This window comes from Alosa pseudoharengus, unplaced genomic scaffold (assembly GCF_046254945.1).
Source record: "Alosa pseudoharengus isolate Yale_2024_CS ecotype anadromous, Long Island Sound unplaced genomic scaffold, YU_APseudo_1.1 YU_APseudo_1.1_scf_5, whole genome shotgun sequence".
Classification (NCBI taxonomy): domain Eukaryota; kingdom Metazoa; phylum Chordata; class Actinopteri; order Clupeiformes; family Clupeidae; genus Alosa; species Alosa pseudoharengus.
This window is the reverse complement of record NW_027468837.1, coordinates 30,039,919-30,112,007: the sequence shown is the minus strand read 5'-3', so window position 1 is coordinate 30,112,007 and position 72,089 is coordinate 30,039,919. Positions and strand designations below refer to the sequence as shown.

Below are 72,089 nucleotides of genomic sequence, written 5' to 3'. Positions count from 1 at the left end.
TCAACTAGAATTCAAATTAGGAGGCGGTGAATTCTGGAAATTGAGGCTTTTTATTGGCTCCCTATGTCCAAATTGAACAACCAATCCCAGCGCAGAATTTCACGAAATCCCACCCACAACATTTGCATGTGGCACACAAGTTAACATGCTGGCCAAAGGAACTTTAGCTAGTAAACTAGTGGCTTCAGTGTGACACTTACATGTAAACTAGTGAAGGCAGAACTGCTCACTAGTTAACTAGTGAAGACACAAATGCCCACTAGTTAACTAGTGAGGTCTAAAAAGTGTCACTCGCTTACTAATGTGCACCAAAACACCCACTAGTGAACTAGTGATGGCTATTTCCATTTCACTAGTTAACTAGTGAGGTGCAAAAAGTGTCACTAGTTTAAATTCCCCAAAATGCCCACTAGTTAACTAGTGAAGGCCATTTCAGCCCCACTAGTTGACTAGTGAGATGCCAAAATGGTCACTTGTTAACATGTAAAGGCCAAAATACCGCCTAGTTTACTAGTGAGGGTGTTGTGGGCCTTACTAGTTAACTAGTGGCATGCATATTTCGTTCACTAGTTAACTAGTTACACCTAAATACACAAACAAGCTGACCATTTTTGTCCACTAGTTAACTAGTGGAACAATTGAAGTCTCACTAGTTTGCATGTGTGGCAGTGAAGCAGCTCACTAGTTAACTAGTGCGCACAAGACACACACTAGTGGTTGTTTTTGGAGCTATCTAGTTCACTTGTAATGCAAAAATGTACTCTTACTAGTTAACTAGTGACAAATTGGCCTTCACTAGTTAACTAGTTGACATGTTTGGCCTTACTAGTTTACTATAACCCCAAAACAGAAAAAGTTGGGATGTTGTGTAAAATGTGAATAAAAACAGAATGTAATAATCTGCAAATCTCTTAAACTCATATTTAGTTGCAAAAAGGACACAGACAACATATCAAATGTTGAAAATGACAAATTTGACTATTTCATGGAAATTATATGTTCATTTTGAATTTGATACCAGCAACATGTTTCAAAAAAAGTTGGGACGGGGGTAACAAAATGCTGGAAAAGTTGTGTAATGATAAAGAAAACAAAAGGAAAAATGTTTCACAACTAATTAGGGTAACTGGCAACACGATTGGGTATGAAAAAGAGCATCCCAGAGAGGCAGGGTCTCTTAGAAGTAAAGATGTAGGGGTATTCATCACTCTGTGTAAACCTGTGTGCACAAATGATGAAACAATGTCATTTTAATGCTTCTTAACATGAAATTGTGACATATTTAGGGAGTTCATCATGTACAGGACATAATATTATTGAAACATTCAGAGAATCCAGAAAAAATCTTTGCAAACAGGGGAAATAGCTGAAAAATTAATTGGATGGCCGTGGTCTTTTGGACCTCAGATGGCACTGCATCAACACCAGACCTGTTTCCAGACCTGTCATTGTATGGGCTCAGGAAAACCTCTGATAACCATTGTCTATGTGCCCAGTTTGATACTCAATTCAAAAACTGCAGCCAAAATTGGAACAGGTAAAATTGTATTGAGACATGATACAGAAAATACCACCCTCTTATCTGGGCCTGACCTTGTTTAAAATTGACTGAGGTAACATGGAAAAAGGTCCTGTGGTTAGACCAATCAAAGTTTGCCATTCTTTTTGGAAATCATGGACTCATCTGGGCTAAAGAGGAGAGGGCCTATCCAAGTATCTAACCTATCCAACTTGTTTTAGTGCTCAGTTCGAAATCCAACATCTATGACAATGTGGAGGAGCATTTATGCCTACAGCATGGGCATCTTGCACATTTGGCAAAGCACAATCAATTCTGAATGATGTATACAGGTTTTGAGAAACATATATAGTTATACAGTATATTATACTGCCATCCAGGCAATGTCTTTTCCAGGGACGACCTTGAATATTTCAGGAAAACAATGCCAAAATGAATTCTGCACATATTTAAATAGTATTTCTCCTTAGAGGTAGAGTCCAGGTGCTAAGATGGCCTGTCTGCAGTTCAGATTTGTCAAATTAGGTGCATAATGGAATGAAAAGCATGACTAAGAATACCCCATACTGTTGAGCAACTGAAATCCTATATCGGGGAGTAATGGGACAACATTTCATTTTCAAAACTGTAGCAAATGGTCTCCTCAGTTCCTAAACATTTACAGAATTGTGTTAAATGAAGAGGTGAAGCAGCACAGTGGTAAACATGTTCCCGTCCCAACTTTTTTTGAAACATGTTGCTGGCATCAAATTCAAAATTAACATATACTTTCTAGGGGTGTGAATCTCTCATGTAAAAGACGATACGATTCACATCTGGATACATGGGCACGATTCGATACAAGAAAAGATACATGTTCATAAAAAACGATTCAGTACGATTCGATGCGATGCGATTCGATGCAGTTCGATGCAGTTGAAGAATGGAAAGCATTCTGAAAGATTTTTTATCATTTGCTTAAGGTGCACATTAATTTTATATTATCAATTATCATGGTCATGTCAATTAGGCAAATACAAATGTGTGAATATGATTATCTAAACTGAGGTTTGTATCATATACTATATTGAAATGAAAAAAAGAATAGTCATTTCAGCCAAACAAAGCAGCCAAATACAACATAAAAATGTTATAGACTTTATAGATTTTCTAGAGTTACATCGTTTTAGCTGCAAGGGTCAAATTATTCTTTAACTTTAAGGAAATCCCTTCATCAAACGTAAGGCTACTCTACAGACTATCGTTGCCGTTTAGGAATGCTATAGTAAGTGTTTTATTTCGCGCTAGATTTTGACAAACAAAAGAGTAAAAACTGTCAAACACCGACAGAGTGCGAGTTGTCACGTGCTTAAGTTGCAGTAGATGTATGGGTAATGAAGTTCTTGGACTACTTTGGGCAATGAGTGTAGCCCAAAACGAACTTCATTACCCACAAATCCGTGCCACGTGTAGTTTCAAAACAGGAAGTGGGATGAACGCGCTGCTTGCAACGTAAATCAGAGTCTGAGCGAGCAGAAAAGGTTATGAACCGATTTGTAACAAGTAAATCGATATAACGACCGGTTCATTTCAGTTTTATTCCGATACGGGGCTTCACATATCGATGTAGCCGTATCTTACACGTTAAAAACGGATACCGATACGTATCGGTTAATCTTTACACCCCTAATACTTTCCATTAAAAATAGTCCAAATTTTCATTTTCAACATTTGATATGTTGTCTATGTCCTTTTTGCTACTAAATATGGGTTACGAGACTTGTATATTAGGACATTCTGTTTTTATTCGCATTTTACACAACGTCCCAACTTTTTCTGTTTTGGGGTTGTAGTAATGGAACAGGACATGCTCACTAGTTAACTAGTGAGCATATCTGCATTATAATGCCTTTCACTGGCTTATAGAGGGCATTTTGAGCCTTACATGTTAGCTAGTGAGGACAAAACACTGTCCATAGTGAACTAGCAGGAGAAAAATTCCCCTCTCACTAGTAAACTAGTGGAATTTGAACTAGAAAAGCATTCCCTGAAGGAAATACAGTGCATGAAAATGCAAAAAATATGATGTAAAATATCATACAGAGTAAAAACAAATAATGCACATATAGTTGCAATAGTGTTGCTAGGGTACATATGTTGGTTGTTATGCCAAATTAAGTGGTTGCTATGCTGGTTGCTTAGGTAATCCTGTTGGTTGCTATGGTGGTTGCTAGGTTGAAGTTGTGGTGGTTGCTAGGCTGTTGCTAGGGTATTTGACATGGTTGCTAGGCTGTTGCTATGGTACTTGAGGTGGTTGCTAGGCTGTTGCTAGGTTAGTTGTGGTGGTTGCTATGCTGGTTGCTAGGTTAAACTCATTGGTTGCTATATTGGTTGCTAGGTTGTAACTGTGGAAGTGGTTGCTAGGCTGTTGCCTGGGTATTTGACATGGTTGCTAGGCTGTTGCTAGGGTTCTTTAAGTGGTTGCTAGGCTGTTGCTAGGTTAGTTGTGGTGGTTGCTATGCTGGTTGCTAGGTTAAACTCATTGGTTGTTATATTGGTTACTAGGTTGTAACTGTGGAAGTGGTTGCTAGGCTGTTGCTAGGGTATTTGACATGGTTGCTATGTTGTTGCTAGGGTACATGAGGTGGTTGCTAGGCTGTTGCTAGATTAGTTGTGGTGGTTGCTATGCTGGTTGCTAGGTTAAAGTCATTTGTTGCTATGTTGGTTGCTAGGTTGTAACTGTGGAAGTGGTTGCTAGGATGTTGCTGGGGTATTTGACATGGTTGCTAGGCTGTTGCTAGGGTACATGAGGTGGTTGCTAGGCTGTTGCTAGGTTAGTTGTGGTGGTTGCTATGCTGGTTGCTAGGTTAATGTCATTCATTGCTATGTTGGTTGCTAGGTTGTAACTGTGGAAGCAGTTGCTAGGCTGTTGCTAGGGTATTTTACATGGTTGCTAGGCTGTTGCTAGGGTACTTGAGGTGGTTGCTATATTGGTTGCTAGGTAGATGAGGTTTAATAGTTGGAATGACTGAACAGTTAAATAGGTGGATAGTTCAAATGGTTAAATTATTCGAGAGGTATATGAGGTTTAATATAGTTAGAATCACTGAACAGTTAAATAGGTGGATACCTTAAATGGTTAAATTATTTGCTAGGTAGATGAGGTTTAATATAGAATGACTGAACAGTTAAATAGGTGGATAGTTTAAATCAGGGATTCCCAAACTGTGGTACGCGTACCCCCGGTGGTACGCGAGCTGCTTCTAGGGGGTACGCGAGATGAAAAGGGCTATGGCGGACAGGTATAAAATGAAAATCTTTTGTAATTAATTCATGAATAAATACATAATTTCGAATCAGGTCATAATGATATGGAAACATGAAATTAAAGGATATCATTTATAAACTCTGTATGTGTTCATCAAAAAAAGGGCAGCTTATTAAACATGACGCCTGGAATAGCTAATAGAATGCGTTACTTTTGAATGCGTTGGATGGTCCATGGGGGGAAAGTTTCGTGGATATAACAGGTTTTTGAAAACAACAAAAACAGAAAGGAGGGAAGGAGCAAAGCTAGGAGTTATTTCAGATGGGCAAGAAAGGTAACATTAAGCTAGGCTTTACATTTAACAAACTATAGCCTAAGTTTAGCCTTTCTAGGCTGTATAGCCTAATGTTGTCCAAACGAATACATCCTTGTCATGCGTTGTTGTAGGCCTATTATAAGATATTGTATGTGGATGTAGTTAGGCTACTATGCAGGCTAATTTTCATAACTTTTTAACTGACCAAATGCACGCACCTAAAACCGGGAAACGGACAAATATTGTCAACGCGTGTGTTTATGTGTTTATGTGTCGGATGGTGGGGGGGTACGCGAGCCGAGTCGGAATGTAGGCGGTTGTACGCGGGGGGAAAAGTTTGGGAACCGCTGGTTTAAATGGTTAAATGATTTGCTAGGTTGATGAGGTTTAATATAGTTGGATTGACTGAACAGTTAAATAGGTGGATAGTTTAAATGGTTAAATTATTTAATAGGGAATTATTGTAGTGAGGACTTTTATTTTGAAACAGTTGTGGACAGAGGAAACAGTTATGCTTAAAGCCTGAGAAACTGACAGTTGATGCAGGTGGCCTGGCCACCTGGCAGAAGATTCTAATTGCTGTGATGTCATAAAGGCCAATGTTAAGTCAATGGGGACATTTTAAGTAAGGGATAATGTATAGAACGCCGGTAATTATCGGAACATAAGTCCCGACAGGGCGAACAGGACCCCGACGCGCAGCGGAGGGGTCTTGTTTCGTCCTGAAGGGACTTATGTTCCGATAATTACCGGCGTTCTATGCATTATCCCGCTTATTAGCCTACACGGCTACTTGCCAAAACAAAATAATAAACTCCCCACGATATGACTTTAGCCTACATAACCTAGCCTATTTGTTACCGTTCATCGTGGCATTTGCTGAGAAACAAATAGTTCGCTACAACACACGCTGCTGAACTTGAATCAAACATTCTTTAGAACACAGCTGATCAACCGTCTGCTTTCACGTTTGAATGAAGTTCCAGTCCTTGCGTAGTGATATGAAAGACATTAATCAGAAGCACAAAACCCGTTGCCATTGACAGCGGTGATTAAATGCTTTGCCGGTGATTTATGTAGATTTAACATAGGCCCGAACGTTGGCAAGGCCCATTCATGTGAATGGAACTTTCTGCAGCACTCTGAAGAGCCGTGTAATAATAGTTTTTAATTAATAGTTTAAAAAGTATAAAAGTTACAAAGTTGAAAAATAGCCTAAATGTCCTAAGTAAGACCTACGTAACAAAGTTTGAATGAAGTTTCTACGTTTAACGGTTGAAGCGGCATTAAACGCGTTAGAAGAAGAAAACTAAGAACTAGAAAACGCAATTCCAGGGAATTACCAGTACATGCAAATGCAAAACATATAGTGTGAAATATATTGTTAAAACAGATGATGTGCTAATTGGCAAACCAACATGATGAGGTTTAAAATAGTTGGAATGACTGAACTAGGTAGATGAGGTTTAATATAGTTGGAATGACTGAACAGTTAAATAGGTGGATAGTTTAAAAGGTTAAATTATTTGCTAGGTAGATGAGGTTTAATATAGTTTGAATGACTGGACAGTTAAATAGGTGGATAATTTAAATGGTTAAATTATTTGCTAGGTAGATGAGGTTTAACTAGTGGACAAAAACGGTCAGCTTGTTTCTCTTTTTAGGTGTAACTAGTTAACTAGTGAACAAAATATACATGCCACTAGTTAACTAGTAAAGCCCACAACACCCTCACTAGTAAACTAGAGGGTATTTTTGCCTTTACATGTTAACAAGTGACCATTTTGGCATCTCACTAGTTAACTAGTGGGGCTGAAATGGCCTTCACTAGTTAACTAGTGGGCGTTTTGGAGCACACTAGTAAACTAGTGACACTTTTTGCACCTCACTAGTTAACTAGTCGAATGGAAATTGCCATCACTAGTAAACTAGTGACACTTTTTAGACCTCACTAGTTAACTAGTGGGCATTTGTGTCTTCACTAGTTAACTAGTGAGCAGTTCTGCCTTCACTAGTTTACATGTAAGTGTAACATTGAAGCCACAAAGTTCCTTTGGCCAGCATGTTAACTTGTGTGCCACATGCAAATGTTGTGGGTGGGATTTAGTAAAATTCTGCGCTGTGATTGGTTGTCATGTTCTATTTGAACATAGGGAGCCAATAGAAAGCCTCAATTTTCAGAGTTCTCCGCCTCCTATCAAGATATCTGAATAAATGCTCAATCGGCTTGCCATACGTATATCTTGAATGACTTCACCTACATTTGTTGGATACCAGTCAGTCCTTGGGATGTCAGGTATAGAGACCCTTGCAGCTGGTCAGCAAAACAGCCATGCTAGATTTGGCCATGTGCTGTATCCTTCTGAGAGACATTATCATATGATCTCCAGTAGAATTATTTAGTTTTCATTAATTGCATTGATAATGGAACATCATTTTCACAGGGCTTAAAACAAATTGAAGTTTATATTGATTCCAAATGATAGGTGTTATGCAAGACTTAACAAAATGTATATACATCCAAGCTGGTCAAGTTAAACAGTGAAGATCAGAATTTAAACAGAAATGCATCACATTGACTATGATCAAATTCTGTGAAACTCAAAATGGGATAATTTAGCATAACTTGGCTTTGTAAACTGTCTTAACTCTGTGAATACAATGTTAATGTAAGCAAGAGTGTTGATAGCTCCTTTTTAATATTGACCTTGAGTAAGATGTGTGGAATCTCTCACATGCTGTTGGTATACTGTTGCACTTGTTTTGCTATAAATAAAAAAAAGTCTGGGCAGTTTCGTGGGCATGTGGGTATTGGTCAGTGGGTGGGCAGAGGAATCATTAAGACCTAACACAGCACAGCCATGAAGGTTTTGTCAGGGTGACACAAATGACACTTGTTGGGCATACAGGGGTGGGACACAGACACACACACACACACACACACACACACATAGTGGCACAGTTTGTAGTTTGTTAAAGTTAAAGTTGACTGACCAACATTTTGGGAAATTAGCTTATTCACCATCTCCCCCAGAGTTAGATGAGATACATATTAGATTAGATTAGATTAGATTAGATTAGATTAAATTAAACTTTAATGCCATTTTGCAGAGTACAGGTACAGAGCCAATGAAATGCATTTGATATCCAACCAGAAGTGCAAAGAAGCATTAAATACCAAGTGCAGGTAGAGTACAGTATTCTGTGCAGTTGTGTAGACAATAGAGATGAATAATGTACAGTTGAATAAATACAGGTTTTCCAGATGACTACAGAGATAAGTAGAGTACATGTAGAGTATAAATTTATGTATGTATGTGTATGTATGTATGCAGTGATGGTCAAAAGTGTTGGCACCCATGCTAAAGTTGACTAAAAAGTGGAATTTAAAATCATCTTTTGGAAATTAATCTTAATGCCTTAAGTAAAAACAAGAGGAAATATCCAACCTTTAAGGACACCGGTTTTCTTTGTGAATGAATAATGTATCATAAATAAATAAATGTAAAAGTATTGGCACCCCTACAGTATGTTAAATTCCCATAGATGCAGGGAGATTTGTATTTTTAAAGGCCAGTTATTTCATGGATCCAGGATACTATGCATCCTGATTAAGATCTATATGGGAATAGAGCATTGTATAATCATTTAATGTACTATGTCCCAGTGTTGAAAAATATTTTCTTCATACTGAGTTAATTACATTGTTATACTACTGCTTCTTCATACTTGTTACTGAGGAATTTTCTATCTTGTTCTTGAGAAGCTCTTTGTAATTGTCTATGGTTCAACTTTGATGATTGACACCGCATCCTTCTCTCTATACTCGCTAACATGGGAATCTCCGGTTCTGCTCTCTCCTGGTTTGAATCCTACCTCACAGGACGCTCGTTTAACGTATCATGGCTTGGTCAGCTATCTGCACCTCACCATCTCACCACAGGGGTCCCCCAGGGCTCAGTACTGGGCCCCCTTCTCTTTGCTATCTACACCACCTCCTTGGGACAGATTATCCGTTCGCATGGCTTCTCATACCACTGCTATGCAGACGACACACAGCTCTATCTGTCCTTTCCACCTGATGACCCCTTGGTTTCAGCACGGATCTCAGATTGCCTCTCAGACATAGCTACATGGATGAAGGCACACCACCTCCAGCTGAACCTCTCAAAGACTGAACTGCTGGTCCTCCCAGCTAAACCTACCATACACCACGACATCAACATCAAATTTGACTCCCTGTCTGTTTCACCTACCAGGACTGCAAGAAATCTAGGAGTTGTTCTCGACAACCAACTAAACTTCTCAGATCATGTTGCCTCAGTCGCCCGGTCATGCCGTTTCGCACTCTACAATATACGGAAAATCAGGACTTACTTAACTCAAGATGCCACCCAACTTCTGGTTCAGGCAATAGTCATCTCACGACTCGACTACTGCAACGCCCTCCTGACAGGTCTCCCAGCCTGCGCAGTGAAACCACTTACTTGAATGCCTTCATACAGACATACGCTACCTCCAGACCGCTGCGCTCCTTAGACGAACGACGTCTAGCTCTACCTCCGGTACGCTCAGGCCAATCCAAACTTTTCTCATCTGTTGTTCCTCGTTGGTGGAACACACTGCCAGTTCCTACAAGGGCAGGGACATCCCTCTCCATTTTCAAAAAACTCCTAAAGACCCAGCTCTTTAGAGAACATCTCCTCTCATAGCAACACTCACAACAAGTCTTGCTAATCCTAGCACTCACCAGCCGTCTTAAACTGACACGTAACTGTTAAAAACAGCACTCACTGATGCACTTATTCTTACTGTACTCTAATGTTTTTTTAAATTGTCCTAATATTGTTGAGAATTGCTCTAAAACTTAAACTGTTTACCATGTTGTTAGTCGCTTTGGTTAAAAATGCGTCAGCCAAATGTAATGTAATGTAATGTAATGTAATGTAATGATACTTCCACATATATTTTTAGGTTCCTACTAGCTACATACCATTTTCATCCTTTCAAAATGAGCGAAAAATACAACTTTCCCTTGTTTAATGGGTAACATTTTCCAGCCTATTATATGTGGAGGGCTCAAATATTGGCACATTGCTGAAATATTGTATGAAATATTGTATTCAGGCTATAGAACTGAAGTAATATGAAGACAGGATTTGAACAGAAATATTTTACAGGCCTTGGTTTTGGGACCCACTCACGATATAGAGAAGAGCTGAACTCAATCTGAGATGGTGCAACAACAACTTTATCTGAATTAACATAGAATAACCCATAATATATTCTGTAGGGGTTTCAGACACTGTGAAGGGGGATTTATTATTGATTTATAATAAGCATAGTTGCTTTAAAGTCAGTTCTGTGACTTGCTGAAAGCCAGTGCAGGGACATAAAGCTCTGTTTCTCAAGGTCACAGAGTACAGTCAGTACGAAATAAAACAAAAAATGTCCAGCTCGAGTTGCTGCATCCAACAGCTAGAGCAACCAGGCAGGTACTGTACAGTACTACACTCTGGGTTCATGATTTTAAGTTTCTTTTAATTTTCATGAGAATTCTACAGTAGCTGCTGCATTTTGTATCACCTGAAGTTGTTTGATGATCTTTTTAGAAAGGCCTGTGAAAAGCCCAGTGTACTAATCAACCATGCTGGAGAATGAGCTTTTCCTAATCATATTTTGACATAAGATTTCTAAGTTTGATAATGTCTTGTTTTGAGGTGGTAAAAAGCTGGTTTAGTAATTGATTTCATGTGTAAAAATTAGATCACTGTCAATTTAGACATTTTCTGTCTGTTTTTTCTATGAGTTAAATTGGGTTTTTAGGGTTTTAGTTGGATCATTTCCATGATAATTTACATTTAAATGTATTAATTTAGCAGACACTTTTTATTCAAAGAGTCAATTATATTACAAGGGCCAATGTCCCGAGAGCAACTCTGGATTAAGTGTCTTGTACAGGGGCACATCAGTGGAAGCCAGGAATCGAACCGACAACTGTTATGGCTACTGCATGCTACGCCAGGTCCTTGACCACTACACTACCACCGTCAACAAAATTATCTTCTCCACACAAACTCACCATTACCATTTCTGGAGGGGATGGATTTCATATCAGCTGTCATCTTTTTTCATGTACTGCAAGATAAGAGGAGGGCAGGAATGATGCTGGCTTTACACTTGTGGTTGTGTGGCTGGCTTCCAAACTCAGGTCAACAATCAAGCCTGTCTCCACACTCCATAAATAATTTCAGTATCCATGTAAAATGTTTATTTTACTACATTAATACATGAAGATCCAATGATTTATTAGGAAAGATTTTAACTTGTCATCTTTATTAATTATTTATGAAATATCTGCCAAGTGTCATTTGTGATTTGTGTGTGTGTGTGTGTGTGTGTGTGGATGCCACCGAGCACATGTAATACCTTAGTTTCAAAATACCTTGGGGCAGATTCAAGCTTTTGACCTTCTAAGTATACACTGCACAGATTAACATTTTATTGTGGCTAATCCATTAAGTATAGTATATATACTTTTTTGATCCCGTGAGGGAAATTTGGTCTCTGCATTTAACCCAATCGGTGAATTAGTGAAACACAAACAGCACACAGTGTACACACAGTGAGGTGAAGCACACACTAATCCCAGCGCAGTGAGCTGCCTGCTACAATGGCGGCGCTCGGGGAGCAGTGAGGGGTTAGGTGCCTTGCTCAAGGGCACTTCAGCTGCGGCCCACTGGTCGGGGCTCGAACCGGCAACCAGTGCTAACCAGTGGGCCACACTGCCCACTAACATTAAATACTGTTACATTATTTGTTTGATGCTTAAACAAGCAGTCCGCAGATTATTCATAGGAACGTACAGTATAGTGCTGCATTTTTAATCATGTTAAAAATATAATTTAGTACAGAATAGACATCATTTACTGTGACATGTATCATCCTGCACTTTATTTTTGGCTTGAATTGAAATTCTATCTCTGTGTTTCTGGCAAAGGTGTTGGGGTGGTCACACATGGGTCAATAAATCCAGTTAATTAATGATAGCTGGTTTGCTCCCCCACAGTATGTGGTCTTACTTGGGCAAAACACAAATATTTAACAACTTCTTAAAATGATGTAATACACTTTTATATTAATGGTAAGCCTTACAATTATAATTGATTGGCAAGCAGCTGCAGTTACTTCTGTTTAATGCGGTATTGATAGATAGATAGCCTAGATAGATAGATACTTTATTGATCCCCAGGGGAAATTCAAGGTTCAAATTAAAAAAATGATTGCCATTGGTTAATGTTTTCAATAAAAAGCAACCTATCTACAATGAACAGAGAGAGATTTAGATACAGTATGGCGGGGAAGCAACGTAAAAAATGGGCACCAAGCTTCTCGTCAGAGGAACTTGAAGTTTTGCTGGACGAGGTGAGCTTGCACAAGGTGACACCGTTTTCCAGCTTTCGGAATAACTTGTGCAACAGCAACAAAAAAGAGCTATGGAGCGACATGGACTACACAGCATTTTTGATTCAATACAAGGGCACGTTGGATCGCTGCCATAGGCCTAGTTGGTCGCTTACTGGACACCACCATGCTTACCCATTTATAGATCTTAGCCATATAGAGGCAAATTCTTTGCCAGCTTTTAATTATCAAAAGTGATTGCCAATTTGAACGCTTTAATGACATTACTAAATAGCCTAGGCTAATTACCACCATATTAGTTCTGATACCAAATAAAGTAAACTTCATAAATAGGCCTGCATCCATTGCGAACATATTTTATTATTAGTCTTAAAATGTCCATAACATAAAATCATCGTTGAGCCACAACATTGTCAACATACTGTAGGCCTACCATAGTTTGACTTGTACTGCGCTGATTTCTAAAGACTGCTGCACAGTGGCGGCGACTAGTGTCTTGAGAGCTCAAACAACGCTAAGAGAGAGCTTACGAATGGTCCAGACCAACCTTACGAACGTGTGATTTACAGAAGATATACTTAGCGTACGAACGTGTCGGGGATTGTGCCATAACGTTAAGAGAGAGGTTAAGGAATAGGTTAAGAACTACTTAGCGATAAGAACGTTTTGGGGAACCGGCCCCAGATCAGTGTCCAACTATCTTCTATTGTGGCTATTTTCTAGCGTGGTCTATTATTTGTAGTCATGTACGATAGCGAATTTAGACAACGCGCCAGATCCTCTCCTTAAGTTGTTAATTGCCACACCCCCTGGCGAGTTGTTTAATATAAGAAACATGTAAAATACGAATTTAACTTTGTGCCGGGAAAATAACCAGCTTTCCGCAATGCGCCAGGTTGCAAAATAGGGCCCAATGATGTGTTCAAAACTCAAATCCGAGTTCTACAAATGGGAATTTAAATATAAGACGATGTTGGGAGGTGACTCTTCATTTCTCATCCTTTTCCTGAAATAACATATACCGGGACGCATTGCATACTAATTGCAAGTCGCTTTTATTGGTTAATGTTTTTGTTGTATATTGCCATGTGTGATGTGTAAGGAGGTTTACAGTAGTTTCAATCATTTATAATTCACTATCAAAAGTAAGATTAAAGCAGTATTAATATCTGAACTAATTTGGAGGTGCAGCAGATGTTTGCAGGTCCTATCAATCCCAATCCCATATGATATCAAATTCTCTGTTACCTTGCCAGCTTCACGGCTCTTGGCCCTCAGCTTGTTGACCCGGGACTCAGCGATGTCAGCACATTTCTGAGCCTCCTCAAGCTCATGCTGCACCTTCCTGTACCTGGACAGGTGAGTGTTGGCCTGCTCCTCCTGCGATGTCAATGATAGATATTTATCTACTTGGTAGTGGGGGAAAAAACAGACAAAAGTATTGGTGGTATAACGTAAGTCTTTACTTTACCTCTCCACTGTCCTGTCAGTAAAGGCTACACAGCTACAAAAACGAGCTGGTTTTTCTTTCAGGAATGATGGCAATGGAATGATTATGTTCCAGTAAATACAATATTATCACTGCTTGCCAATACCATTGTTTCTACAGATATGATAATACATACGATAGATTCGATAATGTATGAACTTATGTTGTATGAATATTCATAACACAAAGTCTAGAAAAAAAGAAACTTCAAATCAACACTCATCATAATGTGCTTTCCTTGCATGCATCAAGACAAGTGTCTGACATACATTGTAACTATTTGTTTCTTCTATTTGTAATGGTGTTGATTGACTGGTATAGACCAAGAGACCTCAAGAGGAAGGACTGGATAACACAGGTAATTTACATATATAGTGATTGTGTTAAATGGCTTTAATTATATGTTATCATATAGTATTAAAAAATTAGAATCCACTCAGCACCTTAGTTAAAGGAGAATTCCGGTGTGATTTTGACCTAAAGTGTGTTGAAACATACCGAATGTGAACGTATGTCTCATAGCTAATTTCGGCTTGTCCCCTGCACTCAGAAATCTGGCGCTAGTTAGCCAATGCTACCAACAGTTTTTCGATGGGGGTGCCTCGGGCATCGGCCTAGCCATGCAAATAAATCTTTGTTTCACACCATTTACGAGGCTCAAAATAGCTCCATACTTCATTGGTAGACTTCCGAGGGCCTTGACATTTAAAACGAGACATTGAGAACTTTGAAAAAGCACAGGTAATTTACTTACAAGACGATTTATACAGACAGTATCTTCACAGAGTTTAGCGTTTGCAGCAATCTTGAATTTAGTCACGATAAGTCGAGCGACGAGTAAGAATGAACAGGTATGATAAGGGATCAGATTCCAAAAACTAATTCTGTGGAAATGCATGGATTCCAGTTTCTTCCAGTAGCAGCAACTGGAATCCATGCAATAATTTTCATTGTTGATATTGTTATTGTTAGGGCCCGAGCACCGAAGGGCGCAAGGCCCTATTGTTTTTGTAAGGATTATTATTATTATTATTATTCATTATTCTACTTTTTTGCTTTCCTGTTTTTGAAGTGGTTAACATGGTCGAAAACTCTTGAAATGTGGCACACACGTCAAGTGTCACGCATCGCAGTTATGTAGAAGAGTTTGACTCCGGGCGTGGCCCAGGGTCTCGCTAGCGCCCCCTTAGGTGACTGATCCCGTGGTTGGCATATATTTTGAGGTGGTTAACATAAATGAAAAGTCTTGAAATTTGACACACACATCAGGTGTCACACAAAGCAGCTAGGTACAAAAGCTTGGCCCTTGGCATGGCCCAGGGACTCGCTAGCGCCCCCTTACGCCTCCTTAGGTGACTGATCCCGTGGTTGGCATATAATTTCAGCTACACACACCAAATTTGGTAGGTGTCTGTATCTCTCCAAGATGAACAACTTTCCTATGTACAATGCATTAGCCACGCCCAACAGGAAGTGAGATATTTGGGATTTTGTGCAGACTAATGTGATGAAATATGTGCTGAATTGTGATCCCAAAAGAGGTGCTTCCCATGGGTGAAAACGTATGCAATTTGGCACACACATCAAGTGGTACAGTGAATAGACAGGGATAAAAGCTTGGCACCGGGTATGGCCCAGAGACTCGCTAGCGCCCCCTTATGTCACTGTGACTTGTGGTTGGCATATAGTTTTAGATACACACACCAAATTTGGGGGGTGTATGTAACTCCCAAAAACAAACAACTTTTGTATTAACATGCCATTAGCCACGCCCACAGGAAGTGAGGTATTTGAGAATTTGTGCATTGTGGACATGATCAATTTTAATGTACTCCTCCTAGACGGTTGATCCGATTCATGTCAAAGTTGGTATACATGACGCCGAGATGTTCCTGATTCTAAATTGTGAAGCCTTTTTTTGATATGTTGTAATTTGACAAAATGGCAAAATTGTTAATTTTAATACCGTTCCACACAAACAATAAATGTGTCATAATTCACCATGCATGGCTTGAAATGTTTTACATTTCACAGGTCTTTGAATACCATGGGAGTGATGATATTCACATGCCCTTAATGCATATTTGGCATAGCGCCACCACCTGGCAACAGAAAGAATGGCAATTACAGTGATGTAACATGATCAATTTTAACATACTCCTCCTAGACGGTTTGTCAGATTCATGTGAAATTCGGCAAACATTATGCCAAGATGTCGCTGATGTTAAATTGTGAAGGGATTTTTTATATGTTGTAATATGTCATGATTTTAATATCACACCATATAAACAGGAAATGTGTCATAAAGTCACAGTGCATTGAATGAATGGTCTGAAACTTCTCAGGTTAATAGATATTATGATTATGATGATATTCAGACACCCAATGGGCCTGCCTGGCATAGCGCCACCACCTGGCCAAGTAGGAAATGTGCCAGAAATGGACAATGCCTTAAGTGATTGATCTGAAACTTTATAAAATATTGGATATCATTATTGTGATGATATTCACACATACTGTATAATTCACATGCCTAGCATAGCGCCACCATCTGGTCTAACAGGAAATATGCCAGAAATGCTCTATGCTTTGAATGAATGATCTGAAACTTCTCAGGTTAATAGAAATTATAATTATGATGATATCCAGAGACCCTATGGGCCTGCCTGGCATAGCGCCACCACCTGGCCAAGCAGGAAAATGTGCCAGAAATTGGTAATACCTATATTGGTTTATCTGAAACTTTGCAAAATATTGGATATCATTATTGTGATGATATTCACGTGTAATTCAAATGCCTAATATAGCGCCACCATCTGGCCAAAAAGTGTATCAGAAATGTTCTTTGCTTAAAATGAATAATCTGAAATTTCTCAGGTTAATTTAAATTATGATTATGATGACACACAATGGGCCTGCCTTGCATTGCGCCCCCACCTGGCCAAGCAAGTAAATGTGCCAGAAAATAACATGCAAAAACAAATAGCACACACATCAAATATGTACATTTTACAAATGCACCACGTCGGTGCTTTGTTGGAATCTGAAATGTCACGGGTTGCGGCCCACAGGTGCTCGGGCCCGCCATTGCCGCTTGCGGCTATATTTTATTATTGTTATTCTACTTTTTTGCTTTCCTGTTTTTGAGGGAGTTAACATGGTCGAAAATTCTTGAAATTTGGAACACACGTCAGGTGTCACGCAACGCAGTTAGGTACAAGAGCGTGACCCCGGGCGTGGCCCAGGGACTCGCTAGCGCCCCCTTAGGTGACTGATCCCGTGGTTGGCAAATATTTTGAGGTGGTTAACGTAATCGAAAAGTCTTGAAATTTTGCACACACATCAGGTGTCACACAAAGCAGCTAGGTAAAAAAGCTTGGCCCCGGGCATGGCCCAGAGACTCGCTAGCGCCCCCTTACGCCCCCTTAGATGACTGATCCCGTGGTGGGCATATACTTTCAGCTACACACACCAAATTTGGTAGGTGTTTGTATCTCCCCAAGATGAACAACTTTCGAATGTACAATGCATTAGCCACGCCCAACAGGAAGTGAGGTATTTGGGATTTTGTGCAGACTAATATGTGATGAAATATGTGATGAATCATGATGCCAAAGGAGGTGCTTCCCATGGGTGAAAACGCATGAAATTTGGCACACACATCAAGTGATACAGTGAATAGACAGGGATAAAAGCTTGGCACCGGGCGTTGCCCAGGAACTCCATAGCGCCCCCTTATGTCACTGTGACTTGTGGTTGGCATATAGTTTTAGATACACACACCAAATTTGGTGGGTGTATGTAACTCCCAATAACAAACAACTTTTGTATTAACATGCCATTAGCCACGCCCACAGGAAGTGAGGTAATTGAGAATTTGTGCGTTGTGGACATGATCAATTTTAACGTACTCCTCCTAGACGGTTGATCCGATTCATGTCAAAGTTGGTATACATGACGCCGAGATGTTCCTGATTATAAATTGTGAAGCCTTTTTTTGATATGTTGTAATTTGACGAAATGGCGAAATTATTAATTTTAATACCCTTCCACATGAACAATAAATGTGTCATAATTCACCATGCATGGCTTGAAATGTTTTAAATTTCACAGGTCATTAAAGACCATGTTAATGATAATATTCACATGCCCATAATGCATGTTTGGCATAGCGCCACCACCTGGCAACAGAAAGAATGACAATTATACTGATTTCACATGATCAATTTGAACATACTCTTCCTAGACGGTTTGTCAGATTCAATTGAAATTTGGTGAATATTATGCCAAGATGTCGCTGATGTTAAATTGTGAAGGGATTTTTGATAAGTTATATATTTGATATGATTTTAATATCTCACCACATACACAGGAAATGTGTCATAAATCACAGTGCATTGAATGAATGGTCTGAAACTTCTCAGGTTAATAGATATCATGATTATGATGATATCCAGACACCCAATGGGCTTGCCTGACATAGCGCCACCACCTGGCCAAGCAGGAAATGTGCCAGAAATGGACAATGCCTTAAGTGATTGATCGATCTGAAACTTTATAAAATATCAGACATCATTATTGTGATGATATTCACATTCGTAATTCACAGGCCTAGCATAGCGCCACCATCTGGCCAAGCAGGAAATGTGCCAGAAATGCTCTATGCTTTGAATAAATGGTCTGACACTTCTCATGGTAATAGATATTATAATTATGATGATATCCAGACACCCAATGAGCCTGCCTGGCATAGCGCCACCACCTGGTCAAGCAGGAAATGTGCCAGAAAATGGACAATGCCTTAAGTGATTGATCTGTTTACGAAAAATTTGGATATCATTATTGTGATGATATTCACATGTGTAATTTCCATGCCTAACATAGCGCCACCATCTGGCCAACCAAAAAGTGTATCAGAAATGTTCTTTGCTTAAAATGAATGGTCTGAAATTTCTCAGGTTAATATATATTATGATTATGATGACACCCAATGGGCCTGCCTTGCATTTCGCCCCCACCTGGCCAAGCAAGTACATGTGGCAGAAAATAAAATACAAAAACAAATAGCACACGCATCAAATATGTACATTTCACAAACGCACCACGTCGGTGCTTTGTTGGATTCCGACATGTCACGGGTTGCGGCCCGCAGGTGCTCGGGCCCGCCATTGCCGCTTGCGGCTATATTTTATATTGCTGTTATAAGGCCTATCACGCTTAATGTAAGCTTTTCAACTTTATTTTCAACTATTTGTTTAACTAATGTTGTGTTATACTGTAAATCACTAAGGACAAAATAATCTGCCAAATACTATAAACACATTATATTATTATATTATAAATAGGGCTGTCAAAATAACTGATTAATTAATTTGAGAAAAAATAACTGATTAAACAAATTAGTGCAGATTAATCGATTCCGTATGACCTTTGACCCCGAGCCGTTCTAGTCAGTAAAAATTAGACTGTAAAATGAAGGAGAGAGAAGAAAACGTGCTGCCTGGATCATTGATTGGAACATTTACTTTAAAAACGGCCTGATGGTGTTGAAAAAAAACACAGTGTTGAAAATAAAGTCCTCTGCAATGTCTGCAGCAAGGAATTTGCGTTGCGTTGAGTTCATTAACTCTATAGTCGCTCATCAATGCAAAGAATAAGTGTTGGCATTGAGGGGAGTGTTCATTTATTTTCATTGTGTCCCCTAGGTTATATCTGTGCCCTGAAATGCCTTGTACTGTATGTGAAAAAAAAACTTCTTCCCGAAGCACTTTATTTTGAATTTATTTGAATTTGACGCATTTTGAATTTATTTCCTCAGCATATTAGGTCATATCATAGATTATTATGGCAATTATTTGAACAGTGAAAAAAATTAAAAAAAGAGTTTTTGAACTTTAATGTCACTAATGCTGATTATTCAATGATTCATTTGAATTTAAATATTTAAAATACTTTCACAGCAAAAATGATATATGCGATTAATTTAGATTAATTAATCACAGAGTATGTAATTAATTAGATTAATTTTTTTAATCGATTGACAGCCCTAATTATAAACTAATTACTCTTAGTACTTAGAAGACAATTTAAAAGAACTGAGGTGCGTTCAAATTTGCAAATGTAACAGAGGTCGTAATTCGTCCGCCGCTCACAGCCCTCGAATCTGCCACCTCATCACACACCGGCATGTGAATCGAACACTCTAACCACTGAGCTAAAAGCCCAGGCTCCCAACTCAGCGGTTAGAAGCGTTCTTAAGGTTAGGGCTGTGAGGATTTACACGGGCAACTAGCACGCTAGCTCAGTTCGCCTCCGTTACACAAACACAGGCGAATGTTTGCAAACAGGTTGCTGTTTGCCTTGAGTTTTTGGCAAACGTTTGCGAACACTCGCAAACAGTTTGAGGAGATAGTTCTCTGCGAACATACAGCGGAGCTGGATGTGAGCTGGATAGAGTGTTACTGTTACAGTGGAATGTTTATACCAACTTTGTCAAATTTAACTGTTCAGAGAAAACATGTTTGTCATGTGTTAGCTCTTCATGTATTAGTTTTTTTAGTGTACACTTCATTGTTTTGGTTCAGCTGCAGCAGTAGTAGTAGCAGGTATTCCAACTCATCTTGATGTTGTATTATTTATTTTTCAATAAATGTGGGGTTAAAAACTGCTTTATTCTGTCTGGAATTATTTTATTACTTTTATTTTTTATGCCTCACTAATATTTTAGGCATATACTGTATGACACCTTTGCCTTTCCCCTGGCCTGTCAGTGTTTAGTGGTCTGGATAATCCATATGATCCTTGATTGACTGGAATATTTTGCGCTGAATGCTTACATGTTTATAATTAGCTCATGTTTTGATTATTTTATGCATTTGTTATAATTTTATGGGGACTGCTTTGTCGCATAAGGACAGGCATATTGAATTCCTTAGTATGTTGCTGTGACCCAAAAGGGAAATCAACGGTAATATCACATTTCATCACACGACTGAGAATGGCTGGTTTGGATCTGAGCATGTCGCTTTAAATAGACATAACTAAAATGATACCCTAACCCATGAGTGTACCAGAGTGTAAAGAAGAACAGCTAAACAACTGCATTGAACTAAATTGAATTTTAACTTGACACATTCAACACAGACAATAATAAATCTGTAAATTGTTGAAATGAACATGTATTGAGGCTGTCTTAAATCCACATAACTGTAATAAGCTCCCAGGCCTAATTGAGATTACAGTAGGAAGACATGGGCATGGGATGAAAGGGTTTTGTCATTGCAGTTAATATCGACATCTGATACTGCAGAGACATGCCTCAAGGCTCTTGCTCTTATTAGGAATAGGACAAAATAGAGTTGACATACTGTAGTGTTTCTGGATAGAGATCAGACTTTTCATTCATTCATTCAACCTTTATTTATTCTCGGAGGGTCATTGAGGGAAGCCCTCATTTTCAATGAAGCCGAGATAACAGAAACAATGAAGTAACAAAATGTAAAAAGAGAGAGAAAAAAGAGTATAGGTATAGGTCTAGGCCTATAAATAAAATAAAACAAAGTAAAATAAATAAATAAATAATAAGATATACATTATAGAGGAGGGAGGGGAAAAATACATAAAATCTTAATAATAAAATAATAATAATAATAATAATAATAATAATAATAATAATAATAATAATAATAAAGACATTTACTTAAAGCAGGTACAAATTGACATAGGAAGGTTTGTGATTACAGATCGGAATTGATTATAGGAAAGTATAGAGTTCATTTTTATATTACACTGAAGATTATTCCAGGAAGTAGGGGCACTATAACAAAAGGCCGACTTTTCCCAACCTTGAGCATCAAACAGTCATTTGATCTGGTCTGATAGGGACCAGAATTCCACACAAGCATGTCTGAAATATAACCTGGTAATTTCCCAACAATACCTTTGTAAATAAACAGATGCCAATGATTTTGTCTCCTCTCTGTCAAAGATGACCAACCCACCTTACCATAAAGGACACGATGATGAGTGCTATAGCCATCACCAGTAATGAATCTCAGGGCAGAATGGTAGACTGAGTCCAGGGCTTTAAGTGAACAAGCAGTAGCATTTGTATATCACATCACCATAGTCTAAAACTGACATGAAAACTGCTTCAACAACTTGTTTCCTACTTTCCATAGGAAGGCTGGCTTTGTTTCTGTAGAAGAAACCTATTTTTTTTCTCAGTGTTTTTGCTAGGATGGCTATATGGTAGGTAAATGTGAGTTTTTCATCCAGCCAGATACCAAGATATTTGTATTCAGAGACTCTATCAATCCTTGAACCAGTTACAGTAGTTATTTGCATGCCATTAACCTCAGTGTTCCTTGCTCTACTAAATAACATACATTTGGTTTTCTTCTCATTTAGAACTAATTTAAGATTAATGAGAGCTTCTTGAAGAACATTAAATGAAAGCTGGAGATTATCAATTGCAAGTTGAACAGAGTCAGCGATGCAATACAAAATAGTGTCATCAGCATAAAGGTGGACTTGACAACCATTTAGAGAAGAGACAATGTCATTGATGTAGATGGTGAAGAGAACTGGGCCCAAATAGACCCTTGTGGAACACCCTTTGTGATTGGCAAAAACTCTGACTTAACATTTCCTGACTTAACACACTGAAACCTCTGGGACAAATAATTACAAAACCATTTACATGTCTTATCAACCAACTTGGGTGGTTCTTGAAAAGCCAGCTGTGAACAAAGGAGCCCTTGGGATAATATTCACCTTGTTAGGTAAGTCACTAAAGAACTTTAAGAAATATGTGCAGCTATAATGTTAAAGCAACACCAAAGAGTTTTTTGTACCTTAATATAATGTTTCCAAAATTGCTTCAGCGGTTCATCAACTCGTAACAGGGTGAACGGCACTTCTGTATTTGCTTTGCGGCCCTCTATCGGCTATAACCGCACAATGTAAGTTTGCTAGATCGGGTAGTGGATCTAGTTCGATGGAATGAGACATAAGAAACTACAAATTTGACTTGCTTCTGATGTTGCAATACATCATACTTTCATTAAATCATGCAACATACTCTACCGTGTCTGTGGACACAAATTATTTGCAAAGCCGGTACTAGATAAACAAATAGTGTGCATGCGACAGAGGAAAAGTGCTTTAGTGTTGCTTTAAATATGCTTTGCATATAATGTTGCAGCTATAATGTTGATATGTAGTTGTATGCATAATGACAGAGACATGATAGTATGTTGTTAGAAAATTTCTTTCAATTTAAAACCTTTTTCAAGAATTTAATAAAAAAAAAAAAACACAGTTGCATACCTTCTTTTGTCATGTTGTCACATGTGTATGATGTACGCCAATAAAGCTGATGGTAACAACACAGTGAAAAAGTTGCATGGATCTCAAGTTGTCCTATTTTTGAGTTTGTGGATTGCTGTGCAATAAGAATGTCACCCACAAAACCACAAATGCAATCCTCAAATGCAGAATCCTACGCCTCCCACACACAAAGCCAAACATATTTATTTGCAAACGTCAAACATATATTTACAAATACACATAGGCCTATACGTATTTGTACAAATTACTTTATATATTTGTATTTGTGTATTTACATGTACGTCTATTTGTGCATATCTTTTCAAGTAGGCCTATGTACATATCTTTATGAGAAAATTATACCCGCGTAATACCTCTATGATGTTCTGTAATACGTCTTTCATATAATTTCTCTCTATTGTGTTCCTATAGTACAGTCTTAAATGCCACCCTCATAGAGTAGGCTATTATGATCGTGGCCTCAATGCGTAAGATTCGGTTCAATTGATATATCAAGGTTCAGCAGAATCCCCAAGATTTGTCCGAATCTTCTTGTGTAGGCCTATATCTACTATTTCCTTGTGGGTATATCTACTTTTTCTTTTCAGCACGCCCACACTCCAATCACATGAATTTTTTTCCAACAATAATACTATTTTAGTGGGAGTAGGCTATTAGTATTATATCAATTGAAAAATTCCCAAAGTTGCATGGCTTTTCCGCTAACAGACGCTAGGGGGAAAAAAATCCCCAGAAAAAAAATCATATAACCATTCCAATGACCCCAAAGGTAAATTAAGCTAAACTAGATGTACCGCAGAGCAGTACAAAATATGACCGCCGCCCAGTCCAGCACATGTTTTCCACAAAAATAAGTCACGCTGAAAGGCATATATGATTCTAACTGTCTCACTGAATTGCATTATGCACACTCAATTCTCACTGGTATCTGCTAGACAACAAGTACCAAAACATGATTTTGTAGATTTCACATGTTCATAGATTTCACATGTAATATACATTTTATACAACCCCACCCCCATCTTGCCTGTTCATAATTCTGAGAAATTCTTGAATTGTATGCATGTACATGTTTATGTTTATGTGTGTGTGTGCATGTGCTTGTGTGTTTGCCTGTTGATGTGCCTGTGTGTGTGCATGTGCATGCATGCGTATATATGTCTACTGTGTGAGTATGTGTCATACGTAGGATTACTGTGAATGTTTGTGTGTGCGTGTGTATCTGTTTATGCACATGTGTGCATATGGAATGGGTTTACATGACCCCTGGAGGCAAACATACGCAAAAAATTGGTCATCCTAGGCCCTACGGTGTCTGCCCTACCCTCCTTTCGGGGGGTCCAGTCCAGGGGGGGGCTACAGATCAAAACGAAAAGCGATGGTTCCATGCTATCCATGTGGGGTTACATGCCCACCAAGTTTCGTGTACCCCGGTCTTTCAGTGCCCCGGGAATCCTTGTTGGTGTACGGTCACTAAATGTACACATAAATTATTTTATTGTAAGGCCCCCCCATGAACGAAAGTCCACGAAACTTGGCATGCATTCGGAGGGTGTCATAAAGATCCTACACTTTCAATGTTTTGCTTTTTAATTTTTAACTAGGTGGCGCTATACATGAAATAAGTGGTAATGGGATAGGTTGACATGCCCCCTTAAGACCAACATACGAAAAAAAGGTGGACCTCCTAGGCCCTACGGTTCTCGAGATATTCACAGAAAACTGTCTCCGGCCACCTACAGGCCAGTTGGTGTATAGTAACATAAATTAATTTATTGTGTGGCCCCCCATGAACGGAATTCCACGAAACTTGGCGTGCATTCAGAGGGTGTCATAATGATCCTACCCTTCCAATTTCGTGCAGTTTTGACTATGTTAGGTCACAGATACCTGCGATTATAACACCTCATTTTTACTTTTTTGTGTTTAACTAGGTGGCGCTATACATGAAATGAGTGGTTATGGAATGGGTTGACATGGCCCTTTGAGATCAACATACAAAAAAAAATGGTCATCCTAAACCCTACGGTTCTCGAGATATTCACAGAAAACTGTGTCTGCCCTACCCTCCTTTCGGGGGTCCAGTCCAGCTGGGGGGCTAAAGATCAAAACGAAAACAGGAGGTTCCATGCTATCCATGTGGGGTTACATGCCCACCAAGTTTCGTGTACCCCATTCCTACAGTGTCCCGGGAATCCTTGACGGAAATTTGGACATGCGAAAAAGAAAAAGAAAAAAAATCTGACTAAACCTATATAACCGCTGCTTCGCTGCGCGGCGGTCATAATAAAACCGGCACAGTTCCTTAATTTGATTGATTTATGAGCCGCCTTTATATCATTATGAATGGCTGAAGCCTGAAACATTCAACCAACATTTTTCTTTGCGAACTGTAGGATATTCCTTTTTTTTGTTGTTTCCTGAACTTCAAGACTACAAACAGAACTGCAGTTTTGACACTTGAAGTGTTGTGTGCCTTCTGTTTTTTCCCCACCTACTGGATTCCTTGCGCGTGCTCGCGTTGCTCACCACAGGTGCAGGAGTTGACATTCATTCATAAACAAGATAATTTGGCTCATTGAGTAGAGAATCAGGCTGGAGTCATCCATGGTTAGATTTTGCGGGATCGAATCCAGTTTAAGCTAGTTTTCAAAACATATGTTTTACATCCGAGTGGCTGTAATGTAGCCTAGCGTTCATATTATGAAAAGCGATTTCAAACCGCCTAAAACAACTTGTTAGTGAATGTCTGATGCTGTTGCGTGGTCTCAGCGCATGCACGCGCAAGGAGGTGGAGAAACCAGAAGGCACACAACACTGCGGCCGGTGGTTCAAGCCTAGCCGAGCTTCGTTGCTGCGGTGCCGTCTTGCAACCACGAGAGCCACAACTCAAGCACACTGCACCTGCCGCCGAACCTGCATTCGCTGATCAAGTCTGCTGAACGACACTCGACATTATCTTACACTTGATTTTCCCCTCATTTATCCGTTTTATTTTTTATATACATCACAGTATTAGCCTACTTATGGCCACCTTACACCAAACAACTTTGACAAGATTTGGAAAAGATTCTTGAAAAATTGTAGTCTTTCAACTAATGCCCCCCATTTAAGCTTTACTCAAAAGACTACAACCTTTCAAGAATCTTTCACAAATCTTGTCAAAGTTGTTTGGTGTAAGGAGGCCATTAGTTGACATATTATAATCTTTACATTGTAGGCTATTTGCAACGCCTTTCGTGACTATCGTGTGACTATGAAGCCTAACCTGAACGTTCAACCAACATTTTTCCACGAAGCTGAAAGGAACACGCCACCCAAAATCAGTAGTAATAAGCCTCTCTCATCTAAAAATGGCGTCTCTTCCGTTTTGCTACGTTAAGACGTATCGCTACTTCCGGTCATGCGGAAAACCGTTCACGGTGAATGGCAATTGCACAGATGATTTGTACAAGGCGGTATTATGTACCTCTGTGTACCAACAGCAGATATGTTCTTACCTTAACTTTCACGAGTTGAGTCATACCTCTCCCGCGCCGGTAGGTGCACTCAAACGCTCTGTCGCGGCGCGAATGTGTTAGCATGTTGCTATGCTAGCGGGCTCTGCCGTGGCCGTAGAGAGAGGAACATAGCAGTAATCAAACACCTCCACATTTTCCCTACTTAAATACAGTTGCACGAGTAGTTGATAAAAATGTCTACATCACACAACATGAAACGTGGCGATTTTCCAAGCGAATAAACAGGAGAACTACAATGTGTGGCGCAATAGAACTTGGGAGTACTTCGACCTAGCGTGGTAATATTATTAACACCTAATTGTAGATCCTATCCACCACAGAGTTTAGAATCCATGCATAGCCGTGGGAAGTAGGGGTGCTGGGGGTGCGGCAGCACCCCCTGCAGGAAAGCACGCTATGTCATACCACTCACGATCAGAAAAAAAAGCAGCTCTCCGTCCCCCTGTCTATTATTCTATTATGCACTAAAAAATTTTAGGCCTACATTAGACCTGGGAGATCTAAACAAAAACTAAACAAATTAACAAAACAAACCTGAGGGAGATATCCTATGACGCTAGCTTTATGGTACGACAATATGCCATATTAAGTAGGCTAGCTGAATATTACCGTGAGTTTCCCAAGGAGCTGAACACGGGCCGCCTCAATCTTCAGCTTAAAATGATGCATAGTGTTATCGGGGAGTCTCGGTGCACCACGGTGAAAGGTGGCATGGATATTAAGCTCCATCCACAAACAAGAGCTCTCTTCAGCGAGGTAGATTAACTTATTCATTCATCTGTGTCTTTGCGTGCCTGTTTCAGTGGCCTCCTCAGAGCGTTCTTTCTCCATAGCTGTCAACCCTCCCGTTTTTTCCGGGTTTCTCACGTATTTTAACTTTTTTCCCGCTGTCTTCCCGTTTTAATATTTTCCCGTAAATATCCCGTATTTTAACAATCTCATAACATTAGCTCTACCATCGGACTTGTCAGTCTCTGTACTGTTGTCCTGTTGCTACACCCTTGCCCTTCCAACGAAACAGGTGTTTTTAAAGCATCGTTTTGCTTGCTTGAAGGCGACAGTGAGACTATTTAAGATGCACGAGAGCACGATTCAGTGGCACCTGCATAGTGTAGGCTACGGCCGAACGCTGTGTGTATCGGCCTACCACTCAGCTACGAGTAGGGACAGAATTCCCCTGTTTGTATATTCACTCCAAGTTGGCCTACCATAACTTCCCAACTCTGCACTAAAGCCCATAAACTGCATGACAGGCTATTTATATTTTCTCTCTAAAATCTCTAAAATAACCAAATGCATTTGTTCAACTTTATGAAGAAGAATTACGCACTAGGCTACTTGGAACGCACACATTTTGTTTGCAGGAGAGAGAATGACAGCGCACAGGGCCATCGATTAGGCTACAGAACTTTAGCCTTGCTAGGGCTGTATAAAGTTGACCAAATTAATATAGGGGGACGAATGTTGACATTTTCCCGTATTCTGCGTGAGAAACCCGGGAAATCTCCCTTATTTTCAAAGCTCAATGTTGACAGCTATGTCTTTCTCGTCTTTTTGAAAGTGTAGGTTAAAGGCTACACTGTGCGTTTATGATGTCAGCATTTGTTGTAGGCTATATTTGTGATATGTGGATCAATTTAATGTAGGCTAGCCTATGAATATTGCGTTGTGTAGGCCTATGTTATGCATGTTTTGAGTCAATGTGTTCTGTCTAATATGCTGTGCGATAGGGTCTTTAGCCTGTTTTGACACCCATGTCAGAAGCGTCAATAATTATTACGTTTTATTAATGTTGGTGTTCAACAGTTTTATATTTCTCGTGTTCACCGTCGATTTCGATTCAAGGCTACAGCAACTTTGTTACCTTACTAGTGTAGCGTCAGATAGCAGACGGTTACTTTGTTTGCGAGTATCAATCTGTGGTTTGCGACATTTTGTTGCATTTTTTCTGTATGTTCTTGACAGTGATGTATGCCTGTGCTGTGTGTCATGCAATGCCAGTATGTATGCTGTTGTCCATTAACAGAGAAATGGACTACAGCACCCCCAACCAAAACTCACTTCCCACGGCCCTGAATCCATGCTGGATCGACCCTCAGCCTCTCCCTCCCCTCTGAGAGAGAGAGGCACACACACTAGAGATGCGCTGATGGGCTATTATTTCAACCATAACTGCATAGCAAAACTTATCATCCATCCATCAGCACCAAAGTTTGTTGACCAAAAGTCGTACATTGGCTAGGCCTATCCCCAGAATATCAGCAGCAAACTCAGTCTCTGTCGCGCAAAACAGTCTCCAAATAAAACGCACATCGGCCTGTTGCCTATTCTGCCAGCTTGTGACAATATATCGTCCAAAAAGCTTGATTGCATTGCATTCTCCACATTGTTAGCTAAATTTTCATGTACCACATCAGCATTTTTGTTCAGTGAATCTTTTGTAAATTGCTTTACAATTACCGTCGGGCCTATAGGCCTATTGCCTGGCTTGCCTCAGCTTCGGTCACGTCCTTTTACAATTTTATCATTGTAATAAAAAACGCAATTTGCCACATAATTTCAGCATGCTCCTGGCCTACTAATTAATGCCTATTGTACTTTATTTTTTGCAAAAAGAAAGAAATCCTTGATAAAATAACAAGTCATTCACAAGGCTACTTTACACACTGTTGTCAGGTTGACTGACAAGCCTGTTCTGAAGACTCCCATTCATTTTGACTGCACGAGCGCGTCTTTTTCAGACAGACATCGCAATTCATTTTATAGCAGGCCATCGGACAAATATGACACCTCGATATTAAAGAAACTCCGACTCCATTCATTCTGAAAGTCCACCGCACAACAGTGCAACGCGCATGTTCACAAACTTGCTTGCTTGCCTTACACAGTAGGCGTCTATTTTTCTTACCTTCTTTTTCCGCTGTGGATGTTATTGAGTTTGTAGAAGTTTTAGCTCTTACGTTCTGAACATCTCGCACTGCCATCACCCGATGTCATTTCTGAGTCATATTACTCTCTGTCTCTCTTTTAAATGCCTATTCCCTGAATGGTAGGCTACAATTATGTGTTTTATATATAGGCTAATATCTAAACAAAATAACCCAGGCAGTCTCATCTAGGATATAACACAGGTTGAAGTCAATGTGTGTAAACATCTGTAGATGACTCAGAAATGACATCGGAAGACAAGGAGTGAATAGTGGCAAGAGGCAAGCCGAAGTCTGCTGACAAGGGCCCGACGGTAATTGTAAAGCAATTTACAAAAGATTCACTGAACAAAAATGCTGATGTGGTACATGAAAATTTAGCTAATGTGGAGAATGCAATGCAATCAAGCATTTTGGACGATATATTGTCACAAGCTGGCAGAATAGGCAACAGGCCTATGTGCGTTTTATTTCCCAGATAGCAAAATCTTCCGGGCCTTTTCTGGATTCTTCTGGCATTTGTTTGGTTTGTGTACGATGTCGGCAAATGGATGGCAACCCTGAAGAGTTCCGGAATAGGTGGTGGCGGCAGCTGGAGGTGGTGGAGGGAGGGGCATTATTTTATGGCTCTCTTCTGGCAAATAGGAAACATGCCAGATTCAACGTATTTTTCAGTTGCTGTTGTGGGAGTGATTGTGAAATGTCTTAGACAAGTATTTCCTCTCCAGTTTTATCCTATGGTTTTATCAGAAAATATAGTCTCTAATGGACAAGATTGTCTTTGTCATAACTTTACGAAATTACACGAAAGTTACACAATTTCATTTAATAATACCGGTAAATACATTTTACTGAAATCGTATTTTAAATGTATGTAAAGGTAGACTCGGACAATAATTAACTTGACATAATAAATATAATAATAAATGTAATAAACACTGATACGTGATATTTAAGTATGGAAAAAAACGAACTTATTAAACAATTTGTGATTTACCCTTTGACCTTACTGCCGCCATTTTAAAACAAAGTCGGACTATTCTTCTCACCCATGTTCTCACCCTCAGTACCTGTCACCGATCGCTGAGGTAAAGTGTGTTGCTTAAGCTTAACCATGCTTTATTTTTAGTAATTCCATTAACTATCGTGCAAATAGCCAGTTACCTAATTATATTTTCTGTTGTATATTGTAGGTGGTAAGTTCCGTGTAAACTGGCATTATATGATATGAGAAGCATTAAACTCCCTTTTTTGAATAGTTGTACCTGACCGTAGCACTTACTTTAGCTAGCTGCTAGGTTTAGCATGTTCACCAAAACCAAATGTTCCTGTACATTTCCTGACAGAGATTTCACCTGTGACTACCAAGAGCCAACTAAAAGTAAGGTAAGCTGTATTCTGTATGGTTTTAACTCTCGTTCTATGTTGCATTTTTTTGTTTGTTTTTGCGTAACGTTAGGCTGTGTAAACGTCTTTGCTAAGTAACTTTAGATTTTTTTTCGTATCCTAACTTGCCCTCATGAGCACCAGGCAGACGGTCATATCAGTTTTAGATGACTAAAATTTGATGAGAAAATTGCATATGATGTATGGATAGGCAGTTTATTGGTATTAAAATAGCATATGCACATTTTTATCGTATTCAATGGTTGTTTGAAGAAATCCGTATAAAAGCCACTACTTCGTGTCTATTAACACCGCATGGCGTGGTCAAGATGGCACCTAAAGAATGCAAGAGGCAGACATTTTCCCGCTGCATTCGAGAAGCCCCTAGCTGCAGCTCCGCCTCACATTGAGCCCAGCCCCGATCTGCAAGCTGCAGCCAGCCCAGCAAACACATAACCTTTAGGGAACGTTCCCTAAAGGTTCCCTTAAGGTAATTACCTTTAGGGAACCTTTAGGGAACGTTCCCTAAAGGTAAAATAGTTTGAACCTTTAAAGAACCTTTAGGGACCGTTCCCTAAAGGTTCCCTAAAGGTAAATATTTTTAACTTTTAAAGAACCTTTAGGGAACGTTCCCTAAAGGTTCCCTAAAGGTAAATATTCTGAACTTTTAAAGAACCTTTAGGGAACGTTCCCTAAAGGTTCTCTTAAGGTTATTTTTTTGTTAACCTTCAGCTAACCTTTAGGGAACGTTCCCTAAAGGTTCCCTAATGGTTCTTTTTTTTTCTCCAGCTGACCTTCTATGAACGTTCCCTCAAGGTTCCCTAAAGGTAAATATTCTGAACTTTTAAAGAACCTTTAGGGAACGTTCCCTAAAGGTTCTCTTAAGGTTCTCTTGAGGATGCATAGGTAATGGAATGTCTTAATTATAAGACTCTGAATAAGCAAAATCGATTGTGGGGAGGGAAGAGAAAAGCTATATATGTAATACAAACTAGCTGATGATGTCTACTTATCTTTGTGCTTCTAGTGAGCTTGTTGCTCTGAGTGTGTGTGCCCCCGGATGGATAAAATGCAGAGAACAAATTTCTAGTAGGAATCTACAGTCTAACTTAACTTAACAACCATGTTGGTCCAGTTTAGATGGCAGTCCTACACCAACACATACTAACAACCCTGTTAATCCAATTTAGATGGCAGTCCAACACAAACGCATGCCAACACAATGCTTAAAAACCATGTTGGCCTAGTTTAGATGGCACTCCTACACAAACATATGCTAACAACACGATAACATTCTACTATGAAAACAACAATAAAGAGACACTGACAAGTGTTAGGTTTATAAAACGACTTTATTTGTATTTTCTATTTAGAACTGTCTTAACATGGTTAACAAAACTTCAATTAAACACACACACACATATATATATACATATACATACACACACATACATACATATGCACACACACAATTAGTATACATACACGCGCAAACACAATTAAACTATACAATACATTCAGTGCATTTTAAAACCATATTGACACCAGATCTGTGGTGTGTGCGTTCCATTACAACTGTATCTAAGCTGACTAATGTTACCTATAAATGGTTTACCTAATTGTTTTAATGCTGCGGCTGATCTTCTAGGTAAACATGGTATGGGATCCCATCCACACATCTTCCAGGAGTCCTTGACAGAACTTAGCCCACAGGACCTTCCTCCTCATGAAGACCTGTGAAGAAAACAGATCATACACACATTTAACTGGTTACCCCACCCCACACACACTCACTTCCACTCAATTTGTTTCACAGATATGGGCCAAACACCACTTTATTTTTTCTCTTCTATTTCCGAGGCTACTCATTCTTACTGTTGTTGACTTATTGACAAACATTTCATTTTAATTTCTAATGTTAACTAACACTGTATTCATTTAAGTTGAGCTGGCACATGTGCATAATAATAATAGTAAAAAATAATAGCAAGAACTCATTGCCGGTTAATTGTTATCCATGTGTACTTTACATCCCAATCCTATTTCTTGTTTGCATTTTTGTACATTATGTTGATATGTGCCTACATTATTATTTATTAATATTATTATTATTATAATTGTTGTCTCTATTGTAGCCTACAGTATGTAGCCGATCTATATTACTCTTTGTTTGTGTATACTAATGCTGTCAAAATATCATGTTCATTTCAATTTATTAATTACAGAAACTAAATGTCTTCAAAAGTTTGTTGAAGGTGGTTACATTTATTTCCATTCCAATAACATTACTTTTCTTTGTCTCGTTTTCCTACTGTTTAGTTAAATATTTTCTTGAACTGCTCTATTTCTTATCCTGGACTGCCACCTACTGGATAGAAAAGGCAACAGCCTAGTAATTACGTGAATACAAATCTACAAGAGTATATCATTAATTACATTATTTGTTTAATCGATTGATAGCCCTAGTGTATACTAGTGCATGTCTATTTGTTGACTGTACATAGAGTTAACACATACCAAAATCAAATTCCTTTTGTACCTAAGTAGGCCTAAATAACATTCTGATTACCTTAACAATCACACAGTAGGCCAACAGGCCCGCCGAGGCACCCACCAAAACAGATCGAACACTACGTTTCCCGCACTCTGATTTAGAAAATCATTCTAAATTCTAGAAGCTCGCGACAATAACGTTACTTCACTAAACTGCCACTTACTGAAGTTGACTTCTCTGCTGACGACGGTCTGCTTCCACAAAAAGTTTTTGTCGATCTGCTATTTTCAAATATTTATCCCAGTGATAATATAAAATCACCGCTAGAGACCACGGTCACCATCACCGGTAAGTTACGTTACGTTACGTTACGTTACATTAGCGCAGAGAGAGCTAGTTAACGTTACCACTAATCCTATGGGAGCTATGCTAGCTAGCTAATGTCTGAACAGTTAGCTCGGTAGCTAACATTATTTACCATCCATTTCCTTATTATATTAAGTAGTTAAACAATCTAGTAGCACCGCTTATTAAATGACCGAATCATGTAAGCCAACAATTTCCCCCATAACGTTAATGAAATAGTTTGACGCGAAGACCGCAATCGTAACGTAAACATAGGAACGTCACCTATAATCAACCGTCCTGTATTTCCAAACCTCTGCTACGTGTAGCACTATGTGTCACTTAATATTAATTTCTACACAAACCAAGAACCAAACTAGATTTTGTTCAAATCTACACACCTATGGCTAAGTTATCATCGATATTCAAGGGCAATCCTCTATTAACCAACACATGAAACTCAATTTCAACAAGATAAGTCATATAATGACGACCACGAAAGGTGTAGGCTTTATGTAGTTAAGCTGACGACAGGTCTACAACCTACAAAGACATTGGCCACATTAATGATGACATAGGCCAAGTTAGTAGCTGTTAACGTTATGCACGCTTCATTCTCCCAAAACAGTGAAGGCGAGAAATCCACAGTCCTATAACACAATACTGAATTTTGGGATAAAAGTACCAGTCAAGTCAAGATTATATGTGTGCATTTATACCTACTGTGAGAGCTCCAGTGGCAGTGATCACAATCAGTACAGTTTTAACGTGTCTCTCTAGCACGCCACACAATGTAACGACGGGCTCTGGTAACGCAAATAAACAGGAAATCATGAACATCAACATCCGGATGCACACCATTTAGACTGTTTCGTGGGGGGAATGTCAAGTTCTTAAACTAGGTTCTCATCAGTGGTGGACAAATTCTGTGTACAAAATTCTTCAAAGTACACAAATTCTGTGCTTGAGTGAAAGTAGAGATACACATGCCATGCTTAAATGTTACTCCAGTAAAAGTAGAAGACCTCCTTTTACATTTCTACTTGAGTGGAAGTACAAAAGAACTTGCATTCAAATGTACTAGTATCAAAAGTAAAAGTCCTAAAATGTATTACGAACAGAGGCGGACAGAGTACACAGCTTCATTACTTGAGTAAAAGTACAGATACCCTTTGCTAAATTTTACTCAAGTACAAGTAAAAGTACAACAGTCAGATGTCTACTTAAGTAAAAGTACATTTTCTAAATATTGCATTACTACTGCCACAGTGCTTACATTTATGTACAGAAACATCCTACTTGGAGTTATGAAAAATGTTAATGTTAATACCTTGGAGAATGTAAAAGGAATTGAAAGTAAAATCAAGTAATTTATATCTTTTTACCATGTTGCCAGGGATGGGCAGTATTTCTAATACATGTATTTAAAATACGTATTTCAAATACAAAATACTATTTTGTAATTGAAACACTTGAAGCGAAAACTATCATTAACTTGTTCAGAAAATTGAAATAGTCTGGCAAGTTGGGGCCACAGGTTGGCACATTCCCCGGATGGACCTGTTGCGTCTTCATCCATTGTTTCGTCCATGGTTTCGTCTCTTATCTAAATCTAACCATGGAGTTGACTTTGGCGGAAAGCTGAAGGTGATTGCTGATAGGCTGTCCCAATCAGTGGCGCCTGCACAATCCAATCACGTTTGAGAGGGAAACAACAAATTGAGGGTTTCTGAGATTTTGGCTTTTTCCTTTTTTTTTAGAAGAAGTAACAGGCACAGACAGACATAGGCATTCATTGAGCCTTTCTCATTCATTCAAGGAGAAATCAACTAAGAATTTTTGTAAATGTAGAAAGAACTAAAAACAAACTAATGTGATATCTTATCTTAGATTTTTCAAAGTAGCCACTTTTTGCTTTGTTGAATGCTTTACACTTTCGGACCAAAGCAAGACGTTCCCTTTTGTGTTTGATAGTGTCAGATATATATCATTATATATCTGTCATTGTCTATCATCATTTGCTCGATACCGTAATATGGCTAGTTATGGTAACATCAATGTTGTGAAAAGGGGTAAACAAGGTACAGCAAATAGTGGATATAGCAATAACATAGCTTAGGCAAGACCATTACTTTGAATGGGTTTACTTAAAAATGTCCCAACACTTTTTGTCAATATGTTTTTTTTTTTGCTCTATCTCTTTTTGTGAAGACAACAAAATAGTAATCTAAGGCTGTTTTTTTTGGGTTATATACAGGAGAATAATTTTGCATGGTAAGTATCAAGTGTCAGGTAAGTAAAGTGTCAGGTTAGTATTAGCTCTTCATTGCTTGCTTGGACCATTCAAGAATGGACAGGTTGCAAAGACAGCAGTATACTCGTCGATGGAAGCTTGCTCAAAGGACTCTGATGACTGTCAACCAACAACAAAGTGAAGAGATTGAAGAGGAGGAACAAAACAATGGAGCAGCAATGGAGCAGGAACAAGACAATGTTGATTCTGACTTGGAGATTACAGAACAAGGGGAGAGAAGCAACTCAGAAGAGACAGAAGAGGATAGTGAGGAACAGGTGGGTGCAGTTGCTTCTCTGGCCTCTGACATGACAGAAGTGGAGGCAAGTACCTCCACAGAAGAGTCTGAAGTGGAGGACGATCCTCCTTCAGTTAAGGATTTTCTTCAGGGGTGGGCCTCAAAACACCAGATCTCCCACACTGCCTTGGATGACCTTCTGAAGGGTTTAAAAATACATGGCCACCCTGAATTGCCATCAACTGCCCGTACTCTGATGCAAACTCCAAGACACATTGAAGTCAATACGAAATCGGGCATGCAATACATACATTTTGATTTCAAGGACACACTCACGGAACAGCTGCAGCTTTACCCCAGAGAAGTTATTGAAGTGGTAGGAGAAATAGAAATCTCTTTGAATGTGGATGGCTTACCACTTTTCAAGAGCAGCAAGACAACAATGTGGCCTGTCCTTTGCTGTATTCACCTACAACCACAAACGGTGTTTCCTGTGGTCCTAACACTAGGCTCCTCTAAACCAAACTCACTTGAGTTCCTGGAGGAAATGGTAGATGATCTTCAGGACCTACTGAGAGATGGTCTCAACAATGGAGCCATCAGAGTGAAAATTCGCTGTATTGTCTGTGATGCACCTGCTCGAGCTTTTGTCAAACGCATCAAACAATACACAGGTTATCATGGCTGTGACAAGTGTGATCAGAGAGGTGTATGGGAAGGAAGGATGACATTCCCAGAAGTGTATGATCTCAGCCTAAGAACAGATGACAAGTTCCGCCGCCGGATGGAGGACCGCCAACGCAACGAGGACATTCCACCAACGCCACTGATGAGGCTCCCAGTAGACATGGTTGAGCAGTTTCCCATTGATTACATGCACCAAGTCTGCTTAGGAGTCATGAAGAAACTCCTACAAGTATGGATAAAGGGGCCGCAGAGGACGCGCATGTCTGCTGGTCAAGTAAATCAGTTAAGCGAGAGGTTGTTGTCATTGAGGAAATCGATGCCCAGTTGCTTTGCCAGAAAACCTCGGAAGCTGGAGGATATCGACAGATGGAAAGCCACAGAGCTACGCCAATTTGCAGTATACACAGGCAAAGTGGTGCTGAAGGGCATACTAAAGGATGAGCTGTATGATCACTTCATGCAGTTCAGCATAGCCCTGAGTCTCCTCCTTAGCCCACACCAACAGGAGCACAACAAGTATGCTGAGGAGCTGATGGCTTATTTTGTTAATCAAGTCAAGGACCTTTATGGAAAGCATTTCATGGTGTACAATGTACACTCTCTTGTGCATGTCGCAGCAGAAGCAAGAAGATTTGGATGTCTGGATGCTTGCAGTGCATTTGTGTTTGAGAATTACATGCAAAGACTAAAACGTCTTGTGAGATCGGGAAAACAGCCACTTGTACAGGTAGCAAAGAGGCTCATGGAGATGAAGCAACACCAAAGGAACGTCATACTGCCAGAGAAAAGTAAAGTGTCACGACCAAACAACAGCTTTGTTATCGATGGCAAATGCTACGAGGTGATCGAAGAAACAGACAACAAAGATGATTCTGGAAGTCCATTGTTACGGTGTCGGGTATATGAATCACCTCTTCCCTTGTTTTTGAGTCCTTGTGACTCGCGCATTTTTGGGTGTTTCAAGGTGCACTCAAAGCGCTATTCAGTAATGATGGTTCCAGAAGCCAACTGCACCAAGAGAGCAATAATGGTGGAAAACAGAGATGAGATTGTCTTCATGCAAGTCCTCCATGCAACTTAACCACACAACAGCTGAAACTGTTGCTGAGTGGATCATAAACGGCCCCAGCAACGAAGAGGACTTTCACAAGGAGTGTTTAAAAAGCCCACCACCGACAACATAGAGCCGCACAACAAACGACAATGGCTGAAACTGTTGCTGAGTGGATCATAAACGGCCCCAGCAACGAAGAGGACTTTCACAAGGAGTGTTTAAAAAGCCCACCACCGACAACATAGAGCCGCACAACAAACGACAATGGCTGAAACTGTTGCTGAGTGGATCATAAACGGCCCCAGCAACGAAGAGGACTTTCACAAGGAGTGCCCACCACCGACAACATAGAGCCACACAGTTTTGTGTTAGTGACGGACTGTGCCTAGGTCGATGGTGGTTGGCTAGGGTTTTTATGGTTATGGTTCAGTCCGCATCAACGGGACGGACCAACCTAGCCAACATAGACCATGCCTAGGCTAGTTAATAGTATTTTGGGTATTGGCTATTTCAATGTGTTAATATGGTGGCAGCATGGAGGGGAGTGTCTCCAGGACGCTGGTTTCACTGTTAAGCCTTCATGAGGTGTCGTGGGCCTAACTTAACGAAACATCGGTGGATAAGGGTGCCCACTTGATAACCCCAGTGACGTGCCGCATACTATGTACTGCTGTTGGATGGGCCATTTGGCATACATAGAGTCTGCTAAGCTAATGTTTCTATACATCGTTGTTCAATCTAACCCAACCTAACACTGTGAATTGTGTAGTTTACGTCTGCCCATAATTTGTCTACTAACAATCAAAATAAGACTGTTCTTTCAGATTGTTCTGTTTAACCTAACACAATCTAACACTAACTTAAGCATGAAGTAGTCAATGGGTCTGTTCGAAACCGAAGACAGCTGCCTGCTCACCAGACATGACTTTTGATTAACTGCAGCTTTCAAAAATGAGTGTAGCACTCTAGAATCTTTGGTTAACACTACGGTATGACGTTAGTTGGTTACAACAATGATTTAATCAGATAGTAACTTTTTTTTTTTTTAAACCGCACTTGCTGCCTTGCTCCCCAGTTAGATATCTTAAAAGGCAGCAGTTTTTCCTGTTTCGAACCCAATGAAATGACCCAATGACTTCTACATCTATGTTTGTCCTTGTGAAATGTCAGTCTTTCCCACAGATTGAATTATTTGAATTAAGTAACTCTCCACCCCGCAGCAACCAATCACAACAAATTGAGTCCTAATCTGTGGAAAAGACAGAAGTTTTTGTCTAACAACAGTTTAACTTAACATTATAAAGGAAACGTTATATTTTCCCCATTAACACCATTGTCCGTCTTGTCCCGTCATACTAACACCCCACTCATTGGCCTGTACCTTGACGTGGTGAGTGGGCTTTCAACTGAACGGGCCATGCATGCTCAACAAAGCAATATAACATGCATGCTAAACAAAACAATACAACATGAATGCTCAACAAAGTAATACAACATGAATGCTCAACAAAGTAACATTCACTACTTTACCATGCTTACCTTAACTTCCTTTCCTTTGTAGAAATGGCAGATAAAAAATATGCTGTGGTGGAGTTTCAGGACGGTGCAATGGCTGCTGTTCCCAGCACCTGGGTGGTCCAAAAACAAACGGTACTTTTAATGTTAATGCCTAGATAAGAATTATGTGTTTTCTGTAGGGCTGTCAATCGATTAAAAAAAAATTCTAATTAATTACATACTCTGTGATTAATTAATCTAAATTAATCGCATATATAATTTTTGCTGTGAAAGTATTTTAAATATTTGAATTCAAATGAATCATTGAATAATCAGCATAGTGACAATTTTTACTAACTAGAACGGCTCGGGGTCAAAGGTCATACGGAATCGATTAATCTGCACTAATTTGTTTTAATCAGTTATTTTTTCTCAAATTAATTAATCGAAATTAATCAGTTATTTTGACAGCCCTAGTTTTCTGCAATACATGACTACTTTCACAACTTTACAGGGAACATTTTCATACTGGACCAATAACGAGGTCACCAAAAAAGTTAAAAAGGCGGTCCTGCCGGACAAGGACAAATGGAAGAAATTCCAAGTTAAAAAAATATGGCTATGGACAGGTAAAAAATATTTAAAAAATAACTAATGGCAGACATCAGACATGTGTTAAGGCTGAAGAATTGCAAACCTGGTTATATGGAGGCAAAACATTGTACTTAGCATATTACTAAACTGCATGAAAGATTTCTCCCATTCTTTCCCTTAAGATTCATACAGCAGGGCGGCCGAGATGGCAAAAACAGCTACTTTCACTTCAAATTTGGAGAGTGAGGTGGAAATCAGTAAAAAAAAAAAAAGAAAGACCAAAAGGCCAACTCGGTACAATACCGAGTCCTCTGATGGTAAGTCTCCATTGCTGCCTCTTCCCTCTAGAACCATGACCGCTCCGACCTAACCACTTCAAAATCACCCTTGAAGACCCTTATCAGATCTGCTGTTGTTGGTGTTAACAAGCTCATTTTTCTTAAATTTGCAGATGAAATGCCCCCCCCAAAAAAACATAAAATAACAGAGCCCGTCCAAACTCCTCCCAGAGCCCTCCCACCTCCTCCAGAATGTAAGTACAAGTCTCCATTGCTGCCACTTCCCTCTCAAACCGTGACCGCTCCAACCTAACCACCTCAAAATCACCCTTAAAGACCCACTTTATCAGATCTGCTGTTGTTTGTGTTAACAAGCTAATTGTTCTTAACTTTGCAGATGAAATCCCCCTCCCCCCAAAAAAAGCCCTCCCACCTCCTCCAGAATGTAAGTACAATTCTAGGTTTCTAGGTTCTAGGTCTATATTCAGCCATTAACGACTTCTATTGACTAAAAAAAAACATTCTACTTGATAGACAACAACAGAAACACAAACGAGAGTGAGGACTCGGAGACTCCCGGTAAGGCATAAACAAAACCCTTAAATGTTCTGCTGTACTCATACCTTCACTGATGGCGTCTCCTTTTTCTTTTGGATCACTAGACGAGCTATCTGAAGACATGTTTTCCGGGGGAAAACAACGTGGGCCGGGAAGCCTGGAGTCTCCAGGGTCTCCAGGGAGTCTAGCTTCACTGACCAATACACTTGTGCAGGGTAAGTGAAATACACACATTGAAATTACAAATAAAAATATTAAGTGTTTAAGTGTTAAAACTGCATTTCACAATCATTCATTTCTTGAAATTCCAGTTACTGGTCTATCTCCACTGGCGGGTCCTTCAAATGGTAAGCACAGTGTTGTGAAATAATCCTGTAAATACAAACAAACAAACAAATATTCCAAAATTCAGTAACATTGAAAATCATTAATATTTCTGTTTTACAACAGGCAATTAAATATACAAACTGTTCTATCACTGTTCCTTTTATCACCTTCCTGTCCTAACTATTGTATTGGTGTCACAATACAGTGTATTATTATTGTTGTTGTTATTATTATTACTTATTATACAGCTCTTCACAATGCAAATAGAACGCTCCATTGACTTGAATGGGATTTCCCAAAGTTCTACCGGTCATTATTTTCATCTTGCTTTGCCCTGAAGGGACTTATTTTCCCAATAATGATCGGCATAATATACATTATCCTTTACTAATACATCATATAATGTATTATTGTCTCAACATTTGTAACATCAAATGCAAATATGTCTTCTTTTCTAATTTGAAGCGGAGCACACTACAACGCAGTTGGCAAATGACAGTAAGTCTAAATACTGTCAGTCAGCTGTCCTTACTTAAAGGAACATGCCTCCTTTTTTGATAATTTGCAGTGTGCCCTAGAGTTATTAAATTGTCTGGAATACCTCCTAGCCAATTTCCCCAAAAAGAAAAAGGTGGAGTGTTCCTTTAATTGCAAAGGCTTTAATAAGATAGTATCTACATAAAATATCCAGTTCTTTATTTCTTTACAAAGTTGTGATACATTCCTTTTTTTATCTTTTAGATTTCCAGAGGAAAGTGCTTATGAAATTAGATTTAATAATTGAACAGCAACAGCAAATTCTAAATTTGACCAGGCAAAACATGACACCTGGGAACGACACAGAAAATGTCCTCGACCATCCCTGCGAGACCCTGGAGGACCTGGAGAGGCTGGAAAAGGAGATGGAAGACAGGGCAAAAAAACAAAGAATGGTGACCAATTTCATTTCATGCGCACACACACACACACACACACACACACACACACACACACACAGGGCTATAGGGGCTGGGAAATATAAAAGGTATATTGTATAAAAGGTATACATTTCTCCAAAGGTATGCATTTTGATTATATACGCATAGCGCAATATAGTCATCTTCATCATTGTGCCCACAACTGAGCTGATGATGTATAACAGGGCAGTGGCAGATAACTATGATCTCTCCGTGTCTTTCAGACTATGTACCTGCGCTCACTCGGCGGAGCAAACCTGAATGCTGCCGTTAGGCGAATGCTCCGCCGAGTGGGCAACAATGACCTCTGGTCCACTTTTAGTTACAAGGGAAGGCTGGGCAAGCGCCCTTTCAGTAAGCTAAGGCTTTGCGAAGCAATGATTGGTAAGCTGTTGCTGATTGCAATAAATACTTTATTTACTTATTACAAGTAAAGTTGGGTATTGTTTGGGTTTTCGGTGTCACACCATATGTACGACGGTGTTAAAACATGGATCTGTTTGACAACTCTAAATCTTTACTATGTGTTTTAGGAGCATGCCAGAAATTATTTAAAATAAAGGCGGACGCAGCTGAAGATGCCATTGGCCAGGCGCTTAAGTTGGCGCCACACAGGAAATTAAAGTGGTAAATGAGTCATAATGATTGCACCATAACAGCTCTTATAATTTATTTAATCAAACATTACTAACAATCTTGCAATGTTTTTCTTTGTTTAAGATGGAAGAGGAAAGAGAAAAGGAAACGCAATGTGAAATAAAATCTGTTTTATGGATCTAATGTCATGTCAATTACTTGATATAGTGGATAAGGTGTATGATAATTAGTACAAATTCCAGTGATATCTGTGTACAAATTCAAGTAATGTCTGTGTTCTACTAATAGTAGTGGCCTAGTGCTTTACATGTATATCTATAGAGCAATAACTGCAGATCAGTGGTACAGATAGGTGGACAGGTGGTAAGGTGAATTGGAGAAAACAACTCTGCAAAGATCAATGAAGCTCCAGGGAAATGCTGATAAGTATTGACAACTCATGATGGGTCAAATTAATTGAGAACGTACTTATAAATATCTGGCATTTCCTGTGTGAAAAATTAAAACTATCATTTATTTGTTTCAGTGTTCAAGACCTTTACATGGATCCCTGCGATGTGCACTTTCAACCTCTAATCTAATGTAAGTTGCGTACGCACTATTACTGCTTTTAAACAAATCTTGCAAAGGAAAATGAATCAATATCAGTCTTTAAAAATGGTGTCCTTTAAAACGTGTGTCTTTTCAGTGTGCACTTGTGATTCAATACTCACATTTGATTTTCGTTGTCCTCCCAAGGATGCTATTGGAAAGGACATGAAAATTAGCACTTTGGTCAGCTGTCACCCATGTCTAATCCCACTTGTGACCACACAACAGAGGCCTGCTTTGGTAAAGAAAACGGTACAACTATGTCTTGAGCATTATGCATTTACTAGCCAGAGCATGTAGTCAGTTTCAGATCATACAGTACGTTTCAGATCATGCAGGTTTTACAGGCTCAAAATATAATATGGGCTATTGCCATTCGCTGTTAAATTAAATTTTCTGAAAAAGTTAGTTATACTACCTGTGTCTATGCATATCACGAATTGTTTGACAACTGGCATTTTTGTGTCTTTCAGACCAACACATGGAGTGGAGGCCAGACGTGTCACTGGATTTTAGAGACCATATCAGCTCAGGTACTGCTACTGCACACGTAACGTTACATTGTAAACAGTGAATCAAATACTAGGCCAAAACCACGCCTTGGAAAATGCACTATGTTTCACACACACGTGGTTAAAACAACATGCCTGCATAACGATGTAGCCTTTTGGTGTGGGACATGTTTTCAAAAGCATTGGACAATTAAAATACCTGCCAATCTCTCGTCCAGTAATCCAGTGTGCTTTTTGATCCAAGGAAAACAGGTAACCCAAAGATGGGCATTTGAAAAAAACACGTAGATTTAGCGTCATGTCTTCTCTCGTTCGCAGGAGCTGCATTGAAAGACCCATCATCCAAAGGCAGAAGAAGGACTCCCGGATTCTCTCGGATTGAAACCAAGTGTCGCCTGAATAAATTGTGCGTCATTCTCGTCTGCAATTCCCCAGCAAATACTTAATAAAACATTTCATGTTTTACATGCTGTCTGCTCATTGACCATTATCTAGTGTTGTGAACATAGCCTGTCTTATAAGGTGGCAAGAATAAGTCGCCAATATTACATCTGGAAGTTAAGTATTATTATTATTATTATCATCGCCTATTATTATTATTATTATTATTATTACTACTACTAGTAGTAGTAGCCTAGTAGTGCCCAATATTTGGTTCGCTAAAGGTTCCGGGAAGGTTCGCTGAAGGAACTGCAAACCTGCACTGACAGTTCGCTGAACGTTCGCGGAACTTTTAGGGAAGGTTCGGCGAACGTTCAGAAAACTTTCCTGCGCTACCGTGAGCGAACCTTCGGAGAGAACCTTCCGCGAACCTGCAGCGAACGTTCCCGGAACTTTCAGCGAACCTTCCCGGAACCTTTAGCGAACCAAAAATTGTTATGTGGGAGGGGTACTTGCTGCATTCTGCCTACTAGTGTATATGAGGGATGCGCCAGTCTAATTTTAAATTTGAGTTTCACATGTTTTCTATTTAGTTTTGGGCTTTTTAAAAATTACTGCCTTCGTGAGATCAGGTGAAGTTCGCGTTGTTTGATAATTGATGTAGCCTTCTAGCACAGTCAAAGCAATGTGAGCCTGCAGCCCTTGCATGTGACGTCACGTTTTGTTCGCGCCACAGCAAAATAACCTAGTGGACGGCAAGAACACGAATCAAATCAATGGGTTGTAATGGGACATATCGCACAGCTAGGAGATTATAGTGAGATTTAACCGTAGTAATGCCCTTCCACGACTGTTGGCTTATTGTTTGGAATACAACGACATCCCATGTTCTTGCATAGATATATTTTGGTTTGTTTTCTTTGTGTTTCGGGAGTGAGGTGAGAAGGTGGTTTAGAGTAATATGAATTAAATATAAATATGTGCAGTGTATTAGCAGTTATCTCATACAATAAGTAGAATAATGTATGTAGATGTAGCAGTAACATTATAATAGTATAAATAATAATATAGATATATGCAGTGTATTAACAGAATATAATAAAACAGATATGTACATAACATACAGCTATGTACAGTGTGGAAACAGTGTCATTGTAGTGCAGAAACAACATTATAAGAGTAGTAAGAATAAGTCTATGTGCAGGATGAATAGTATAAAGATCAGTAGAATAACTATGTATGTAATTACAGCTTTAATGTCACGCAAAAAGTACAACCAAAGCTGAGCTTGATCAACTAGAACGTCTAAAGAACCAGAACTTGAGTGTAGTTTTTTGCTGGGTCCCAGGCCATGTTGGTCTGAGGGGAAATGAGAAAGCGGACAGTGCCTCTAAGCAAACCCTCAATAAAGAAGTCACAGAATGTCAAATCCCTGCCCCAGACCTTAAACCTATACTGAACTCTTACATCTCAGATAAGTGGAAATCTGAATGGGATTAATGTACCAACAACAAGCAAGGAATGTGAATTTTGGCACATTTTCATGATCCACTGGGTCGTTATGGGCCACACAAAATACGGTGTTGCTAAAATTACTCCTATTGTGGCTATTAGAGACATGCGTTCATGAGTATCCAGCTACATTCAATGAGTTAAGTAAAATACATTCACACACACAAAAAAACCATCACTAATGTTGTGGACATTCCTTTATTCTGAGATACATCAATAGGCTCTCAAAACAATCCCAAACAGACATAAGGTCTTTATAGAGCAAATCTATATAGATTATTTGTCAAATAAACCAGTAAAACAGAATTAGGGGATGGATTATATAACATTCACACTCATAGCTCATATTTTTTAAAATAAATCAGTGAAAAAGTATCCTGACAAACAAGCAGCATTTTAATGCCTTAGTCATATTTCATAATTTTCAAATTTCAAATTTTTCTCTAGGTTACCTGATAGCCCAGTTTTGAGAGGTGCAAGATGCGTGACATTATTTATTTTTGCAGCCAATCACTGCTGTTGTTTTATTTTATTGATCTTATATTGATCTTTATCTTATCATGAAAACTGGGTCTAATTCCAGACTCTTTTCTTCAGTGGTTCCATGTTGGTGGAATGAACTGCCCAGTGGTCTCCGTTCCTGTGGTAGTTTTGGGTCGTTTAAGAGGGGTCTAAAGACATTCCTATTCAACATATACTTAGTTGTTTAAGCGCTTATGTGTTATGGTTTATATAATGTTGTTTTATTTTAATTGGGCTGTTAATTAATTTGACATTATTGTTTATTCTTGATATTCTCCTTAATGTAGTCTTAGCATGTTATTGTTTTTATATTATTGATTGAATTGACATTATTGTTTTATTATTGCCTTTCCCCTTTTTTACATTGCTTTTTTATTAGGCTATTGATTGAATTGATATTATTGTGTACTACAACTATTCTCCTTACTATATTTGACCTAGATTTTAATCTGTTCCCTGTTCATTTTTAAATATTATTATGTTGTTTTGTATTTATATGTCGCTTTGGACAAAGGCGTCTGCTAAATCCATAACCATAACCATAACCATTTCAACCACAATTGCATGGTTATCTCGTCAGTGTAAGAAGCACAGCAGCGGTTACTATGGCAACCATAGACTGAACAGGACGGCAGACTACAAGCATTTAGGCAAAGTCTATGGCAAGATCTGAATGTAAACAGATAATACCGTTCAAGGTTTTTTTTAATTTCCTATTTCTTTCAATTCTTTAACTTTAGACATGTAAGAAGTAAGTTTATTCGCTGGGCAACGTACAAACTGACGAGTTACATTAGCCCTAGCACTATGAGCTACGATAAACGTTAGCTAGAATAGCTAGCTTCTAAGCAAAGATCCTTGATGCTCCGCTTTAAACCTTCTCTGTTCTAAGTGTGGCAGCTAAGTTATTATTTCATGTTCTGATATGACATCCTTAACGTTGTGACTATGTTACAACTGATAAAAGCAAGACAAATAAAGTAACCAAATCGCTTTGCAATATTTTAGTCCAGAAATACTTATGGGTGTTCATTTACTATAATGTTAATTACAGTAGCCTAAGGTTACGACCTAACGTTATCTCCCCCTGCTGTTACCACCAGTTTTAATAACTTTACATTTGCGATCATTACCCATTTCATCTAACACCACTGGCATCTTTCTTTGACTATCAGACCCCAAACAGCAATACATTGAACTACAAATATGATAGTAATGGTGTTCAGTTCATCATAATCATTATGACAATGTAATTTGCCGTCCGTCTCCTATCTTTTTGCTGTCCAGCATGGAGCCGTCACGTGACTTAAGTCACGTGTCTGCAAGGGGTGAATACTTTTAGGCTATATTAATATGACTGTATTTAGCCTCACCAACAAAAAATGTCTTTTTCCATGTTCTTCATTTCATGGTTGCTATCTTATTCCACAATTGAGCCTGACAGATTTTTACAATCTATGAAATTATCAATAAGCTGCAGGCTTCAACATGAAATATGTTTCATTACCTTCTCTAAGTATTTTTGAACGGAGCTGTTTTATTTGGTTAGTGTAACATTGTATGCCTCGAACAGCGTATGTTTATTGACATTTGAAAGATTTGATTTCAAATTTCAATACAAATAAATCAAATGAGCAGTGGAGTTGTTTTTTATGTGACTATTTAAGGTTTACCCTACAGTACAGCCTAGACTGCTTGGGACATACACTGTTCAAGACATACAAAGACCTTTCTCTTCTCTTTTTTCTCTAAATAAATCAGTAGCGTTAACAAATGTCTGATGTGTTTGGTTTCCCCTAGTTCACAATGGAGCGGTCCCAGTGGAGTAACATGCGCAAGAGAGCCATAAAAAGGACAAACGACAGAATTTTAGAGGTACAAAGAAGTCTTTGCACAGGTGTTGTAGAGCACAGTGGGATGGTAAGTAGTGACTTTGGTGAAGTTGTGGACACTGAGATGGTGAGTGATGAGATGGTGAGTGAGGATGAGGTCTCTGAAAATGATGAGGTCTCCGAAGATGATGAGGAGGATGATGAGGTTTCTCCTTCATTAGATTTGTCCACTGCTCTGTCTGACTGGGCTGTTGAGTATGGTGTGTCATTAGTGGCATTGTCTGCTCTTCTGTGCATCCTTAGAGTGCATCACCCCTTTCTTCCAAAGGATGGGAGAACCCTTTTAAAAACGGCAACCAAGTACACTCTAGAAAGGTTGGCTGGTGGGGTGTTTTTCTATTTTGGTATTTTGAACATGTTTCGCAAAACCTTTGAGCATTTGTCGTCCAAATTTCCAGATAGAAACGTCTTTATGTTGCAGCTTAATTTCGATGGATTGCCGCTGTTTAAGAGTTCGTTGACTCAGTTCTGGCCAGTGTTAGGCATGTTGCGTCACAAAGACTATGTTTCCAGCAGGCCACTGTTAATTGCTTTGTTCTGTGGTGAGACTAAACCCACTTCATTGCAGGAGTATCTTGGAGCCCTTGTTCAAGAATTGACAATGCTGAAAGAGGGATTTGTCATAGGCTCAAAAACCATGTTCCTGAAGGTAAGTTCGGTCATTTGTGATGCTCCTGCTAGAGCCTTTATCAAACAGGTGAAAGGCCATTCAGGTTATGCAGGATGTGATAAGTGTTTACAGCCAGGTGTTTATGCTCGTCACCGCATGACATTCCCAGAGGTAAGTCCTGCTGATAGGACTGATGAGTCATTTGCGAGGGGCACAGATGAGGAACATCACATAGCAGTTTCCCCTCTACTTGAAGCAGGTATCGGTATGGTCAGTCAGTTTCCTCACGATTATATGCATTTGGTTTGTTTGGGAGTAATGAGGAGGCTCTTAGATTTGTGGTTTGGCAGTTCTGGTCCTCTTCGGTGTCGTCGTTCAGGTCGTGACATGCAGGAGATCTCTGAAAAGCTGGTAAGTTTGAAAGCATTCGTCCCAGTTGAATTTGCTAGGAAGCCAAGGAGTCTGGCAGAAAGACTAAGGTGGAAGGCAACTGAACTCAGGCAGTTCCTTCTGTACACCGGTCCTCTTGTTCTTAGGGGTGTGTTACCTGAGGAAATGTATAACAACTTCATGCTGCTGTCTGTTGCCATCTCGATTTTAGCCAATCCCTGCCTTTGTTCAGCTCTGAATGGTTTTGCGAAAAGGTTACTTGTGTCATTTGTGGAGCACTTTAGTAAATTGTATGGTCCTGAGTTTGTTGTCTACAATATACATGGGTTGATTCATCTTAGTGATGATGTAAAGATTCATGGTCATTTAGATGTGATCTCTGGGTTTCCATTCGAAAATTACCTGTGTACATTAAAAAAAATGATCAGGAAACCACACAGCCCTCTTACTCAGGTGATCCGTAGAGTGTCTGAAGTTCACAACCAAAAACCTAGCGTTGAGGTTAAGTGGCCAAAAATGCAAGTAAATATAGAGCATAGAAATGGGCCTGTACCAGACTTGTTTGAAGGGGATGTTCTACAATTCAGAGAACTGGTAGTGAATGATGTGCGCGTCAGAATTACAGAAGGAGACAACTGTGTTAGAATCAATCAGATTGTTGCTTTGGTGGAAAATATAATTGTCTATAAAGACCAGGAGTACATCATCTACCGTGAATTTGCAAAGATGGAGACATTCTTTCATTACCCAGTTGATTCTCATGAAGTAGGAGTTTTTGTAGTGTCAAATTTGTCTTCAGATTTAAAATGTACAAGGCTGAATGACGTATTAAAATATTTCAGGATGCCATTTGGGGAACAGGGCAGTTTCGTTGTCTTTCCCCTTTTACATCTAAAATAACTTCAATCCCCCCCAACCACCCCCCCCCCCCCCCCCCCCCAACCCTCAGTGTATTACATAGTGAGCTTCGTTAAGACGAATGAAGTGGAGGTGGTGCCAGGTGTGTGGGTGGAAGCAGAGACTTGTAAATGGCCTAACTACAAACTCGATGCCATGTTGAAGGCCATCAAGAACTGTGAGATGCCTAAGGAGACCTGGACAAGTTATGACATCAGGGTTCTTTACAAAGCAAGTGAGTGTTCACTCTAATCCATTGTTCATGGGAACTAAATCAAGCCACCTTTTTTATGTATTTCTTAAAATTTAAATGTAACAGTAACACTTTATTTGAAGGTGTCTACATAAGAGTGAGCCCTATTAGCATGACGCACAACATTAATGACACTTTTATGTTTATGACTGGTGCCATTAAGTGTATTATTTGTTTTTTTGTAATGTAAAGTTGACACTGGGATGCAGACATTACAAGAACCGAATGATTTAATATATAACAATCATGATCTAATCTCACAACACTAAAACCGGTTTGGGTAAAGCTTTGTTTTTCACTTGGTTTCCATTCTTGACAGATAGCTTTAGTGAGGCAAGGTTGAAACTTCGCCGGGCAGAAGATGACACAGACCTCCAGTCAGAAGCAGAGGAGGGGAGGCCAGAAAAAAGAAAAACCAGGTATGTCACACATCTGCTGAATCCAGGATAATGATTGTTGCCCTCAGATTTTGCTCAGTTTGTCTACATCAGGTGTGTCAAACTCTTATTGGGCAGTGGGCTGGATTTGTTGGAATGAGACCTTGTAGGGGCCGTCATTATCATTTTTCTGCATGGGTATCAGATTGTTGTTTGATATACTCTTCTACTATACTCACTTACAAGCAAGTACAAATCATGTACTGCTATCATATACTGCTCTTTTTCTCTTGAAATACCCTACTTCCATGTCAGTTTTCTCAGCCTCTTCCTTCCTTAAGATGGTTATAGTGCTTTTTAATAATGCAATTTATCAAATCATAGAAATATTGCTTATTACACATTGTTGAAGACAATTGGATGGGATTATTCTTTTTTTCTAATTTTCCCTTCCTACGCAAGAACCTGCTGGCGGGCCCGATCTGGCCCCTGGGCCTTATGTTTGACACACCTGGTCTTCATTATGTTTGTCTCTAAACTAAGGCATGTAAAAAGATTTAAGCATTTAAGTTGCCAAATTTCTGTAAGAAGTAGCACTTGAAGTAGCAACTGAGGTTTTACTTTAACTTCAGTTTTATAGAGTTTCATTTATAGATGGGTCTCTTCATAGTAGGCAGTGTAAACTTACATGGCTGCAGGGTTCTAAATATTTTGTTATATTTCTCTGAAAGACCAAACCAGCGCTTCCTCTCGAGTCAGGAGGAGTCTGACGAGGAGCCTGTGAAGCGCAAGCCAGTCCTCCCTAAGGCGCCTTCCATTCCACCTCTGCCGTCAGTGTTGCGTGAGGCCATTTCCTCATCAGAAATATCTCCGCCTAGTCAACTTGCCTCTCTGCAGCCGTTTCACGCCCTTGGACCTCCTGAGCCATCATACAATCATGCCTCTCAATCGTCTCGCCAGCATGGAACTCCTGAGCCATCCTACCATCTTGCCTCTCAATCGTCTCGCCACCATGGAACTCCTGAGCCATCCTACCATCTTGCTCCTCAATCGTCTTGCCACCTTGGAACTCCTGAGCCATCCTACCATCTTGCCCCTCTATCGTCTCGCCACCATGGAACTCCTGAGCCATCCGACCATCTTGCCTCTCAATCGTCTCGCCACCATGGAACTCCTGAGCCATCCTACCATCTTGCCCCTCAATCGTCTCGCCAGCATGGAACTCCTGAGCCATCCTACCATCTTGCCTCTCTGCAGCCATCTCGCGCCTTTGGAACTCCTGAGCCATCCTACCATCTTGCCCCTCAATCGTCTCGCCACCATGGAACTCCTGAGCCATTCCATCTTGCCTCTCATGCTGCTTCTGAGATGGACCTGCCCTCTGGTGAGACCTTATGCTCTATTCCCATTTACATTACAATTCTATGTTATAGCTAGCAAGGACTGAACAGTTTTTAAAATGTTCTAGTTGCAGCATTACTCCGAGAGATCATTGCCAAGCAGGAGGTGATGTGTGATATGCAGAGAAATCTGCTGCGGATTGTTCAGGATCTCTCTTCTACACCTACACCACATGGACACCACATGGACAGAAGTTTCCTGCCCTTGAGGGATGCTGAGGCTCTTTTGGCGCTGGACCGCGACATTAAGACCAAGCCAGAGAAGAGAAAGGACTTGGTAATAATTACTTTTATCATTAGTATTTGGACCAGATCTTTTCTGTACTGTTTTTGTCTTAGCATTTTTTTGTGAATACATGCAGGGTTCACACTGGATTTTCATCTTAAATGTCTGTTAGATCAAGATTTTCTACATTAAGAAAATATAAATTGACCCACTATTAACTATTTGGCTTCTAGAGGGTTAAAAGAACAAACCACCCATGTTGTGAATGAACTGCCCCGGCTCCGCAATGAACATTCATATTTTCAAAACTTTTATTTTTTATTTTTCCAGGTGCTGATACTAGGCCTTGCCGGGGGCGTGACTCTCAAGGACACTGTATGGAGGGTCATGAAGATGCTTATTCAGAATGACTTGGCCTGCAAAATGAATTGGACAGGCCTCCATGGCAAAACGTCATTCCAGGGTCTAGAAGTCAGGAATGTTGTTACAGGTAGATTAGACGTACATTACATTACAGGTACATTAGACGTACCAGGAAACATTTTTAGGTTAATTTGCCAACTTTGTAGTCTTTGTTTGTATGTCAACAAAGGGCATAAACGCAGATAAATATTGTTTGTTTTTCAAAATAACCATGTACGTGTGAAAGGGGTGTTAGTCATCATTTGTTAGTTATCATTTGTGGTCAGACTACACATTATGATATAGTCTGGCTTGTCAGGCTATGTATACATCTCTTTTGTAAGGTCTGTGCCTGTTTAACGCCACAGTGGTAAAGAAACCAGTGTTTCCCATACACTGACTTATTTGTGGCGGCCCACCACAATATCAACATTGACCACCAGACAATGATTTTCCAGGTTGTACTAAATTGTGTTTAAATCTGGTTAGCATCATAACCACGCTACGCTTATTTGTTAAAAACTGTTGAATTCAAGTCAATTCTGCAAACCTACCACCACAAATAGAACTCAGTTCTGTGAGAAACACTGGAAACTGTAATAATATTAATAATAATAAATATAATAATGTATAATTATGCTGTCCCTTTCCCTTAAGTCTGTCACACAAAGTCAACAGAAGAATGGGACTTAACTTAAAGGCCTACATGAAATTTAAGTTTAAATGGCATTGATTGTCTTTAAAAAGTCTTATATTTCAACTCTGAAACCTGCCCTGATATCTTTAATTATTTATGTTTCTAGAAGCCATTCGGAGAAATCCTGGATGCAGAGAATCCACGGACCAGGAGGTGGAGCAATGGTTGAGGCGTTGGTTTTATTTGTCTGGCGATCGAGAGGGGGGTAGAAGGAGGAGAAGCCTAGTCCTCCATAGTCAGCCACCCTCCAACACAGTCAGCCACCCTCCACAACACATAGTCAGGCACCCACCAACACATAGTCAGCCACACACCACACACCAACACATAAAGTCAGCCACACACCAACACATAGTCAGGCACCCACCAACACATAGTCAGGCACCCACCAACACATAGTCAGCCACACGCCAACACATAAAGTTGTGCACACGCCAACACATCAAGTCAGGCACACACCAACACATAGTCAGGCACCCACCAACACATAAAGTCAGCCACACACCAGCACATAGTCAGGCAGACACAAACACATAAAGTCAGCCACACACCAACACAAAGTCAGCCACACACCACACAAACACATAAAGTCAGCCACACACCACACACCAACACATAAAGTCAGCCACACACCAATACATAAAGCCAGCCACACACCACACACCAACACATAGTCAGGCACACACCAACACATAAAGTCAGCCACACACCAACACATAAAGTCAGCCACCCACCAACACATACAGTCAGCCACACACCAACACAGTCAGGCACACACCAACACAGTCAGGCACACACCAACACAGTCAGGCACACACCAACACAGTCAGCCACCCACCAACACATAAAGTCAGCCACACACCAGACACCAACACATAAAGTCAGCCACACACCAACACACAAAGTCAGTGTCCTCCATAGTCAGCCACCCTCCAACACATAGTCAGGCACCCACTAACACATAGTCAGCCACACACCAACACATAAAGTTGGGCACACGCCAACACATCAAGTCAGGCACACACCACACACCAACACATAGTCAGCCACACACCAACACATAGTCAGGCACACACCAACACATAAAGTCAGCCACACACCACACCAACACATAAAGTCAGCCGCACACCAACACAGTCAGGCACCCACCAAGACATAGTCAGCCACACACCAACACATAAAGTTGGGCACACGCCAACACATCAAGTCAGGCACACACCACCCACCAACACATAAAGTCAGCCACCCACCAACACATAAAGTCAGCCACACACCAACACATAGTCAGGCACACACCAACACATAAAGTCAGCCACCCACCAACACATAAAGTCAGCCACACACCAACACAAAGTCAGCCACACACCACCCACCAACACATAAAGTCAGCCACCCACCAACACATAAAGTCAGCCACACACCAACACATAAAGTCAGCCACACACCACATACCAACACATAAAGTCAGCCACACACCACACCAACACATAGTCAGGCACACACCAACACATAAAGTCAGACACACACCACACACCAACACATAAAGTCAGCCACACACCAACACATAAAGTCAGCCACACACCACATACCAACACATAAAGTCAGCCACACACCACACCAACACATAGTCAGGCACACACCAACACATAAAGTCAGACACACACCACACACCAACACATAAAGTCAGCCACACACCAACACATAAAGTCAGCCACACACCAACACATAGTCAGGCACACACTAACACATAGTCAGCCACACCAACACATAGTCAGGCACACACCAACACAAAGTCAGCCACACACCACATACCAACACATAAAGTCAGCCACACACCACACCAACACATAGTCAGGCACACCAACACATAAAGTCAGCCACACACCACACACCAACACATAAAGTCAGCCACACACCACACACCAACACATAAAGTCAGCCACACACCAACACATAAAGTCAGCCACACACCACACACCAACACATAAAGTCAGCCACACACCAACACATAAAGTCAGCCACACACCAACACATAGTCAGGCACACACTAACACATAGTCAGCCACACACCAACACATAGTCAGGCACACACCAACACAAAGTCAGCCACACACCACACCAACACATAGTCAGGCACACCAACACATAAAGTCAGCCACACACCAACACATAAAGTCAGCCACACACCAACACATAAAGTCAGCCACACACCAACACAGTCAGGCACCCACCAACACATAAACTCAGCCACCCACCAACACATAAAGTCAGCCACCCACCAACACATAAAGTCAGCCACCCACCAACACATAAAGTCAGCCACACACCAACACATAAAGTCAGCCACACATACACATTCCACTCTGGCCTGTTTCTGGCCACAGTTTAACATACATTACCGTTTATAAGTTTGCTGTCTTTCATGGTTTACACAACTAAGTGTGATTTCTAAAACCAAGCTTTGTATCATAAATGTTTTTGTATCATAAATGTTTTTTAAATAAATAATTTTATTTTCTTATATTTAAAATAATTATTGTAAATGTTTACCTATTTAGGTCATATGTTTATGTTTATTGAAAATAAACACTAATTTTCAGCAGTTATGGTTTCCTGGTTTGATTCTCTTTGAATTGCATGGTTGCTGTTGGGCGCAGATATTGAATATGGGCCAAATTAGTTGTCTTAATATAATCTGGCAGAGTTGTGGCCTGTGCTCGGGAGACATCTGGCTTTTCAATGGCGATGTTATGGCATAGTTATGGCATGAATATGGGCCAATTTAGGGTCTTCTGGCTCTCTTCTGGTAAAGCGTTGGCATTTTTCTGGCATGCTTTTGGCAAAATTGTTTGGGCCGGTTTTGGCCCTGCATTCCTGGCGGTATGATTGCCAAAATTAAAAACAGTGTTTGGGCCATAAAAGGCCCGGAACAATTTTGCTATCTGGGTTGGAGACTGTTTGACAGAGACGGAGTTTGCTGCTGATATTCTGGGGATAGGCCTAGCCAATACGACTTTGTACGGTTTTGAAAATTGGTCAACAAACTTTGGTGCTGATGGATGGCTGATGGATGATAAGTTTTGCTATGCAGTTATGGTTGAAATAATAGCCCATTAGCGCATCTCTAGTGTGTGTGCCTCTCTCTCGCTCAGAGGGGAGGGAGAGGCTGAGGGTCGATCCAGCATGGATTCTAAACTCTGTGGTGGATAGGATCTACAATTAGGTGTTAATAATATTAGGCTACCACGCTAGGTCGAAGTACTCCCAAGTGCTATTGCGCCACACATTGTAGTTCTCCTGTTTATTCGCTTGGAAAATCGCCACGTTTCATGTTGTGTGACGTACACATTTTTATCAACTACTCGTGCAACTGTATTTAAGTAGGGTAAATGTGGAGGTGTTTGATTACTGCTATGTTCCTCTCTCTACGGCCACGGCAGAGCCCGCTAGCATAGCAACATGCTAACACATTCGCGCTGCGCGACAGAGCATTTGAGTGCACCTACCGGCGCGGGAGAGGTATGACTCAACTCGTGAAAGTTAAGGTAAGAACATATATTACTACTGATTTTGGGTGGCATAGCAAGCATAGTCGGCCCGATTCTGGCTGAGTGCTGGCAGTGTCGGCTGAGGTCCGAGTCGGCTGAAGCACAGTAAACACAGTCGGCCCGATCCTGGCTGAGTGCTGCCACTGTCGGCGGAGTTTCAGGTCGGCTGAGGCACTGTCCCCTTGAATGGGCCGACACTGACACGCAGTAGTTGGGCTGATTACTGAGTGTCTTATTTGGCCCGATTGGGGTTTGATGGGCTACTGCCAGTTTTCGAATCTATCTCGGCAGACGGATTTCATACAGTGTGTGGCCCGATACTTCAGGAACGAACAATGATCAGTATCGCGGCTGTTGGCGGCAAAAATGAAAAATGTTGCGACAGCCGGACGCTAAACGTACATGGCCCAATTCTGTAAAGTGACTGTCGGCCCATTACATGTGGAAGAGCCACGAGCGAGCAACTGTTCATTTTGAAACCAGCATGACGGCGCGAAACTGTCTCGTTTTGGACACTGCCTGTGGTAAGTAACATGCAACTTTACCTTTACCTGTTATTGCATGTAAATCATTATGAATGTACGTAGGCTGATTATTGCAGACAAAGTTTAACAAGTAGCAAGAATGGGTGTTTCAATCTAACCCCCTTGACGATGACGAAGCTAGCGGTAACATACGTTATGATTTCTTAGCCTACTTTGTTGGCCTAATTAGCTGCTACCGTTAACGTCAGTGTTGGTGGTCAAAAACGTTCAGTGCTGTAACGTTAGCTATACTTGCATAATTATGTGGTTTTCAAAGAAAAGTGTGATCTAATCATTTTAGAAATAGCTTAACAGTTAACCAGTATTGCATGACTTAGAATATAGCTATTGGTAATTGGGCATTTCATTGTTATCTATCCAACTTAGGCAGGCAGGACTGAGACTGTATGCCTTAAGAGAGTGTCTGTGTGTGTAAGTGTGTGTGAGAGAGAGAGAGAGAGAGAGAGATGGTAGCAGGGTGGGTCCTGTCCTGGTCATGTAAAGCTCTGTATTTTGTACTGAGGGGTTGTTTATGATCATATAATCATTTTGAACACATATACTTCCATTAACCTAACGTTACTGTGACTTTTTTTTAAATGTACACCTCAGAATCCAGGCCACACTGACCAGAGACCTGCCTGCACTCCTTTGGATGAAGAAGGCTACCCGTGTATACATGTGTGAACCATTTATTGTGTTGGAAAAACAGGAGACCTGAAGAGCTCTTGGTAAGTTGTACATTGATTTAATAGAATAAGTAATACGTTTTTGTTTAGATGAGCCAAATCATAGGAATCAGCTTTCATCTAGGCCTGTGTTTTGTGATGTGTCATTTTTAGATGCTTTTGGTTTGCCTCATCCATTATGTCAGCAAAGAACAGGGGTGGGCAGGAAACATGCGCTGTTGAAAACATGGCCAACCAACTGGAGCACCCACAAGGCTCTTGTGAAGGAAGTCCACAAGCCTTTGTGCTTCAGGTCTGTATGTGTTGACAAATATGTCTTGCTCTTGGTGATTGTCATTGGTAATATATCAGCATTTAACAATCACACAATGTCAATGTTGCCCAAAATAACTACCAGGGAGGTGTTACCAAGACAGCTGCAGAATGGCAAGACTGGGCTTTAGTAATATTTTGTCAGACAGTAAAGGATAAATTGTTTAATGATTTTTTTCTTTTCTTTTGAAATGACATGCTGTCCATGCATCTCAAATTGAAGGATGGATGGAAAGAACTCTTTGATCAACCCCCACAGAGAGCTGAGGTGGCTATCTGTAAGTATATTTGAGTGGACAAACAGAACTTCTCTGACAGATGACATGTTGAAATCTTGCTTTAGACCTCATAATGATCTTATAATATTCTTTTATACCTAAATGCAGTTTGGAGACACCCCCGGCTGGTAGTGCTGCTGAAACTGGTGGAGGCAACAATGAAGCGGCAACAGAAAGAGAAGGCAGGTGGCAAAGGTTGCTGTTATTGAAAAATACTTTGAGAGTGAGTATGTTTGCATGTATGTAGCTGGGTAGGTCATGGTACATGGTACAAAAATACAGAATTTAAAGCACCAGCACAACACTTAACTCACAACCCACAACTACTGACAATGGAATTACTCTTTTAGAGTGAGTGAGTGAGGGAGAGAGATAGAATATTTCTGTAAATGTTTAATGTTAATTTAGAATAATTTATTTCTTTGAATCATTATACAGTTTTAAAATGTTTAATTGTTTGTGTTTTTGTATATGAAAGATGTCGATTGTTGTAGATAAAAGTAGATTGTATATTTTACCTTGTTTAATTTCTAAAGTGTATGTAAAAGCTTGTATAATTTTTAAATGTTTGTTTTATTTGCAAGGTTGTGTTTGTCAAACTTGGTAATAAAAGTAGCTTGTGCTTTTAATTACTAGTTCTGGATTTGTGTTTATTTTCAAGTACTTTTGGTAGTTAATGGGCCACATGTGGCCCGGGGACCCAGCCGACATTCAGCCAACACTCAGTCAGATCAGTTTTATAGTGTGTGGGCCAGTACAGGCCCAGAGGCCCAGCCGACACTCAGCCAACACTCAGTCAGATCAGTTTTATAGTGCGTGGGCCAGTACAGGCCCAGAGGCCCAGCCGACACTCAGCCAACACTCAGTCAGATCAGTTTTATAGTGCGTGGGCCAGTACAGGCCCAGAGGCCCAGCCGACACTCAGCCAACACTCAGTTACATAGTGTGTGGGCCAGACCTGGGCCAACAGAATGCATGACAGTCATTTCACAGTGTGTGGGCCACACCTGGGCCAACAGTTCCAATAAGAGTCATTTTACAGTGTGTGGGCCAGACCTGGGCCAACAGAAACAATGAGAGTCATTTTGCAGTGTGTGGGCCACATCTGGGCCAGAGGAAATTCTTTGTGTCAGTTATCAGTAACTGGGCCATTGTTGGGCCGGAGGCCCAGCCAGAACTGGGCCAACACTCACAAAACCCTGAGGCAAGGTAGTGGGCCAGAGGTGGGCCGGTGAAATTTTGCTATCTGGGGTGTTCCTTGAAGTTGGCCGCACATTCAGAATGCGGTGTAGTGTTCCACCTTAAATATTGCAATTTTCTACCGACAGGGGGCAGTGCTGACTGCAAATACGCGATGACACTGGCATTTGCCTAGTAGCAGACGAACATGTAGGCCAGTGGTTCTTAAACTTTTTGTCTGGCGACCCCACAAAAAAGTATGGCGAGGTCTGACGACCCCACTTTCCCCAAACCCATTCTAAGTCCTTACTCAAATACCCCCCTCAAACGTTAACAACTAAATCAAGCAAAAACGAGAAAGCAAAGTCATTTGTTTTATTTACTCCATATGAACAAGAATCGAGAAAACCAAACAATCACGATTAAACAAGTGTAGGCTGCCACCATATCAGATCAGAGCGCTATGTGCGTAGCGCGCGCACACACACAAGCACGCACATACACATACACATGCAGCATTAGGCCAGGCCTACAACGTTACATTAATTATATTTATGGCAATAACAATAACAGTATTTTTTTATTTCCCTTTTCTGGTTTACTATCTTTAACAATTTCAATGGGAAGGGTGGGCATGCTTCCGTGAGCAAGTTTAATTCTAGGAGGAATGCTGCATACGGCGACACAGAGATTTTCCTCCACGGTGCTGAGCCGACATCTGTATTTTGAGATGTCGTTTCATTTTGACAGTTTTTAAGCTCTCATTCGCCAGAACATCGCCGCAAATCACACAGTGTGGGTGGTCGAGGTTATCTTTAACTTGGCAAGTGAATGCATAGGCCCTATTTCAGAAATTCTTTCTGATAAAGCCGATCGCGCCGTTTGTTCTTTTTTATTCTCACCGGCCTGTAGACTTGTCCCATCTGAGGATCACGGAGGAGTAGACGCACTTGTAGATGGCACTTCCGAGCTTTTGTTCATTTTTTAAGCAGCCACCTGTCCTTTTTGGCTAGTAGGCTATGTCTTTTGTTTTGTTTTACTTAAAATAGCGGGAACAAGTTGAGTCTGCATAGTGGGAGCAGATAGTTACATTGTTTCTATCCGCGGACCAGTAGCCCATAGACTGAACCAGATCTCGTTGAAAGACGAAAACATTTCCCTCTCTTCTCTTAACTGCGTGTAAATAAGAAAAAGGCAGAAAAGGCCAATATAATTTTCCTTTGTTTCCCCTAATAATATTTTCAGACTGAATACAGAAAATAATTGGCGACCCCATGGAAGTTTTTGGCGACCCCGACCCCTAGTTTAAGAATCACTGATGTAGCTACTCCTCACAGACTAATAAAAGCCTTTTTTTTCTGGTGACTCCATTGTCGACCAATCTTTAAGTAAATGATACATGCTTTCTGTCAAATAAATCGGTTCATATTGCACTTGTTTTGGGGGGGCTTTTCTGTTTCTTCTTTACATGAGCTATATTTCATATTTTACAATTTATGCACTAGATTTGATGCCTATTGCCCACACATCATTTGCCGTGAAATATTACACCACATCCCGATACTACAGTCTCTGAGCTTTCATTTGACACCATGCATGGCCAATTTCGTCGTGGAAAATGGGCATATTTCATAGATTTAATTGACATGAGCTATATTTCATATTCCACAATTTATGCATTAGATTTGATGCCTATTGCCCAAACATCATTTGCCGTAAAATATTACACCACATCCCGATACTACCGTCTCACAGCGTTCCTATGACACCCTGCATGCCAAATTTCGTCGTGGAAAATGGCCATTTTTCTTACATTTAAGTTACATGAGCTATATTTCATATTTGACAAATTATGCACTAGATTTGATGCCTATTGCCCACACGTCATTTGCCGTGAAATATTACACCACATCCCGATACTGCAGTCTCTGAGCTTTCATTTGACACCATGTATGGCCAATTTCGTCGTGAAAATTCACCCTTTTATTACAATTGAAATTCCATGAGCTGTTTTTCATATTCCACAATGTATGCACTAGACTTGATAAAGGCTTTTATTCGTCTGTGAGGAGTAGCCTACATGTTCGTCTGCTACTAGGCAAATGCTAGTGTCATCGCGTATTTTCAGTCAGCACTGCCCCCTGTCGGTAGAAAATTGCAATATTTAAGGTGGAATGGAAACTTGACCACACCGCATTCTGAATGTGCGGCCAACTTCAGCTTCGTAATTTTCCCCCCCTCCGAACTGTACTTATTCCTTTTTATTGTTTCCTGAACTTCAAGAGGCTACAAACATAATGGTAAGATTTAACCATTTTCTGTCAAGAAGAGACAACCCTATAGGCTCACTTTTAAAGTATGTGGCTGACTGGCTTCCAAAACTCAGGTCATCAATGTCTCCACACTCAAAAAGCCTGCTAAATAAAAAGTAGCCTAGGTCACAATATACATTATTTACGTGAGAATTGCCATACTGTACCTTATTTTTGGCTTGGGTCGAATCTGTTTTGGCAAAGGTGGTGAGTGGGCTATACTTCTCCCCCTCAGTAGGACGTGGTCTTATTTAGGCTAAACACAATTATGCCTAGCTAGCTCCTCTGCAACCTTCTGATTTAAGCTAGTGTTCCTCTGGAGCAGTGTTTTCCAAACTTTTTTCTGGGGACCCACTTTTTAAAAATGACAGACTATCGCGACCCAATTCACCTATCTCACATGCAACATCATGTTGCCCAAAACGTCGATGTCTTAGGCCACAGGTTCTCAAACTTTTCTATTTCTACAGTGCCATAAGTGGTTGGATAGATCAACTTTACATCCGAGAGTTTGGGGATATTCTGGCATGCTACGCAGTAGGGGTGTGAATCTCTCATGTAAAAGATGATACGATTCACATCCGGTTGACAGCCCCATTGTGGACCCGGAAATGTTGAGTACACCAAAGTTTTATGATGGAAATATATTGTATGGGTTCCCAGCATGCAGAAACTGCCGGATGCTAATTTGCATATGTTGGGCAATTTGTGTAATTTAGCTAATTAGCCTACATTAGCATAATCGCCTATATTGATCGTATTGTAAGAGCTGCTTGGCCAAATTGGACAATGTTAGTATGTTTTTAGGGGTTACTAGAGATGCTGAGTCCATATTTGACATTTTCAAGATTGAAAAATCACTATTTAAACATGGTTTGGTCATGTTCTTACTCTCATTAAGCTGGGGGGGGGGGGGGGGTTTGGGGGCGATTTAGACAGATTTTGGAGGATAAAAATGTTTGGTGTTTAGGAATAATTTGGATCCTCAAGTTATTTCTAAATTCCACAATAATTTTGGAAATAGCTATTCACTGGCCCTCTGCTGTGACTCACAATTGAGTAACAAAGGGAAGAACACCTGGCCTGTCGCCGCTCATCCCCAGCTCCCTTCAGAGAACGCCCTCAGGTCGCACATTTGCAGTGTGCACCACCGCAACATTCCTCCAACACCTGGTGGCACCACTGCCACAGACTCCCCGGCACTGAGCACCGTAACTGGCACTGCACCTCCAATGCTCCATTCCGTCGTCTCGCCAGTCGGGGCAGCAGACTCCAGCTCCATCGCAGCCGGACCACCCTGCGCAATCAGGCTACAGCTACCAACGTTGGCGTCCCTCCTCTGCTGCCATGTCGCAGAGCTGTCCTCCGCTGTTCCGGCCGCTCCACTCCGCCACAGTTGCGCCAAGGCCTAGACCTTCTCTCTGGCTCGTGCCATCGGATTTCACACAACAAACTTTTTTTTCTTCTAAAGAGCGCCGGCGAACAGGCCGACTCGAACACGCTCCGCCAACCACCTCCACACCGCTCCACCTCTGCTCTGCTCCGCAGCCAGGGCCACCGCCAACTGCAGCCTAAAGCCGCCCAGGGGGGGTAGGGGCTCCAGGTCCTCATCTTCCAAGGCTGCTTCCTCAGGCCGCTCTCCCAGTCGCGTGAAGTCCTTCTCCGCCGTGGCCACTGCATCGAGACCCTCTTCAGGCAAGCATTTCTCCCGTAGCCAGGCCCAGGCGATGGCTGGTCTCCTACCGCGGCTTCTACTGAAGGCCTCTGTAAGTTTTTTAGTACCCCTTACAAGGGCTCTCTTCGGATCCTTTTGCTTGGGCCTCCACCTAGCGGTGAGCATGGACGGATTATGAACTTTCAGGCCCCTGGGCCCAGATGTATTAAGGGCCCCCCACTAATTGTCGCATATGTGGAAGGGGGGTTTGGGGGTCCAAAACTCATAGCCAAGATTCATAGACTACATCCTGATGTGTTGATATTGAGGCAATGATTTCATGCAAAGGCTTGGGCTTCAGGGCCCCCTGACCCCGTGCAGTAATCCATCCCTGGCGGTGAGGTCTCCCACTCCCGGCTCCTCCAGCACTGAAGACACTGTCTCCTACAGAACGCAACTTGCTCCTCCATTTAAAACGTGCCCATCTACAGGTGTTGCTTTGGAAAGCAGCAGACCGTCCTGATCCACCGGCTGTGGATATCACCGCGTTTGGATGGAGTAAGAAGACAGGTATGAAGAAAGGAGAGGAACTCGCCCAACCTTGATTCAAGTCCTGTTGCTCCTCCTGATTTGTTAGATGTTATCAGCTGCAAAGCTGGGTTAAAACTGTCTATACATGTATCTGGATGAGGACAGTGAGGAGTAGTAGAGGCTAGTTCTTCCCTTTGTTACTCAATTGTGAGTCACAGCAGAGGGCCAGTGAATTAACCTGACTCTTGCCAGATGAATTTTGTTCCGCCTAGCTCCACTCACATCCATCTGGGATCGCTTCCATTGAGAGTGATTTCGGCACCAGATTTTATGGTAGAGCCAATCAGGACGCAGGGCGGGAGTTTCATAGATGTGACGTATCCAAATCATATGCATGGATTTTTGATAAGGCCCAGCCTTCTGAAACACCTCTCCAATAGAGCTGCACAGTCCCGCCCACAGCCGATGCCGGATGTAAAAATTCAATGCAATTTCTCCATTGACAATTGCGGTATAAGCCATAAAAACTTAACTGCACGTGGTAGACTTAAAACCAGCTACGGCTGTACTAAGCGATTGTATATGCTCCTATAGACACCAAGAGTTCATGGGGCACTAACCTTGTTTTGAGATAAATGCCTTTTATTCACGATCTCTTGGATAAGTACTTCATTACCCACAATCCTGAACAATCCCACAGTGATGCCTCTGATTGGTGGAAAGGCCGTTATGGTCATAGTTTTAAACTTTCTCAGCGAAAAATATTGACAAAGATGGCGGAGTCTTTTACTGCCTATGGCGAAAATCTTAATGTGATTAAAAACTTGACGAATATTGGTACTTGTATCAACAAGGATTGGGGTTTATACATCACACGAACTTAGTCAGGGCCAATACACTATCAAATAGACCACTGTAAATGTTAGTTTAAACACTCAAACTTTTCAGGTAGCCGACAGGCTAACCTTTAGCATTTCCGACATTGTATGTCATTACATAATGCAGCTAACATTAGCCTACATGCTGCAACACAGGTATGAAATATATTATGTTTTAGTGAGTGTCCAAAGGGGTGAAAGCCACTTTAAATCGGGTCACATTATTGACTGTTGTGTGTCCGAGAGTCAGTTTGTGGGTTTTGTAAGGGCCAGCATGAGGGACAAGACCTACAAAGTTGTGGTGAGTTAAGCAGGGAGGTTGGTAACGTTAATGCTGCTAGCAGTGCTAGTTAACATTAGCTAGGCTACTGTAGCCTTCATACTGTATGATTCATATCAATCATTAACCTAGGAATACTTTGTGCATTTAATGAACATTTTATATAATAATTCATGGCAAATTAGTAAACTGAATATGGTGGTCCAAGAGCAGACCATGCACCAGTCCATGCATCATCGCGACTGAGCAGTGATGACAGCATAGGATGAGTCATAGGATGAGTAACGTTACGAAGCACTGCCGTTAACGTTAACCACTTTCACACACACACGATATAAAATACACGATGATAAATATAAAATTCAATATCAAAACACTATTATTTACACGATTACTCCTGAAATAACTGCTATTAACTGCACATTCACTATATAAAAACCACTGTTTGGAGGTAAGGGTTCGCGTGCTGTCGCTCGGGATGAGTAGTTCCTTCGCTCGGAAATGAAAATATGTACACAGTCTTGTACCTTTGACTTTTTTTGGATTTTCTCTTCGTTTTTTCACTCGAAATGATATGTTGTATGCTTATGAGTTATGCCGTAGCTGGTTAGCCTAAGACATGCTGTAAAACTCTTTAGATACGGATTTTTCCAAACGTCAATGGGACAAATGAATGGGAATCTTACAGTACATCCGGCACCTAACCGCATTTTGGCTGTGGGCGGGACTGTGCAGCTCTATGGATCGATCCCAGATGGATGAGTGGAGCTAGGCTGAACGAAATTCATCTGGCGAGAGTCAGGTTACCAGTGAATAGCTATTTCCATGGAATTCAGAAATAACTTATTCATCCAAATTATTCCTACACCAAACCAAACATTTTTATCCTCCAAAAATCCGTCTAAATCGCCCCCAAAACCCCCCCAGCTTAATGAGAGTAAGAACGTGACCAAACCATGTTCAAATAGTGATTTTGAACCTTGAAAATGTCAGATATGGACTCAGCATCTCCAATAACCCCTAAAATCGCCCCCAGCTTAATGAGAGTAAGAATGTGACCAAACCATGTTCAAATAGTGATTTTGAACCTTGAAAATGTCAGATATGGACTCAGCATCTCCAGTAACCCCTAAAAAACATACTAACATTGTCAATTTTGGCCAAGCAGCTCCTATAATATGATCAATATAGGCGATTATGCTAATGTATGCTAATTAGCTTAATTACACAAATTGCCCAACATATGCAAACTAGCATCCAGCAGTTTCTGCATGCTGGGGACCCATAATATATACTTCTATCATAAAACTTTGGTGTACTTCAGCATTTCCGGGTTCACCTTTCTGTCAACTGGACTATCTAGATACATGGGCACGATTCAATACAAGAAAATATACATGTTCATTAAAAAAACGATTCAGTATGATTCGATGTGATGCGATTCGATGCAATTTGATGCAGTTTAAGAATGGAAAGCATTCTGAAAGATTTTTTATCATTTGCTTATGGTACACATTCATTTTATATTATCAATTATCATGGTCATGTCAATTAGGCAAAAACAAATGTATGAATATGATTATCTAAACTGAGGTTTGTATCATATACTGTATTGAAATGAAAAAAGAATAGTCTACATTTCAGTCAAACACAGCAGCCAAATAGGCCTACAGCATAAAAATACATTTTTATAGACTTTATAGATTTTATAGTTATATCTGATTGTTTTCAAGGAGCTGTAGCCTATTGTTGAGACAATACCGAAATAAAATAAAACAGTGCTTTTAAGACAATCTTGGCCTTTTCTAATATAGCCTACAAGAATAAAATAGGCCTATATATTAATGAACTGGGCCTATTTTGTTCCAAGTCTGAGAGAATATGAACAAACTAATAATAATTTGTGCATCGTTTTAGCAGCAAGGGCCAAATTATTCTGTATCAAATACTCTATTGAAATGAAAAAAAAAATAGTCTACATTTCAGTCAAACACAGCAGCCAAATAGGCCTACAGCATAAAAATACATTTTTATAGACTTTATAGATTTTATAGTTATATCTGATTGTTTTCAAGGAGCTGTAGCCTATTGTTGAGATAAGACAATACCGAAATAAAATAAAACAGTGCTTTTAAGACAATCTTGGCCTTTTCTCATATAGCCTACAAGAATAAAATAGGCCTATATATTAATGAACTGGGCCTATTTTGTTCCAAGTCTGAGAGAATATGAACAAACTAATAATAATTTGTGCATCGTTTTAGCAGCAAGGGCCAAATTATTCTTTAACATTAAGGAAATCCCTTCATCAAACGTAAGGCTACTCTGCAGGCTATTGTTGCCGTTTAGGAATGCTATATATAGTAAGTGTTTAATTTCGTGCTGGATTTTGAAAAACAAAAGAGTAAAAACTGTCAAACAAACGTCCGAGTGCGAGTTGTCACATGCTTAAGTTGCATTAGATGTATGGGTAATGAAGTCCTTTGACAACTTTGGGCAATGAATGTAGCCCAAAACGAACTGCAATACCCACAAATACGTGCCACGTGTAGTTTCAAAACCGGGAGTGGGATGAATGCGCTGCTTGCAACGTAAATGAGAGTCTGAGTGAGCAGAAAAGGTTGTAGACCGATTCGTAACAAGTAAATCGATATAACGACCGGTTCATTTCAGTTTTATTCCGATACGGGGCTTCACGTAACGATGTAGCCGTATCTTACACGTTAAAAACGGATACCGATACGTATCGGTTAATCTTTACACCCCTACCAGGGTTTCCGTTGTCCGGTAATTACCGGAGATTGGCCGAAAAAAAAATGAAATGTCCGACAAAATTAAATCTCTCCGGTCAAATTGTCCGATTGAAATTGGCTAATAATCCTGTCCCCCTAACGCAATCTGAATTTGAGAATAAGCCTTAAAATGTAAGCCTAAGCAATCTGTCCTCTGGCTATGTTTTTAAATGTACAGGCTCTACCGTTTGAAAGCTATTAAACAACACGCATAGCCTATGCTGCATTTCAAATAGGAAGCGCACACTTAAAACGTCCATGTTAAACAACGAACAAATGAGTGAGGCAGTTCAAACATGGCCAGGCCCAGGCAGACTAGCCTTAAAAGTTTTTTCAGAGGCCAGACGCGATGAATGATGATAAATTGGTAACGCCTGAAGCCTTAGATGTCCGGTCAACTCCACCACCACCAGATAAAAAGCAGAAGTGTCGGGCGTATCTGTCGGAATCATGACATTGGAAGTGGAATTGCGGGGTTGCGGCCTCTCCAAGACACTGTCATTCTCCGTGTACACATGCAACATGTGTTCTGTACCCAAAGCATACAGTAGGCCTATGCTTTCTATGTCTATGATCTGCAGGGTTAGGGCCTCCTCGACGAGGAGATTGCTGGTCCGCGCACAATTAAACGGTATCATTGAACCACAGACCGAAAGAAAAAGAAACTAAACATTTCCCAGAATAGGAAACATTTCTTAATTTATTTTTATCAAATAAATTATAGCCTTAGTGGTGTGAGTGCTCATTCTTGTGTTTGCGCATCTGTGCAAGTTTAACAGTGGAACCACTGGAGATAACGTGGGTAGCAGCAACAAACAACGTACTGTAGCCTTTTTAAAACAATGAACGAAGCGGACTCTTGCTGTTAATGAAAACATAGATACTGGCTAGATCTTGTTAGGCATGTTTACGTAAGTTAGGCTAATGAACATGTTGCATTCTATTCAGCCTGATTATGTCATTCTTTAAGCTACATAGCCTGTCTCCAGTTTTCCTCAACTTGACTAATTAAGAAGCGATAATAGGATATTTGACCGGCATATCATCAAAATGTCCGGAAAACGAAACCTCTACCATTTTTTCTAGCGGAAACTCTGACCCCTACTACACAGTCATTAGGCTACTCATCTTTTTTTATTGCGCGCGCGCATCAACCATGCATTAAATGTCGAGTTTAATGTCAACATGGCTACTAAAGTCGACACGTCGAGACTAAAGTCGACATGACATTTCAACTTTATTCTCGAAATGTTGAGTTTAATGTCGACATGGCGACTTTAAAATCAACATTTCGAGTTTAATCTCGTCATGGCAAAAATATTTTTTCTTCATGTGTAGGCATTTTGTGTACCGTAGCCTAGTGGATAAAGTGATTTTTGTAATGTTAGAAGTTGCACTTAATGCATATAGGCTAGACCAGTGTTTCTCAAACTTTTTCAGACGAAGGACCACTTAACAAATAAAAAAGAAACGCAGGGACCACCTAGCTAAAAAAAATTATTTTTGCCATGGTGAGATTAAACTCGACATGTTGACTTTAAAGTCGACATGTCGACATTAAACTCGACATTTCGAGAATAAAGTTGAAATGTCATGTCGACTTTAATCTCGACGTGTCGACTTTAAAGTCGCCATGACGACATTAAACTCAAAATACAGTTTAAACATAGCCTACAGTTAAGCTATGCAGCCTACACTAACACATAATACAGTATGTGACATGAATAATAGGCCTACTTCAAATAGGTGTTATTTCAGATAGATTGCTAGATTGCAGATATTCAGACAGATTGCTTGCTTGTTAAAGGGACACCAGGCAACGTTTTCGTGTTAATTAATCATCTTCGTAAGTCGGTATATGGTTAAATGACTCATTACAGGGCGAATGAAGACTCTCTCGCCCGCCCCTACTGCCTGTAGGAAGAATATCCCGCTTGCAAGTTCAGTGTATCGTACCCGGCGACCGAAGCAGTTTCAGTTTCCATCCTGCATCCACAGCACAGAGGGAGGCTAACGAAACGCTAGCGATTGTTGCAAACGTGTGTATAATGGCAGAGCCGGCGAAGAAGCAGCGAAAACCCTTGACGGAAGATGCAAAGAAAAGTAAAAGAGCTTCAGACCGAGCGAGGGGGAGTTTCGTAGAGAAAAAGCATCAGGCTTGCCTGGTGTCCCTTTAACTACTCATTGCCGTCATCGTGAAGCGCTGTAACTCGCGGTTATGGAAATACCATGCACTATGCCATTTATATAGCAAGAATAATACATGTTTCCAATGATATAATGTTTCTATAGTACAAAACATTATTTCACTCTGTTTTACGTGGGTAAGGCCACCACACATCCAAATAACTGCATAGGTTAACATGGCAAAACTAATTTTTCTAAAACTGCTTTTCCATGTCTAACCTGCAATAAATATAGGAGGCTATTAACAGATATGTGTGCATTTACTTAGAATACATGGGGTTGCCTGGTCGGGAGGACAGCTTTATTCGTCCATCCATAGACATTCAGCAATAGGCTGTTTTGCATCCATTACAAACAAACATGCAATGTGAAAGTCTGGGATTGGGGAGAGCACTTAGTATGCCTAGTCTAGTGCATAAGCATGAAGTTGAACCTTTAGATGAAAAAAAAACTCTTCAATAATAGGCCTACAATAAATGAATAAACCGCTAATGACGTTTACTTTTGACCATCGCATTTATCGCCTGTAACTCTGTGATAAAAGGACCTAACAGGAAAGTATTTGGCTGAGCAACGGAGGTTAATATGTTCTATGTTTTGTCCACATGATGGAGGCCTATGTCTAATCATTGTTGCACTCGAAGAAAACTGGAATGTTTTATTCGTCCTCCTTTTCAATCGTCCCGAGCGGTCGTTCTCTCTCCAAACTAACTTTATTCTGAAAATGTTGAGTTTAATGTTGACACATCAAGATTAAAGTTGACATGATATTTCAACTTTATTCTCGAAATGTCGAGTTTAATGTCAACATGGCGACTAAAGTCGACACGTCGAGATTAAAGTCGACATGACATTTCAACTTTATTCTCGAAATGTTGAGTTTAATGTCGACATGGCGACTTTAAAATCAACATTTCGAGTTTAATCTCGTCATGGCAAAAATATTTTTTCTTCATGTGTAGGCCTACTCACTGAACCACATTGCTTATTGTCTTTGGACTTTGCTTATTGTGTCAGAGGATTCATATGATTTAAACTGCCATGTTTGCAGAACTGTTTAGATTTACATACAAATTGGTTCAATATTGCAAACAACTCATCTATATTATATTTTATTACGTCTGCTCGTGGACCACTTGGGATAGCTGGCGGACCACCAGTGGT

The 72,089-nt window shown here is 40.2% G+C and overlaps 1 protein-coding gene and 2 long non-coding RNA genes across 4 annotated transcripts; 2 read left to right on the top strand and 1 right to left on the bottom strand.

Moving 5' to 3' along the window:
* Window positions 1-32,514: 32,514 nt before the first annotated feature.
* LOC143104118 (uncharacterized) lies at window positions 32,515-44,493 on the bottom strand. Of its 2 annotated transcripts, XR_012983006.1 has the most exons (3): window positions 44,402-44,493; window positions 43,813-43,841; window positions 32,515-32,915 (listed from the first exon to the last, which is right to left on the bottom strand). It is a non-coding gene; the product is annotated as an uncharacterized LOC143104118 (long non-coding RNA). The 2 variants fall into 2 exon arrangements; XR_012983005.1 differs by lacking the exon at window positions 44,402-44,493 and having other exon boundaries at window positions 43,813-43,901.
* Window positions 40,923-44,667, top strand: LOC143104117 (uncharacterized). The gene is made up of 12 exons (XM_076268063.1): window positions 40,923-41,106; window positions 41,196-41,240; window positions 41,324-41,434; window positions 41,531-41,566; window positions 42,012-42,044; window positions 42,288-42,478; window positions 42,727-42,886; window positions 43,036-43,129; window positions 43,223-43,681; window positions 43,838-43,942; window positions 44,164-44,223; window positions 44,521-44,667. Coding segments are annotated over exons 3-9 (609 nt in total). The 5' UTR covers window positions 40,923-41,106; window positions 41,196-41,240; window positions 41,324-41,340; the 3' UTR covers window positions 43,224-43,681; window positions 43,838-43,942; window positions 44,164-44,223; window positions 44,521-44,667.
* A 13,128-nt stretch (window positions 44,668-57,795) lies between these two features.
* Window positions 57,796-59,438, top strand: LOC143104135 (uncharacterized). Its single transcript, XR_012983007.1, has 4 exons — window positions 57,796-57,833; window positions 58,446-58,814; window positions 59,058-59,112; window positions 59,221-59,438. It is a non-coding gene; the product is annotated as an uncharacterized LOC143104135 (long non-coding RNA).
* The last annotated feature ends 12,651 nt before the right edge of the window (window positions 59,439-72,089 follow it).

What these genes read in the sequence shown, in the direction of transcription:
- LOC143104117 (XM_076268063.1), top strand. Translation starts at nt 41,341, where the DNA reads ATGTTTTCCGGGGGAAAACAACGTGGGCCGGGAAGCCTGGAGTCTCCA. An exon ending in GACCAATACACTTGTGCAGG is followed by an intron (nt 41,435 to 41,530) that starts GTAAGTGAAATA and finishes TTGAAATTCCAG; the next exon opens with TTACTGGTCTATCTCCACTG. An exon ending in GCTTTGCGAAGCAATGATTG is followed by an intron (nt 42,887 to 43,035) that starts GTAAGCTGTTGC and finishes TATGTGTTTTAG; the next exon opens with GAGCATGCCAGAAATTATTT.